Genomic DNA, 60948 nt, shown 5'->3' with positions numbered 1-60948 from the left:
TTACTGATTTAACTCATTCTTTGTTTGCACCGTCATTTTAGCTGTATATAGGAATGGCAAAATAAATGAAGCTTATTGAGTATAAATGATTGAGTACAAGTATGAAGTATGACATCATGGAGATCCCCCACTTTCTCTTTTTAGTATTTACCATCAAATGTACAGTGATGATGATGTACTTGCATTCTACTTAAGATGGATACTGGAAGCATACAATATATTTACAGACAATTAAGGAGGTTGGGTACAGGGTGATTAAATCAACCATCTGACCCCGGGGCCATATAACCTAGACGAGCTCACTTCTGATCTCAGTCTCACTTTTCTATACTATATGTTCCTTTTGTTAAAGTGAGACTGAGATCAAAGGTGGGCTCGTCTAACTTTTTTTGGCTCCGGGGCCTTAATCTTTTATGTATATGATATTTTGACAGAGTTGTTTGTCTAAGGAGGTAGATATAGCCTCAATATGGCCACGGCCATCCGTCCCTCTTAAAAGACAATGTCAAGAGATTAGATCCAAGTACATTATCCCTAAATAAAGCATGATGAAACATTTTTTGAACAGAGTTTTTAATTATAAAAACACGTCACTGGGTGCTCAATCAACACTTAATAGTGGAAAATACTGGACTAAATTGAATAGTACTGGCACTAAATCATTTACATCCAGTTTTGATGAGGAACTATTCCATAATTTAGGGAAGTTATTCCTAGCATACTGGCATAAACCAAGCATGGTATCGCTTATCATATCTTTAAATATAATACATGTATGCAATTCTCTACCAGACCAAAAAATTGGTATTTGTACTTTTGTTTCAATTCTTTTGGTGCAAAAAAGCAACAAATAGCAATATTTGAAGAACAGTCCAGATAAAAAATAAACAAAACCTTAAACAATATTAAACAGTTAACAGATACATTTATTATTTATAATCAAGTTTTCAATGTAAATGTATAAAAAAAATTAGTAGGGAAAGATGAACACAGGCACCATAGCACCATCCATAACATATACGATACAAACAGCTTAAATATGAACCTAACAAAAGGTTATTAAACACAATACTGATATTGTGCAACAGAAATTGTTTTCCTTCTTATTTCCCAATCTAAATGTAAAAATATTTCTTGGATATTATTCTTCGAAAACTCCAAAGATGGCATATTTTTATAACTTGATATTCATATAATGTTTACTGAAAGATAAGACAACCCCACTTCAATTATATTCAATAGGGATCAGTCTTTTCAGAATAATCAGTGCAATTACCAAATCTTGCATTTACTTTTTCACATGCTACTGAAATTTGGGAAATTTCAAATTCTAAATAACATGTATGGATAGGTGGATGAATTGCAAAAATGTTTAAGATATTTTGGCTTCATTTAGTGCACTTCAAATGAAAACAAACACCACAAAAAAACACAGAAAATATACAGAGAAACAAACAAAGTTGTTTTAATGCCCAAAAATTGTAAAAACATATCCCCATTTCCTGAGTTTGTGTATTAAAAAATCATAATACATGTACAAACACATCTGATCAACTCATATTCCTCTCTTTATAAGATATTCAATTTAAACATTAAATTTTTATTTTCACTTAGCAACTATATATTTTCATTTTTATCCTCTATTAACCAGATACACCATCTTGTTGCATTTTAAAGGTCTGAGTGTTATGTTCACCTCTTAATATCTCTTTCTACTGGAGACATAGATCAAGTGAAAGGCTGTACATGTACTACATTTACACAGTAGAAAGGTAGCCATTAGAGTCCATTACACTGCACCTAGTAACTTTGCAACCAAATAATAGCACAGATCCAATATTAAACCTGTACTTTCCAAGTAAATTAAGTGTACCATACTTGTTTGTAAAATAACAGTCACAAACTATTGACTAGGAAAATACAAAAATTAATATCAAGGAATTTATCTTTAAAAAAATAATCTTAAAAAATGTAAAACAATTGGTGAAAATAATAAGATCTTCCTAATCTTGGAGCATTATTTCTTAATTTTCCACATTGCTGATTTTCTGATCAACTAAAACCATGAAGTTACAAGGCATAGGAATATAAAGCAAGCAGCCCACCAACACATTTATATTTTAAAAACATCTCTCCACTTCTGTCAGAGATTTCTCATCAGTTGCTCCAACCGATCTTTGACTGATGATAGTGAGGTGTTGAATCATGGAGGTAGTAAAAGTGTCTTTCTGTGATTTCTAGGGTGCATTCCAACTGGGATCAATATCTAAGTGAACTGACAACAAACAGCAAGCTACTGTGGTGGTATGAACAAGTTCACTGATTACAGGGAAACAGTGCTCAGGTCTCCGTTTTTTTTAATCGTCAACCATTGGCGCCCCCTTCCCATGTTGCCCCACCCCTGTCAGCTGATGCTGCAAACAGGTCAGGAGACAGTGTCTCTTGTACACTGCAAAAAAAAAAAAGTTTATAATGTACAGCAAGAAAGCTAAACTTTGAAAAAATGTCTTGTAAACCAAGCTAACTTTTAGTAAGTACTAACAGATACTGTATGCAACTTGTTGATAAAAGTGATAAATTTTTGGAATAACCATTCACATAGTTAATTGACTTCTATGTCTCTGAGGATTTAAAAAGGAGCTTTTTCTTTTTAAAAAACATGAAATTGGAATTTATTTGAAGAAAGTAAATTAATGTACTTTGGTGCATTTACATATCACATCATCTTATTCTTCATCATCATCATCATCAATCTCTAAATTAATCTTAATTACCCAAACTTCAACATCCTATCATTTTCCTCCACACTTTTTTGGTTTTTCTCCACCTGCTCTTTAACTTCAAAGCTTTCTGTGTTCAACTTTGTAAACCTAATAAATAAAACAAAACATTCCTGTTTAATCTCATTCACTAAGAGATACACCACTGTCAGTACTTTGATTTATACATTAAGTTATAAATTTAGCATACTTTTACATGTTTGTACATTTGTACCACTCTTGATACTGATTTAAGGAAACACAAATTAAGATAAATTATTACACAAATTATATTACAAAATGCAGTTATGCTAAAGGCATACACAAAATATTGATTTATTTCTGATAGTGATGATAATTCGCATTTTCTTATCGATATTTGTTCTCTTAATAAATTTTGTATACATTTTTTATGTGTGCCTTTTATGTTAATATTTTAATAAATAAACATCATGTTAACCTGTATATAAGTTTTTAATTGTATTACATACACAATACATGTATATTTTAAATATGACATGTATCAAAATGATGTTTCAACCGTCTCCAATATACAATGACCCACACACCTGTAAAATACATAGGATAAACTTCTGTCAATCAGTCAACTGAAAAGTCTGCAAATGTGACTGAATTATAGTTTCTGTAGTCACATTTCAATTACCTTTCAGTCACATTTCAGTTAAGTGAAAGGTCTGCAAATGTGACTGAATTATAGTTTCTGTAGTCACATTTCAATTACCTTTCAGTCACATTTCAGTTAAGTGAAAGGTCTGCAAATGTGACTGTATTATAATTTCTGTAGTCACCTTTCAGTTACCTTTCAGTCACATTTCAGTTGACTGAATGACAAGGCTGCATTGCACAGCATCTATAACACACTTTACCTCTGTGTCAATTCATCTCCCAGTCTGCTAGTCGATGCTGTGCTACTGGCGGCCATACTGGATGCAAGACCGCTGTCTCTGAGCATTGGGGGTACCTCTTGGCGGTTAGGGGAGGAGGGCGTGGTCCTTAACTGGACTTGTAGGGGGACAGGGAGAGAGAATCCTCTCTTGATGTGTGTCCTTACCCCTTCCTTAGCCTGCTCAGCCAAAGATAAACACTCCTTATCCATCTGAAAGGAAACAGAAATTTTCATTTAAAGAAGCTTAAAATAGACATTTATGAATGTAATGTGATGTGTGTATAATCATGACAATAAACTGTTAATCAACCTTTATAACTGTGTGAGAAAATATGGAGTTTTTCACCTTTATTTTTCTTGCTGTCTCTAGTCTTAATATACACATTAGATGTTGCATGTAGTTATAAAGGCATATAGTCACAAAAGTTAGTAGTCAAGACTCAAGAATTAGTTTAGTATGTGTCAGTGGTAAATGGCAGATAGAGGCCAATTTGAAGACTATTTATCAAACTCTGCTATACAACTATGCTATGATAACTTACCTTATCAATGCGGTTACTGAGTTTCTCCAGGCAATCGTTGACCGAGGAAATGTTCTGCTCAACTTTCTTTGTTCTCTGGACATTCTTCAAGAGTAATCTAAGAGAGAAAACTGCTGAGTTAGGTTTGAGCATGACAATGTGGACACTCATCTGGGAGTTACTCCTCTTTGATCATTAAGACTTACCCAATCTGTTTTCCTACTACACTATAGGATCTCATTAGATTCCTTAAACAGTGGCCTTGTAACAAAGAAACCAACTGTACACAGAGATCTTGTATCCTCATCCTGCAAAATATAGGTCAAATTAAAGCAACACATAATGTGTTAATATCAGATGAATGGAATCATTGCACGTACAATAAAAACTTAAAATTGTTGTCTGTATGTGCTACTGTGCTGTGCTCTGCTGAGCAGAGTTATATATGCTGAGCTATGCTGTGCTGTGCCAGTTCATACCTGTCGGACACATGGACATACTCCAGCTCTGGACACAACGTCCTCTGTTTCCTGTCCTTAGAGAAGGCTGAAGAAATCTCCTGGATCTTGCTGCACAGGTGCTCAGCTTTCTGAGAGCTGTCATGTAATTAACAAATGAACAGAAAATAGTGACTAGGGACTAATGATGTCATGGTGGCATGTTGGAATGAAATAACCTTGACCTCACCCAAAACCATTCGCTGACCTTGTGTAGTTTTAAATGAAAAAGAGGTTGACATGTTCTGTTTTTTTTTTTTTTCATTTTGAAAGAAGAACAAAATTAAGAAATTCTACTCAAGATATTTTTATTGCTAAAGGTTGTATGGAGGTTATATTTATGAAAATATTATATATACCGGTACATTATGTATATGAGAGAAAATTAACAGAGGTCTCTAAACATCTGATACACACCAGTTATCTTCTTCTAAGCAGCCCACACAGTGACTGATGGCCTCTTTCTCCTGTTCATAGATCTTGTTCATCAGGACCTCCATGTAGACCTTGCATTCCTCTGAGCGATTTTCTGCCTACAATTGTCCAATGTATTATCTACAGAAATACTTTACTAATTTAAGCTTGACACCAAATTTTAACATCTTCATTTATAGCGAAGTCCGAGGGACCAATGGATTTACTTTGTTATATTTGTAACACGTCATATTCGTATAACGAATATGTAATAATAACTATAGGCAATTCACTACATACATGTATTCTTTCACCAGACTTTAATTTTTGTTAATTAAGGCTTAAAATAAAAAAACATTACTTTGATACCTTTAATAATCGGATTGTGAATTGAAAAATTTATTTGAAAATAAATTCATTCAAAATATTTTATTAAATGGTAGTGCAAACTTTTTTAACTGTAAAGAAATTTGTTATAAAAGTGTAAAATTTTGTTATTATTCACCTCTATGGACTCCATATAAGTTCGCTACATCAGTAAACTCATTATATCTTAATTCATTATAGCGTAAAATTTTCCAAAGATTTGTTAAGAATTTTACCGTGGACTCAAAAAAACTTCGCTATATCCAAGAATTTGTTATATCTGTGTTCGTAATAAAGGAGTTTTACTGTAGTGTACTCTGTATTTGTTTATCCCTTCTCTCTAGAGTAATACTGTCACTTACTATATATGAACTGTACCTTCAGCACCCCTCTAGAGCTGTTGTCATACACTATCCATTGTACATATATTTTGTAGAGTTACAGTCGTACACTATTTACATGAAGCATATATTAGCACTTATCTTGGATGACTGGTCATACATCTTTGCATATTCTGCACATATCTAGAGTTAATGTTAGTTTAGTATCACTCTAGGTCTACTGTCAGACACTTTGTACTACATTTTCAGAGCCTCTCTATAGTTTTGGTTGGACTCAAAGTATCAAATTCTGTCACATCTTATTTTTTTCTTTACCTTTTTGAGCACCTCTCTGGGGTTACAGTCAGACACTATGAACTGTATTCTCTCGTATCGGTCCCTCACAACCGCCGCCATGTCCGGGTTTTCCCTCAGCAGTGGTAGGAGGACCTCGAGGTACCCTATGAATGAGGCGTAGATTCCGTAGAACATGTTCTGTCTCTTACTGTGTTCCTCCAGCAGCTTCTTCATGTCTGGAATTGTGTTGTTGATGTGACTAGTCAGGCGGAAAATGTAATCTCTGAAAGACAGGGATAGAAGGTTGAGGCTTAATAAGAAATGTAATGTTTAAAAGAAAGGCATCAAAGGTCAAGGCTAAATCAGATATGTAATTTCTGAAAGACAGGGATCAAGGCTTAGTTAATTAGAAATGAAATCTTTAGTATCTGAATGATAAGTATCAAAGGTCAACGCTTAATAAGAAATGAAATCTTTGAAAGACAGGGATCAATGGACAAGGTTAAATTTGATATGTAATCTCTGAAAAGGTGGTATCAAAGGTCAAAGTGAAATAAAAATAAAATCTATGAAAGACAGGCATTAAAGGGTGAGGTTATTTAGGAAGTGTAATCTCTGAAAGACAGCCATCAAAGGCCAAGATAAATAAGAAATGTAATCTCTGAGAGATAGGCATCAAAAGTCAAGATTACAACAGAGCATTAATAGTCAAAATAAAATCATCTTTATAGTGTCATACATAAAATATCCGGACTATGTATTAGAATAGAACCTGAGCAAAAAGACTTTCAAATTTCAATGTGTTAAACATCGTGCCCCTTTTGTAACAGGATTATTTCGGAGCCATTGATATCACATATTGAGCATTGCAGTTCATACGTGTAAACCTACTATTCCCACATCAAACTTTGAACCCCTTGTCAAGCCGAAGAATTGTCCAGGGGGCACAGTCTAATACCATATTATAACATTTGAGTTTTTGAGAATATTTTTAAAAAATTCCTATGAAAAAAAATCAAATCCTCCTATTTGGCCCTACCCTTCCCCCTGGGATCATGATTTGAACAAACATGAATCTGCACTATCTGAGGATGCTTCCAAACAATTTACAGCTTTTCTTGCCAAATGCTTTTAGAGAAAACTTTTAAACAAATTTGTCTATATATTCTTATGTTAAAAATTTTGAACAACCCCCCTCCCCAATTGTAGCCCAACCCTTACCCTGGGGATCATGATTTTCTTAAACTTGAATCTACACTAACTGAGGATGCTTCCAAACAAGTAACAGCCTTTCTGGCAAATTAGTTCTTGAAAGAAGATTTATAAAGTTTTTTCTCTAAATATTCCTACATGACCCCCCCCCCCCCACCCATTGTGGTCCCACCCTACATCTAGGGATCATGATTTGAACCAAAGCGGTTAGACAGACAGACCTGTTCGGGAGTTCCATGTCTGCATTTTAAGGGGGGGGGGGGGGGGAGTTAGAGGATTCTTGGATTATTTATTTGTGTATATCTACAATTTAGGTAGAGGGCTTCATGAACATCATGGCCATGCATTTAGTTTTTTCTCAAAAATATATGGGAGTAGAGAAGATTTTCGAAGATTTTAATTAACAAATTTTCACTATATGGCCATATTAACCCATGATTTTCACAATTTAGATAGAGGATTTTATGAGGAAAGAAGATTTTCTAAGATTAAATACATTTTCACTTTATGGCCATATCGGCCCTGCCCTAGGGCCTGAACTCCTGGGGGTCACGATTTTCACAATTTTAGTAGAGGGCTTCATGGACATCATAATCATGCATTTAGTTTTTCCCCACATGTGGGTAGTAGAGAAGAAGATTTTGAAATACTTGGTCTTTTTTGTCATATTTGGCCACACCCATGAGGCCCCCGGGTTTGTAAAGTCATAAGTTTCACAGTTTAGATTCCTCTTATCCTGGAGATGCTTTAAATCAAAAATTGTAACAGCTAATTGGCCATATACGGTAGTTTTTAAGAAGAAGTTAAAAATGTAAAACTGTTAATGCATGACCAATTGATGACAGACAAAAACCAATTGCTACCTAATAACCTAATAAATCTGTAGAAAACAAACTATAATTATAGGATCATCCTTCTGTTAGTATAACCATTATTTTCAGGATCGTTTGCTTCTACAATCATTAAATATTAGTTAAACTTGTGAATCTGAATTACTGGCATATCTCACTATGCAGTGACCTCAGAGGTCACTACCTTGGAATGCTATAAGTAGGCATGCGCAAGTCAACAATTTCGGGGAAACTTGGTCCGAAAGTGAAATTGAGTGATTCAGACAACAGTTAGTAAGTGCAGGATATTGATAGGGGTTCAAATCGATTGATGGAATGAAGTGAAAGAAGAATCAAAAAGACTTAAGAATTTTTTCCCTTAAAGAGTAAAACTTCTGGAATTTGCAGACCATAAGTTTTAACAAAATGTGTTCCATTTATAAGCATCAAAAGAACTTATCATTTATTTCCAGCAACCTCCCCACCTTTCCTCGGTATGAGCAAAGTGTGACTACCTTAGTGAAATCTCCGCAAGTTGCATCAGTTCCTGTTCCTGAATGGCCAAGGTCACATATCTTACAGTGAGGTGAGCAATGGCGCTCGTCTTGTGGGCCACGTAGGCATCCTTCTCGTACGATACAGGGTCAGTGCTGAAGAACTGAGGGATTGGTGCTGCAAGGTAAAAAAAATCACAGTACTTTTTTTATCACAAAGTAACAACAAATTTTGTATTAATATCATTGAAATTTGAGCGATTGAAGCCGCTCATTCCTTGTGTGTGCTTTAGACCACAGCTGATAAGCATGCCTGTCTACACTGTTTCAATCTTGAAAAATATTTCAATAGATACAGCAAGACATTTAACTCTGTATTTAACCTCTACTTAGCTTAAAATGTATCATATACTTGTAGATCAACTCATATTCGTTAATTTTTTCCCCATTTCTCTATTATGTCCATATATTCATCTAGTAAATAATTTCAGAGGTTTATACTTAATGTTTTCTGTGACAACTTTGGCATCAGATGTGTAGATTGATGCACATAAACTCTATAAACTGTGATTACATCACACAAAAACAAAGAGTTACATGATATGTAATAAAAAATCATATATAAATATACACAAGTAGGGTAAAAAGTGTGTTGGTACTAATGATCTCAAGAGCGTTTTCCTGTCACATCTTCCTATCCCCCCCCCCCCCCCCAATTCTCCTGATCATCACTACATATAGGGTGTCAAGATAGCCGTGTGATAACACACACTTTATCAGATAAATGTTAAGGTTTGAAATCTTAGCTTGCTTTCAATGAATGAAAAACTTCATGAGCTTTGTTCAAAGAAATTGATAGTGTAAAGAAATCTGCCATACCTCCATAACATTAATTGTCATAAACTGAAAAAAAAATCATCTTTTAAATTATTTGATCTCTTTCTCTAATATTCCTGGTATGTTAAGCATTTGTTGCACCTAGACTGTCTGTCTATTTTTTGTCTTTTCTCTCAATCTGTCCTTCTGTACTTTTAGATTGTTGATCTTAAACTCTCTCTCTCTCTCTCTCTCTCTCTCTCTCTCTCTCTCTCTCTCTCTCTCCTTACGTATTTCCGGCTGGTTCAGTCTTTGTTGGTCCAGCCTCTCCCTCTGGAACAGGTAGAGCTGACCATGCAGCACATTTTTGGGCCAGTTCTGGATCTCTGCTGTCATGTCGATGACTTCACTGATCTCCCGGTTGTGATACAGAATCAGTTGTTCACTGGCCGCTATCTCAGTCTCCTTGGCTATCAGCTCCTGACACTTTGCAAACCTTAAAAAAGAGAGATCCATTTATTCATGTGTAGAAACATGTACATACAATGTAAATCATTTACATACCGCAAATTTATCTTCTTTAAAACTTTGGCATTGATTTTTTCACATAATTATGTGAACATCAAGCATCAAGTGTTCCTTTTTTATTATGTGTGTTTACGTGTACCTGTCTTATTTGTTAATGCATATTTTGTAGTTTTCGCCAATAGTTTCTTGTGATTAATACCCGCCCATTTAGTTGTCAAATACTTTTTTTTGTCTTTTACCCCTTGGTTTGTTGTACTTCCCTGTCTATTCTGATGTGTATTTTGTTGTTTACACCTTTGTGTATTGTTGTGATTTATACCTGTCCATTTTGTTGATGTACATTTTGTTGTTGGAGCCAGTCGAGCAGTTGAACAGCTTGATTGTGCTCATCTCCTTCAATGACTGCACTGTTCCAAAGAACTTCTCAAAGGTCCAGCGCAAGCTTGTGTTACTCTCCAACAGGCCTGCCATGATGGGGGTCACAATGGACTTCAGGAATCTAATACAAAATAATAACACAGTACACTGCAGTTAATGATGAACTAAGGAAATCTCTGAATATGAAGATCAAAATTAACTACATAAATTGTCATTAAAAATTTGAGACTCCTGGGAGAAAAAAATCATTAAAAAGTAGATAAAACTTACGGAGAGAGTAGACAAGTGCGGGGTAGGTCTGTCCTCCACTCGATCTCTCCGTTCTCTGTCTTCTGTACCCCCGATATCACCCCTGAAGCCTTGTGGGTAGTGATCATGTACCTGTTGAAAAAAGTTGATGTGTCATTACATACCTGGTACATACATGTACATTACAAGCAGCCTCAGTTTATCATTCCAATAAGATCCTCTTCATTGGTTTCTCTGCCTGAGTAAATGGTTGCTTACAAGTAATGTTCATTCATTTTGGCCTTTGAACTAGGAATTTTTAATATGCAATGAAATTTTGCAGACTCAAATTTGACATATCAAAGGAAAATCCATTATAGATCATTTTGCACTAAACTTCATTTATCAAATGTATTACCCATACATATTCTCACTATTTTATACTTAATTATTTACAGTGTTTCTGTATTTTTCCTGCCTTTGAAGGGAGGGCACTATTTTACACTTATTTATTTACATTGTTTCTGTATTTTTTCTTCCTCCATAAGGCTGGAATGGCAGGTGCCCTGTGGCAGTGTGGTAGATAGTCACCCCTAGACTCCACAGGTCAACAACGGCTCCAAAATCCTGGCTTCTCTCTCGCCGCAATACTGCATGCTCATACATATTTGGATCCTACAAGAAAATTTCAACTGGCTAACAGCAAGTGTAATGCATACTGTATACGTATATCCGGTTTTTTGGCATGTCACAAAATTTGCAAAGGACTAAGTGCGGTTTTATGCATTTTTTGCCCCCAAAATCAAAGTTTAAGAAAGAGCTTTAAAAATAAGGTGAAAGATAGTTAAAATCATATTGGAAATAAATGTGTAAAGGGTTATCACCACAGTGACGTCATAATATAGAAATGACGTCATGAAGATTGCATTATTTTGATAAATTGTTGATTTGTGGCAAAATAATGGTGTTTTCCGATGGTTTTTCAACTAGGAAACATCGAGCGCAGGCTTGCTCAAGTACCATTTTTTAGAATAATGTGTATAACTATCTGAAGAAAAACATATGTTAGAATCGCACTTGAGCAGACCTGCGCTCTATACTTCCGAATGCAAAATATAGAGTAAAAATGAGAATATTTTCATTTGTTAACAAATTTGCGGGAATTGGGTCATTTAGGTGACGTCATAGATAAACAGCGAATGAGCAATGATGACTAAAATCAACATCAAAGTTATGGGAATCCTCTATACAGTGATTTGTGAAGATTTTATTTTTATATGATACAATTTAAAAATTGGTTGAAATCGGGGGCAGATATTTGACCATACCGCACATAGTCCTTTGGGGAAAATCTGTAACATTTCTAATTATAGAAAATGTTACAGAATAAAATTTCTGCGCATTCAATTTTTTCGATTTAAAAGAGACTGCAGAAAAACCAAAAATTAATTAGATGGGTTTTATTTTTTTTTTAAGAAAACATTAAAATCTTTTTGAGATAAGGATCTCTAAATCACTAGAGACCCTGTTTGGGATGTTGTTAGACATAAGAAAGGTGGTAGCAGATTCAGAATATTATATTTTGAAATTAATTAACAAACATCAAACATATGGAATAGATGAGCCATAAATGAGTGAAAAGTTTATCGATATCATGAAGTACTAGTACTTATAGATTACTATAAACCTCAAGGGCCTGGCCCTCAAGACCATCACCCAAAGGCAACTTATCAATATTGAAGTATGTCTTGAGGCAATATATTATCTCAGGTTTCCTTATCTTGTAGACAAATAAACCTTAAGAATGTGCAGTCTTTACATGTAGGTGTTTACATAACATACTAGGTACTCCTCTGTCCCATAGATGGATGTAAAGGTCTCCTCCTCCTCCAATCTCCTAGCAGCACCAAAGTCTGTCAGCTTGTAGATTGATCTAAAATACATTTATGTATATATGGTCATTATATAGTTACATGTATCATCTAAGCATATAAACATGTTAAAAGATCTTGGGTAAACTTCATCAATAATCTCTCTGCTTATGGAAACAAGTATACTGGTTGTTTTGGGGTTTTTCTTAAAAAACCTCATAAATACAATTTCAAGCTACCCAACAAATCAGTTAGAAAAGTGGCAATCAGACTGTTCTACTGACTCTTTTGTCATGGGAGGGCTGGAACTAAAATGCTGTGCATAGTTAATAAGTTTCACTGCCAATTTAACAGGAACAATCAAATTGCTACCTCCATTAACATTTCCTCTACATTTTGATAGTCTTTGAGCTTGCCTTTGCAGACAATGTCCCTGACATCAATCAGTTATAAACAGAATGGAGCAAGATGAAAAAGCTTTTTTTTGGGGGGGGGGGATCCTTCTATATATCTCCCTTAAGCTTTTGTGAGAGGTTAATCTGCCTTTAATTTTAAAAATAAATTGAAAGATTCAATCAAGAGAGCATACAGTACCGATCAGACCCAACCTAACAGAAAGTAAACCCCAACTAAACTCTGGGTTTACTAGAGTGGACCCAGAGTAAACCCAGAGTGGACACAGAGAGTAAACCCCGATCAGAAGTATATATACCCTGAAAGCAGACGCTACATGTGTATTCGGAATATACAAGGGGCAGGAAGCACAGGCAGAAGGGTGATAAGTTAAAATACAGGCCTGCTTCAGATTTCAGTGCGTATAGTTGACTCCAAAAGCGATCCTCGAGTAAACCCAAAGTAAACCCAGAGTAAACCCAAAGTAAACCCCGAGTGGACCCAAATTTTCAAAAAGTAAACCCAAAGTAAACCCAGAAAGTAAACCTGGGGTTTAGTTGGGGTTTACTCTGGTGTTAGGTTGGATCTGATCGGTACTGTAACAATTATATTTTGTTGAAATATTTTGTTGAAATTGGTTGATAAAATATGAAAAAATCTTCCATGAAAAATCATTGTAACTTTAATTTACAGGAAACTAAACAATTAATGCTTAGTAACATAACAAAATGTATCTTTGTAGCTTTTTAGATTTTCGATTAATTTATTAGGTCACCTGAGTCACTCAGGTGACCTATTGCAATTGGTCTTCGTCCGTCTTCGTATGTCGTGCGTTAACAATTTATTATTTTTAACTTCTTCTTGAAAACTACCAGGCCAATCGATACCATTTTTGGTGTGAAGCATCTCTATGGTAAGAAGAATCTAAATTGTGAAATTTATGGCTCTACCAACCCTGGGGTGCCACGGTCGGGGCCAAATATGCAAAAAAAGCCAAATTTTCAAAAATCTTCTTCTCTACTCCCACCCATGTGAGGAAAAAACTGGTTGCATGGTTATGATGTCCATGTGGCCCTCTACCAAAATTGTGAAATTCTTGACCCCTGGGTCAGGGGCTCAGGCTCTAGGGTGGGGCCAATATGGCCATATAGTGAAAATGTATTAAATCTTAGAAAATCGTCTTCTCTACTCCCATATATATTTGTTAAAAACTAAATGCATGGTTATGATGTCCATGAAGCCCTCTACCTTAATTGTGAAATTCATGACCCCTTGGTCAGGGTTTCAGGCTCTAGGGTGGGGCCAATATGGCCAAATAGTTAAAATGTATTAAATCTTAGAAAATCTTCTTCTCTACTATCATATATATTTGTTAAAAACTAAATGCATGGTTATGATGTCCATGAGGCCCTCTACCAAAAGGTGTTCAGGCTCTAGGGTGGGGCCAATATGGCCATATAGTAAAAATGTTTTAAATCTTAAAAAATCTTCGTCTCTACTCCCACACATGTGGGCAAAAAACTGAATACATGGTTATGATATCCACAATCTCCTTTACCTAAATAGTGAAATTCATGGCCCCTGGGTCAATATAGTGTTATGCATATTAAGTTTAAAAATCTTCTTCTCTATTCTCACACATCTGACTAATAATTATGTTTACCAGGAAGTCCTCTCCTGAAATTTTAATTTTCATGTCCCCTTTGGTATGGGTTTTGACTCTAGGGCAGGGCCAAAATGGATGTATAGATATTAATGCATATTACGTTAAAAAATTATCTTCTTTACTCCCACACACCTGAAAGGAAAACTGAATTCATGATTTTGTAGACCAGATCTTTTAGTTTTTCATCAAAATTATAGGTTTCACAGTTCTTTTTGAAATGTGGTCGTCATTACAAATTTATAATTTTTCTACTCCAGTATGAAACCTAATTAATTAGATGCATATACATATGAGACTCCATGACAAGTTTGTGTATGGGATATATGCTACTCAGGTGACCGTTAAGGCCAATTGGCCTCTTGTATATTATACTATAACATATGTGAATCATGAAAAGACTTTTTTTGGTATGGTTAAATATCTGCCCCTAATTTTAACGAATTTTTATATAGTGTCGTATAAAAATCAAATCTCCATAAATCATTGTACTGAGGATGCCTATCACTTTAATCTTAATTTTAGTCATCATTACTCATTCACTGTTTATCTATGATGTCACCTAAATCACCTAATTCCCGCAATTTTGACCCTAAAAATGCTTATATTAACATTTTTTCTTTTATTTGGTATTTAGAAGTATATAGAGCCCAGGTCTGCCCAAGTATGATTTTTCTTTCTTAATCATACACACCATACTAAAAAATGGTACATGAGCAAGCCTGCGCTCGATGTTTCCCAGTCGAAAAACCCATATTTTGCTACAAAACATCAATTTATCAAAATAGGTCAAATTTCATGACGTCATTTCTTCATTATGATATCACTGTGGTGATAACCTTTTACACACTTATTCTCAATATGATTTCAACTATCTGCCACCTTATTTTTTAAGTTCTTTTTAAAACTTTAATTTAAGAGGCAAAAAATGCATTATACCGCACATAGTCCTTCACACCTGGGGTATAAACTGCATGTATTTACATACTTTTAAGGAATTTTTAAAGGATAAAAATTGTTTCCCTGGTGAGCCATGTAGCCAACGGGCCTCTAATTTATATTTTGCACTCCATTTTGGACCAGGGAATCATCTTGTTAGCTGTCACATTCTTTTCCTCTTTCTGTATGCTTATACAATGTATTAATTGCTTTACAGAATCAGAGTTTGAACAGCTAGGCACACACTTTCAAAATATTAGAGATCTGCTATCAATTTATTTAACACATTTCCAGAACAATTCTTTATATGCATCGATCAAACCAGACCTTAATTGCTTAGTTTTCCTTTATAGTAAAACCTTTTTTATGACAATTATCCTACACTTAGAACTTGTCCCATATTCATCTGTTTATTGATAGAAGTGCATTCACTAGGTGCTTTAATATGCGCTCTTAGAGCAACGACACGAAATCGTTGAACTGAAATTGAAGCTGCCTTCACTGTCCCGTGAAGGAGGTCACTTGCAACAGAAACAAGTTACTACTTGTCAGGTTTTTTTTACTATTTCAACAAGGAGTTTAAAATTACAAGGACTCTTGTTAAGGTATTTTATCTCTCTTGATTTTATCACAGTGCAGTAACTTATATCTATAATGACTATATTATCGAGAGAAACAAAGATATACCTTACTATATCCAACCCTACGTGTATAGTATAAATTCCAAGCTGTTCTTCAAGATGTGATCATGCATTTTTAAACTGAACTACTTTTTAAGATAGCAATTACTTATTATGAAAAGAAATGTTTCAAAATGTACATGTATTATCATTATAAATTTAAAACATTTGTATAAAGGTGGTTGTGTGTATGCAATCCACAAACAACCTCCATTGAGATCAACTCTATAGATCTTCCGTACATATTATGCACTCTAGTTAACATATGTGCTGTGAATTTAACCTTGTCAGGAGGCGATCGGAAGTCTTTATAAGCTTCCACCTCTCTGTGTCTCATTCAGCACATGCATAAAGATTCTAATAGATAAGAGCCTATCAAAAAAAAAAATCTAAAGTACAAAGCTCACAACTAGTCATCAAGTACTAAGAATTATGCACATTCCTGGTATTTGACCAGGATGTGAACTAGAAACAGCTAGGTCACCAGGTTCAGAGCTTGTTTTTTTTTCCATTCAAATAAACAAAACTGAAACTTAATTTATTTGACTGTTTAAAGGTTTTATGGTATTTACAAGGCTGGGGTAGAAGGAATTCAGTTGGTACAGGATATCTACACAATTATCAGGAGGGCACTCCTGTAAATTTTTGTGGTCTTGGCCAATCCTCTCTGAGGTTTGGCTGCTATACAGTACCTAATGTTGTTCCTTTAGAACCATGGCCTATGGAAACCCTAAGAAGGCGTGTTGAGGAAAAACCATGAAACCACCAGCTAAATATGTAGGATTATAGGCTTGTTTGGGGAAGGTCAGACAGTGTTTTATTTATTGTTTTGTGGTTATATATAATTAACTCTTATCCTTGAAAATGCACTACAGAGTTTTTTAAACATGAAACGCACCTTAAACTGAAGCACTGTTAAAGCTAGCACAGTCAGTACAAATTTTTTCAACTAAAAATATATCTGCATCAGGTTGAATGTATTTCAGATCATGTGGCGTATACGTACAGTAATCGACACCACAATTGTTAACTCGATAACTGCATGTTTTATAAACTCTGTGACAATTAACAATTTAAAAAATATAAAATATAATCTTACAGATATTCATGAATTCTATATTCATATTTATTTATACACTCTATAAAAGCTGAATCTCTAATTTTTGATTAACCCGTCTAATTAAATACTCTGAAAAGGCTATTTAAAATATCGGGTTCGGCAATTCATAAAATAATTCTCCAATTTAACTAGGAAAAAGGCGCAAAAATGAAATTGTAGTGGCGACCGGTCATCATGTCAGTAAGTAATATTAAATGGGACAATCATGAAGATAGCAATGAAATGATGTACCTTTTCACACACAAAAAATAATCTGATATCTTATTTCTAGCATCACTTGATCCATTTTAACCAGTTGACATTTAGTTTAGACAGCTGTACATGTAGACAGGTGCACGCACTTCCGCTATATAATCTTTTATACTGATTAACTCTTTCCCTACTGAATGCCTTATCTTAGCTGCCTACTGCTGATAAGAGCCCAGCTGATGCGCTGATTTGTAGGCTCAATACTGAAATAAAATTGCTGCAGACACTGGTCAGAAACAAAACCAGGGGTCCCACTGTTTGATATCATTTATCACATAAGTGAGAAATATTTTGTAATTACATGTAGAACAAAAAAGATTCTATACAAAATTTTCTTTCTCCCCAACTCGAGGCCCGAACTCTATAGCTGTAGGGAAAAATCTTTTCCGGAGTCTGTAAAATTTTTTGAGGCAACTTTTTTAAGTTAACGTGTGCAGCCGCCATTTTTGGGGCTCTATGTGGTGAAACTTTTCAAACTTTTATACACAATTTCGTGAATTGATACCATTGATAGCTTAGATTAGCATCCTGCTATTTGTTTAAGCCAAATTTTTTTGCACCAAACCTCTGCATTTTGCATTTTTATTTCCACTGTTTTAATGTGTATTGACTATGTGCTCTTGTGAGCGCCATTTTGAAAATGAACGATTCTTTAGAGAATGCATTTGCAGTGTAAGGGCTTAGTGATAGCGATGACACAATTACGCCTGTGGGGGAACCTCCTAGTCCAATTGGGCTCCCGTCTCGCTGGCATAGTTATGGTAGGTTAAGTGATGAGGAGGCTGAACACTTTGACACTCCTAGACCATTGGGGAGAGCCCACATGTATAAAGATTCTGACAGGGAGGAAGAAAGCAATAGTAGTAAGGGGTACCCTCGGGGTGAGACTGAGTCGCCCAACAGTCAGAGGAGGGGGGTTAGTGGTACCCAGGGTGGCCATTATATTAGGCCAGCACAGTTTTAGTCCACATGACTGGCTGAGTGAAAGGGCTGAGGTGGAATAACAACATGATCCCTGGACTCAAGTGTAGCCTTAGTACATGTACTATATCCTGTTGGGGATTTCCCAGGGGCAGGGGTCACATAAAAACCATGTGATATGGGGTCCCCTAAATTCTCACTGGGTGGGACAAAGTCATAATCCCTGACTGGTGAGCTGCATCTTATTACAGACCCTTGACTAACACCCAAATGTACTGAGCTACTACTGGCACCCCAGACACTGGTCTTTGATTCCCCACCTACATACTGTCAGCAGCCCCACCCCTCCCCTTCCGCTGGGTCCACAGGCCCCGCACTCCAGTCCTCGGGAGGCCAACATGCCAGTCCACTGGGGGCTTCTTTAGACATGATGAACCCGGTCCCAGGAAACAATTATGTTGCTCTAAGTCCTGCCCAGCTCACTGATTTGCAGTTGCAGGGCTAAGACCACTACACAGACCTCTACATCGTCGGAAACCCACGGTCGGTCTCGCTTCTCTTACCTATGAATTTTATGAATTTTATGAGGTAAGAGAAGCGAGACCGACCGTGGGTTTCCGACGATGAGACCTCTACAACCCAGGGACAGATTGTGGTGACATCTAGTGGGGGGACTTCCACCTCGGGGCACTTACACCAGTTGCATATAGACCCAGGCTATGTACGTACCACGCCCTACCTCTACCCGGCCCCCCCCCCCCCCCCCCCCCCCCCCCCCGGGCTTTCAAACTGTGGTTAGCCCGGATGGCACCCCCTTAGGCCTATTCATACCCCAATCTAGTAGCCTCGGTTACTCTGCCCCTGCACCTGTGGTGCCGCCCCAGCCTTATTATTTTAGAGAGGAGGGGGGAGGTAGGTAGGTTCACCCACAAATGTACGAGTCCTCTCCTAGGGAGACCGGGGTACACTTTCTTACTCCCAGCACACATGACCAGAACAAAATTGGAATTTTTTCTGAGCTGTAGGGTTTTTATCAAATTTTTTTAATGACTTTAGGGTACTGCGATTGAACTGTTGTGATGTGATCACTCGTATCTTATAGTCATTCAGATTTTACAGGAGCAGCTCACGTACATCAAACATGTCTGTGATTGGATTTTCCGTGAAATGCAATAGCACATACATTCTTATTTTGAAATCTACATAACTTTTTATTTATTTTTGTGCAGGAAAACAAAGTTATTGACGGTTTATTCATATTCTAAATCTGTTGCTAACATTGTATCACTTTGATTCTTGTTTATGATTATGTAAGTGTCTTTCATGGCAATTAATAGTTGAATTAGACAAGAGTCTTTCTTTTCTTTTGAATTTTATATTGTTTTGTGGAAAAATCCCAAGGCTTATAGTCAGTTTCTCTCAGCTGTCTCAGCAATAAGGTTGTTTACTGCATACTTCAATTTGGGTTTTTAGTCATGCCTAGCACAACTAATTACTGAGCATGCCATGGTAAAAGCATCATCAAAAGAAAGAGTTAACTTTGTTATTTAAAGGACAACCAACATCAATAGATGGCTTTCCATTGGAGTTACCTCCCTTTGGTGGGTGTTCTCTTTGATAATAATATCCTTCTCAATTAGCTATTAATATACAACAGTAAACGATATATTGGGAGTGTTACTGATTTTCAATTTCAGGTCTTGTATTACCTAATATAATTGTCCTTTGATCCTAAACCACTTCTCTTTCTCTAAATCATGTATAATTCTCAACTTTTCTACAGATTTAAGATTCAATAAAACTTCTCTTGTTTTAATACAGAAACTTTAAAGATACTCACCTTCCATTTTCATCCACTTTTCTCATGATGTTTCCGGGTTTAATATCTCTGTGTATTATATCTTGTTGCCTCAAATACTTCATTCCTGATGCTGAAAAGACAAACAATTTTCAAAGCACTATCAATTTTTTTTTACAATAATCGGTACAATAATCGGTGGATATAACTTCATTGGAGTCTTTCCATCACATCTTCATTAAAGTGAAATTTTCGTGATGTGATGTTAAACATATTTAACATATTTATCTTAATTGCAGCAGGTGCCCAACACAACCACTCTAGACAACTATGAAAGTTAAAGGTTTTGGTTAATATGAAAATCAGCCAATTAATTAAGTGCATCAATTAGGCCCCTCCAACCCATGCAGATTGAGTTATCCAATGACATTCCAGGTATTGTTATCTTTATCTTATATTAATATTAGTTTCCTACATTTTTGTTCACGTACACAATTTTCTGCATTCTTTAAAATCTGCATGTACATGTACATATGAATATATTTTACAAATATCAGGTATCTGATAATTATGTATTATCGATTACTGGGTTATCTTAATTCCCTTAGGAGTGTCAAGGAAAGATTTCTGAACTTGAAGCCAAAATTAATAAACAAGTCATATAAAATCTACAAACAAAACCATACAACTCAACATTCTATCCATGTTAAATTGTGCAGAATCCATAGCTTTACAGTACTGTATTATTAAAAATTTATAGGAACCATAGAAAGTAAAGAAGAGTTAGAGCAATGTTGTGCCAAAAGTTGATGTAACTTTATCCACATTGACAAAGAAAATGCAACCAAATGCAAATAAACATTCACCATGGATTGAGTCAAGGCTCCAACACAATGACTGTAATCATGCCAGACACTTTAAAATTGCATAAGACAAACATTATGTCGAAGATCGTATATAATAATCATGTGGCTTACTCGATCAAGCGCAGTATGTCGAGACAACCATGTGTCAATCAAAGATTGTTTGCAATACATGTACATTCATTGACTCAAGTAGTATTAGACAAGCACAATGCATGTCAAAGATGGTTCATTGTATGTGATTCCTGACTTGAATCAGTAACCTTACCGATGTCATAGAGGACGATAAGGAACTCTTCTTCGGGGAGGCCATAGAAGTACTTGGGCTGGTCTAACATGGAATACAGGCTGCCCCCATCGCAGTACTCCATCGCCAAAACAAAGTTCTTGGACGTCATCTGGAAGAATTTACCTCTTAAGTAGACCGATGGGAAAAATGGTTGAAAACAACAATTAATAATTAATTATTTTACTTTGAAAATACAGTAGAACTTCATGTAATTCAATCTTTAAAACATCAATATTTCAAATATGTCATAGTGAGGTGGAGGTCTCAACAACATCTTGATGTGCACATTTAACTGATTCCATGAAGTTTTGGGGGTTTTTTTTCTTTCAGAAGTATTTTGCTCTGATGTTGTGTCAATTTTAAATGTTGTAAAAATGCATAGTTATCTCCATTTTAACTTCAATATCAATTTGATATAAATATGTGGAATTCCCAAGTTTATGCAATACTTTCTTCATGCAATCATAATTATCATGTATTTTTTCTGATAGTTTTAATTCTTAATCATCAGCATATCATACAAATGTAATTATTATATTTTGTCCAAAAAAAACCCTGGAAAATATGAAACAATTTGAAACCTTATTTTTTTAGCAGCTGCAATTGACCCATTTCTTATCTTCTTGGTACATAAAATATATGAGTACCTACTGAGAGTCTTATAAGTACAAAATGTACAGTTCTAGCTAATTATTTCAACAATATTGACATCAATTCTGTCAGTAGAATCTAGATGTACTCCTTTTAATCACTGTGTGTTGATTTTTTTCAGTTATAGTAATTTAATCTTTTTTATATGAAGCTAAATTACAAAAATATTAGATGAATGAGCTCCCATAGCAACAAGTATTAATTTACTGCTATTATACACATATAGAGTAAGAAACATATGTTAATTGTATATATGTTCATCTTGCTTCCTTTGTAAAATTCCAACAGCTTTGACATTTATCTCAAGTTGCTCATATGAGATTGGTCGTGCCTTAATCTAGGCTTCCTTGTTTAATTCTGTAGACCAATAAGCTTTAAATACACTATAATTCTGGCTTATAAGGGGGATTTTTTTTCTGGTAATTTTACCCCATACGCTATGTGATATTCATTTTTAATTGATACATTTTCAGAATGTTTGGGTTTTTTTCTAAAAATGAAAAGGATGTTCCTGAATAACTGTTATCTGAGATAAATTCTATTTTTCTGACGAAATCTACTTCCTTATTTAACTTTTAAAGAGTGGTTCAGTCAAACCAACTACCAATAAACAATCTAAATTTGACACATCTAATCTTTCAAGGAAGTTAACCTTAGCTATTTTGATTTTTACATTGCATGTTTCATTTAAATATTAAGGATTTACAATGTTGATCGAATCACATTAACTTCCTTATTTCAATATTTCATTTTGTATTTTATGAATCGAAATGATTTAAATTAAGTTGGCATGCTCTCTACTGGTACATGTGTATCTGAATCCATGACAATTAATCAAATATTGTGATTTGTACTCGTCTGAATTCATATGTTGTCACATTATCTTAATCAGTGATTGAAACTGATTCTAAGTGTAGGCATACTGGTCACAGGATCAAATCCTGTAGAGCCCAAAGGCTTCTCAGAAGATTTGATCACGTACCAACCAAGTTCATATCCCGGTGAACTTTTTAACATTGCTGTTTATTACTTAAATTTAGGTTTATAAAAGGCAAATTGTTCAGAATTGTTAAAATAACCTAGATTTTATGTTTACAATTATTCTGGGACAAGGGATAAGCACATGCTATGATCATTGTGACGTCATAAAAAAGTAATTCATACAGAATTGAACGTTTTCGTTATTCTATAGGTTCATATAAGGAAATATATTTCCAAATGTAAATATTTACAATTGAATACAGTAATTTCTGCCGAAACTTTTTTCATTTCATTTTGTAAATCAAGTTAAAATGTTAATTTTTTTATTGTTACAATGCAATTGTATTAGCGAACCGTCATGTATTGGGTTCTATTTTCAAATAATTTAATTCTGGTTGTAATGCGCTTTCTGATTGGTTAAAAAATTGGCCGCGACCATCAGATAATGAAGGAGCTAATGGAAGGTTTGATTTTAATCAGACTGCCTGTCTTCTTTCCTGAATGTAAAGAAAGGAAAATTTCTCTGAATCACTGTGTTGGTAGAATTCTTTTCTGTGAATCTGATTCCATAAGTTGGTATATTCTCAGGTAAATTTTCAAGTGATTCACAGAGTTGGCACAAACTCATATCTGCAGAGAATTGGCTCGGCTTGATATTTGAATTGATGCCTTTACTGAATCTCGGAACAGTGCTTCAAGTCTGGATATGCAAAATTCTATCTCAACTTTGGTCATTTGTCATGGTTAAAATCATGATGTCCTGTGTCTCGATCGCCCACTTTAATTTTAGAGCTTATTTATCATTACCATTCATCAGTGAATTCATCTCCATTAAAAAGGGTTATTCCAACAATTTATCCAGCAAATATGTTTGTTTTGATTTTTTTTAAACTGTTGAGTCAGTTAAATGCTTTATATCAACATATTGTGCACCAGCATGAAGCTTCCCGACAATGGTGAGCCAAAATGAATGCAGAATCAAAACAAATATATCAGCTATATAAATTGTTGGAGAATCACATTCAAAGGATAAGGAATTGGAAATTCAATTTAAACAAGATATATTTGTGAAACACTTAATCCCCCCTCCCTTGAAGACCTCTGAAAAGAAAATGAACGAAAACTGCAAATAATCAGAATTTTTCAAAGTCCAAGGGGCATAACTCTGTCAAAAATTGCTCGATCGTACTTGACCTAGATATTCATATATAATAAATCTATATATCAAATTTTATTGCTAAAGGTGCAACCTCTGTGAAAAAAATAAACAGAAACTGCAAATAATTGGAATTTTTCAAAGCCCAAGGGGCATAACTCAGTCAAAAATTGCTCAATCTAACCAAAAATCAAATTTCCATACATGAATTATGAAGGACTGTCCCAAGATTTGGTTTAGAAGTCAGACCAAATATCAAGGGGATCCAGCCGATCAAGCCATATCTCTACCAAGATCAGGCATATAATCTCGAAATGAATCCATTGAGATCATAAATGTTGGATTTCCTTGCCAGTTAATATGAAGGATATGTTGGCATTATTTCTTTAAGGATCCTTGACACCCTGTGACTTCTACTTCTTATGACAGGGAGTCACAACATGGTGATATTAACGCATTATGATACAGTTTATGTTGCCAAATGCTCTGTCATTTACAAGTTGAGCACATGCTTGAAATCCATATTTTTCTTTTCAGTAAATCTTTTGGATTGAGTTACGGTACTTGTTGGTTTACTTTCCTCAATAAAAAAAGCTTTAATAAAATAAGAAATGATTTAGCAATGCTTAAGACGCAACTTCTATCCTCATTTTAAAAGTTGAATATCGAGATGACATTGTACCGTTTCAGTCCTCAGTTCTTGCCTCCTTTTTTGATTTTAAAGTTAAATATGGGGATTCAGTCGCTGAATTCTATCTCTTTTAGTGTTGGAAATAGATATGATGTTACAATGCTTCAGTTGTTAGTTCTTACCTATCTCTCTTGTTGTTTAATGTTGAGATGACATTCTGATTCAATACCTCTTTCTCTCTTAATGTTAAAAATAGAAATGATGTTCCAATGTCTTACATATCTCTCGATGATAAATAGAGAGATGATTTTCCAATTCTTATCAATCTGATTAAAATCAGATCCTCGATCCGCTCCTGGTTTTCCTATTGTGGCTACCAGAAAAACAAGGAGCGGATCGGGGATCTGATTTTAATCAGATTGTAATTCTTATTTCTCTCCCGATGTTAAAAATAAAGATGACATTCCCATTCTTAGCTCTCTCTATATTAAATATAGAGATGACGTTCCACTTCTTAATACCAAGGCCATTTCTCTCAATGTTAAATATAGAGAAGATGTTCCAATTCTTACCTCTCTCTCGATGTTTATATATATAGAGATGATGTTCCATTTCTTACCTCTCTCACGATGTTATATATACAGAGATGATGTTCCAATTCTTACCTCTCTCTCGATGTTATATATAGAGATGATGTTCAGATTCTTACCTCTCTCACGATGTTATATACAGAGATGATGTTCCGATTCTTACCTCTCTCTCGATGTTATATATAGAGATGATGTTCCGATTCTTACCTCTCTCTCGATGTTATATATAGAGATGACGTTCCGATGCTTTAGTCGCTGGAGTAACTCTATTTCGCGATGTGGTACAGCAGCGTAGTGCTGGGATACACGGTCGTGGAACAACTTCACAGCACATACCTCCCCTGTTGTCTGTAAAAAAAAAATTAAATTAAAACTTTAATGTATTGTTAAAATATGTCTTCTTTGCATTCATGAAAAAAACAATATATGTTAAATTTCTCATTCTCATATTTCTTCTAAAAGGGCATTCTTTTTCATTGAATATTTTGAAGTTGAAAAAAGTGTATGTTGATTTATAAATTTGTGTTCATTTAAGAAATTAAACATATATATTTCTTCGTAAACTTTTTAATGGGTTAAAGGATCATATTTTTAATGTCAAAATGATCACCGCCTGGGCTTATGGTTTAAATTGACATTTGCATTAAATTATTAATAAATAAGCATAAAACATGATTATATATTCATAAATCTGAACAATTTGCCTATCTCAAGCATAAACATAAGTTATAAACAACATGCAATGCATTAAAAAGTTCACTGGGATATGAACTTGGTTGGCCCTTCAGGCTTCACAGGATTTGATCATGTGACCAACCCATTCATATCCCAGTAAACTTTTAAACTTTAATTTACTAAAATTGACATTTATGACACAATTCTATCACATGTTATTCAATTTTTTTAAAAATTGAGCTTCACTTCTATTTATAGGCTGTCATTACATTTTCATGTATATATATTTTTTTTACATTGCCCAATTTTCTTCTCAAAGCTGAAGTATGAGCTCAAGTTCTTTATAACTTGCACTAGCTTTTACTAAAAGAAGGAATTAACATTGTGAAACACCACTTACATATTCAATTGTTTATTACATATGTTTAGTCGTGCTTTTCATACATTCATGTAACAAATTCATTCTTTTCCTATGAAATAATCACAACCAATTTCTAAATGAGTTTCTTACACTGAAATTATGCATTTACATGCATGTATGTGTACTTGAACTATGCTCATTTTGATCCGGTCAATGTATGAGATATGACCTTTTATCTAGTGGATTAAAGTACAAGATATAACTTTTAGCATCATGTACAAGCAAACAAAAAAAACGTGATTTAAGTTTATCTTTAAAAAAATGGTGTATCTTAAAGACGCCCAAGATCTGAAAACATTTGAAAGTCACTCATGCAATGATAATAAAAAACCCACAATTTAAGAGTTATATAAACAATTTAAACTCTTTATTTGCAGTAATGTTGTCAAATTTTTACGTCAATCCTATAATGTAAACAAAGTGAAGTGGAAGCCTGAAAACTCTGTCTAGGCCAGTCCGTACACAGTATTTTGGGGGGATCAAAATGATTGAAAAATATTCATATTTTCCAGTGTCCTTGTCTGTGATAATTAACATTTCAAATCAATTTTGTAATGTATTGTTTAATAAATCTCATCATTGACTATTTATATATTTAATCACAAAATTGCTGAAAATTATGTACATATTATTAATATTAGGAACCATTCTTTGAATATTATTAGGTGATCAAATATGGTCGGGCATTATCAAATCTATCATTTTCAGCTACTGGTATATTAGATTTGATCACTCAAAGAATGATTCCATATTCCTGAAATAAATATCATGTATATGTCCTTGCAACTGATAGAGCCATTTTAAAGTTTGGACTATGGGTTGTTGCATCAAACAGCAATGTGAGGTATCACCTGTCTATTTCATTGCTGGCCAATCAGTCATGGCTCTTTGAAATCAGCAAGATTTGTCTGGCGTTTGAGCTTAAACTATGCAATCTATGCATATTTCACTTGAAACTAGCATCTTTAAAAGATGCAAGAAATAGATACTGTAAATTCCTTATTTTACGTGAGTACTTAATTCTGCAATTGAGCCATTTTCCATCCAATCGCGAGAACATAAAATCACGAATGCAGAATTTTTATCATAGTTTCATGTAGTTCACATATGTCCAAAAAATAAAAGCGAGATTTTAAAATAGGCGCTACTCTTGATTTTACGCGGATATTAATTCCTTGCGTTTGAATAGGAATCTACAGTTACTGTAGTTGCATCCTATCCCAAAGTCCAAGCTTTTTTTAATAGTTCAATCTACAAGTAGAGACTGCATACTTGCTAAAAAAATTAAATATCAAACTTTGGCATGATTGGATGATGGGGTTAACATATTTTTTAACGCTATTTTAAGACCTAATTATCAATGTCAGTTTTAAGGAGGCTGGATGGTCAACAAGCTTCTCACCAGATCTTAGTGACTTCAATTTTCATATATGAATTGTTAAGCTATTAACTATTGTTTAATTTAGTAAAGAAAAAAATCCATGAAGTTTAGTTTTCAATTGTCAATGAGTATTTTCCTGTATCTTTAAATAGAGCTCGATCTTCTTCTAAAGATCTTAAGGTGGTTCACTAAACCTTGAAATATTTTCTCAAATCAGCAAAAAATTACTTGATTATGAGAGATATCATAATGGATAAGAAGTATTTAAGTCAAATAGGCAAAAAATGTGCAATTTTTGATGAAAAATTACATTTTAAAAAATTTAATTCAGTTAACATGAACAAAAGCTCCAGGCAGATTCGAACTCATGATCTGCGGTTCAGAAACTTAATACTTTAGCCACTGAGCTACGACGATATACAACCCAATCGAACGATATAAACAGTTTAATAAAACATTTCAATTGCCATCTTGTGACGTAGTGTCTTAAAAAGTATAAGTCTGGGTGTAGTGAGGTACCTTAAGGTTAAACATTCTAATTTTAAATGGCCATGACCATCCATGCTGCCCTCATAAGTTCATTGCATGATGGGTTATCATGCTACTGTACAATGTTACTTAACTAAAGAGAAAAAATTTAAATGCCTATAATCACGCTGTATTAAAAACATACTCATTTAAAATTTAAATTTGTCTCTTAAGTTTGGTTTGTCACTAAGGTTGCATGTATTTTTTTTAAATAGATAAAACTGGTATTCATGAGACACCTAGGCCTTAGGTATATATCTTTTAAAATGAATTGTATTTCATTGATTTTGTTTAAGTGTTGTCAAGGGTGTTTTTAAGTTTGTTATGAATGCTGTAACTATCATGATTGTGTAATCTATATTGTTTAAAATGTTTATATAATGCATGTTTGGTATTTTGGTGAATTTATATTGAACATGTATTTGCATATGCATATCATTGTTAACAAAACATGCATACTCATGCTTCTAGCATGTCTAGATTGGATCTACAATCCTGCCCAAAATTAATGGCATGTCATGTCTGTCATTAGCTTAATATAGATACCAAATACCCAAGGGTGATCTTTGACTTATCAAAACATGATCACCAGTGGGTATACATTGAATGAGTAATAAAATAAATTCAGAAATAAAACGATGCTTAGAGAATGAATCACTGCACTCTGTCCAAGGTTTAACTTCTATCATTTTTGTCACTTTTATCCACCTATTATAATTTAAATAAATATATATTTATATTTCTGCAAAGATGTTTAAAAATTCCAAAGATTTCAATTTAACATATAATTATGTTCCCTCTTTTTACCTATATAGATTCATTTCTAATTTCTATTTATGATAGAAAACTCAATATCAGCAATTCTGAAGTTCTCAGAACACCTATTCCAAAAAGTGATGGACCTTGGTCAGAGTACAGAATATGTCTAAGGAAAAAGGTGTTTTATATTGTTTTAAGTACATATAATTTATGTAATGTGTAATTTTTCTGCAATGTCTGTTACTCCTCTTAATTCTGCATTTCAGTGTTCACTTTTTTAAACCAGGTTTAATGAAAGAAATAAAATTGCAGGACAAAAACTTGTAATTGTTGGTCACTTTTTTTCTGTATAGAGCATTTTAATAATAACATTTGTCTATCATTAAATTACATTTATAAAAGTGCACGAGCCGGAGGCGAGTGCACTTTGTATCAAACCCTGACTACTATTTAGGCATAGTACATGCACAACACAACACTATTGTTATTATTATGCCGAGTGTTGTATATACTGACGTGCTTTGCTATAAGTAGCTGTGATGTTTGAGTGTTTGTCTTGTCCCCAAAAATAATCACCGCAAAAGCTAGCGTTTGTTCTTTCAAATTAATCAATTGATTTCAAATTGATTGATTATTTAATCAACAAGTTGTTGTGCAATAAAATGTCCACAAAGGTTTATGTTCTTTACAAGAAACGAGAGACTTTTCACCTTACCGAGAAAACTCGAAATGTTAAGCAGACGAAATCTCATTGACTTTTGTTCTTGTCTATTCTTTATCAAGCGTCATTTAAAAAAGCGTTTTTGTGATTCTCATGTAGAATTTTTTTCGAGAAATTGTTTAATTCATTTGTTCAATTTTAAGTTTATCAAATCTTTAACTTAAAAAACTATCATCAATAATGAGGTGTTTTGGGAAAGATTAATAATTTTAATTGCTTGATGTCAATCGTATGTTTCTACGTGTTATATATATAAATACCGTCATACACATCATTGGCTGCTGTAGTGTAACGGTAAAGTGTTGGGCTTCAAGACGTAATGCTTTTAGTGGCAAGAGTTGGAAACCCGCTGTCTGCGCTCGCATAGTTTTTGTTGTAAACATTTGCTGTGCTCTATTTCGGCATAGTATAATGCTTACGCTATATAAATCCATTGTATACTATGCGAATATAGACGAGTATTGAATATAAAGCGACAAACTGACAAGAGGCATAATAATACTACATATGACATAATAACTCAATCTGACACGAAATTTACCATTGAAAATTTTTTTGTCTACAGTGTGTATACTAATCTAATGGCTTGTATATCAATTTACATGTATATACTTTTATTATATACATACTAGGTGTCTGGCTTTGTATACCACTGCAGTTGCTCCACGACCGAGAACATCCCCTGTATTCCATCTATATTTCTCCGAGCTCTGCCAGATATGTGCTGATGTGGTTGTCATCTAAATTAAAAAACATGATTACTCAAACGAGTGTTACATGCATCAAAGAATTATCCATCAATTCTCTAGAATCATACTTTGTTTCATAAGGAAATATATTCTGAACTCTTCATCATTTAGAAATTTTGTGGGCGCAAAAAATTGAATTGTGTGTATTACATACCGAGTACCCATTGTAAAAGAGACAAAATCAGGCCTTAGTTTTTACAAGTATTAAACAAATAAGTACATGTATATTCCAAACAGTAGATACTCAGCTCGCATCCACCCAAAGCAAAAATGATTATCTTATAATAAATTACTGCAAATAGGAAATTCTAACTCATTTACAGTTGTTTATTCTGGAAAACATCAATCATTTATGACCATGTGACTGTGTAATATGTATTGTACACTGTATAATTGAGTGACTAAACATGCGCACACTGGTGTTCTGGAGCGTAAAAATCAGTAGTACACCAAAGGTTTTCCAACATTTAAGGCTGAAAAACCTAATCTGGGCACTTATTGTGCACAACATAAGGCTTAAACCTGGCATGCTTAGAAGGTATTGTTAGCCAGCTGGCACCCTGTGTAAGTGTCCATCTGTGACCTGAAGAACGCTAACATTGGTGCCGAGACAAATTCAGATGGCAGGTGGGTCCAGTCTTGTATTGTTCTCTGTAAGAAAGAAGATGTGCATCTATCTGAGTGTGTGGTAGACAGAACGTGTGATTGCCTCTAGTCCTTGTGTTAGGCATCTACATCAGCCTTTTTAGTAATTGCTTTGCATACGAGGCAGTCTTCTGCAAAAAGGGGAGCATCTGACAGTGTCAGGTGGGTCGTTTATGTGAAGGAGGAACAGGAAAGGTCCCAAGACTGTACCTTGTAGCATCGAGTATGGCATTTTAAAAGCACTTGCTGTGTCCTATCTGTTAGGAAATTGGTAATCTATTGGAAAGCCTTATACCCTGTAGTAGTTTAGCTTATGAGCTAGCTGTTGACAGGAAACTACCATATATTGCTTATTTTTTGCAAGGATCTAATTTTTGCTTTTTTTTATTATCTCTTTTATTGCACAAATTTTTTGGTTAAATATGCAAAAATTATATCCTGCATTATTTTCTAAAAGAAACTTTTTAAGTTGCAAAAATGACTGACGCAAATAAAAAATTCTACACATTTTTCCCATTTTCGCAACGCTGATCAGTTACTCTTATTTGGACAGATTCTGCCAGTCAAGATGACCAGAAGATTAAGATTTCCTCCAAATATGAAGCAAGAACTCTTATATTTGTTCTGAATTTGGTGATATCATCGATTAGAGAAAATATATAATGTATAATCATTATCAACCCTGTTTGGAGGCCTGTATGTAGCAGTTATGATGGCTGATTTGCTGTTGAGATCAATCTTGATGCTGAAAACCTCAGCTTCTTTAGCAGTGTGCACTGCAGAGGTGGTAAGGTTCTCTCTATTCTGTTGGTATACTTGGCACCCACTTGGAATAAACTTATACATTTGTATGTCAGGGCCATATCAGCTGTTATTCAAGTCTCTGTTCCAAGAATAATATCTGGATTTGCTGAAACAACTAATGTCTTTAAGCTTGCATCGTTGTTTTTGACACTCTGAAAGTTCATATTAACAATATGCACATTATTGGATTTAACATACTATTTGAGTGTTTACAATGTTTAGGGAATGATGTGGTCATGCGCATACCATTAGATGAATTCACAGAATTATCACATGTATGGTTGACCGAGGATCTATCAGAAGTATAATAGCAAGTACTGAAAAGGAGTTGGATACAGAAATAGTTGATTCATAAAGAATGGTTGAGTGATTGGGTACATCACAGTTGGTACAAATCCAGCTAAACATGGTGTTAAATTTGCAAGTATCTCATATCTGGGTCATACTGACATTCCCATTCATGAACTGATGAGTAAAACCATGTTACTGATCGAAGTTGTCACATGCCACTGCTTTAGGGTCTGCCCAGTAGTTCGAAGGTTCATTAGTCAGATGGCCCACTTGTCCGAAGTTCATTAGCCCAGAACTCGATGTAGAAAATGTTGTGAAGATTAAAATTACTAAAAGGGTCAGGTTTGATTAATTATACAAAATACACAAAATACCACGAAAAGAATGTAGTATAATATGAATTGTTATCTCTATACATATCTGCAATATTATTTTTTGTATGCACCTTCTTCTTCCCTTTGCGGAGCAAACTCAGTTTTGAGTGTCGTAACTCTAGTGCTCGAGATTTCATGTTGAGCAGATGAAAACAAGTTATATACACAGATAAAAGATAAAAGTTAAAAGCGAGTTGTCTAATGGTGCAGGATAGTAGACACGCTAATGGTGTTGATGGCGTGTCTAAAGGTGTCCACAGATGGAGAATTCCTGATTGTGGATGGAATGTTGTTCCATGCCACAATTGTTGCTGGAAGAACGGAATACTTGTAGACATCTATCCGGTGCTGATCTGCCGGATGTTGCTGGCGGTGGAACCACGTGTTCTGTTGGTGTTGGTATGCAGTAAATGGAGAACCGGACCTCTACAATGTGGTGTAGTATTTTGTAGAGCATGATGGTGCGGTTCCTGGCTCTCCGGTGCTTCAGTGGTTCCCATCCTAGCTGGTGTAACATGCTAGACATACTGCCTGGGTCCCTGGACGTGTAGTCCCCAGTGGTAAATCTGGCTGCTTGGCACTGAACGTTCTCTAGCCGACTGATCAGTTGTTGTTGGTAAGGATCCCACATATTCCAGTACTGGACGCACAAGAGTTGTAAATGCCTGGCTTCGGATGCTCTTCTGGCAATTTCTAAGATTCCTCCTGAGAAATCCAACTGATCGTATGGCTTTGGCCGAGGTAGCGTTGATGTGTTCACGCCAAGATAGGTCCTCGCTGATGGTGACTCCGAGGTATTTACCACTTGGGACTTCTTCCAGGGTGTGGCCATGTAGATGGTATGAAGCCTTGATGGGATGGCATTTTCTTGAAATGTGGATGGTGGTACATTTCTGGGGGTGGAAAGCCATCTGCCAATTCCTCTCCCACTTCTGTGACATAAGTCCTGTATGTATTATAACTTTTTTCTTGTATTCAGATTTCTTCCTCCTTAATTTGATTTTTGTTGAATAGGACTATGTTTTTGAAATAAAGTATCCGAATGGGAATAACAAATTAATTGTTAATAACTCATTTGATTTAAGAATGAGAGTGATATAATAATTACATGACTGTATAATTCTCAGATAACAAAGATGTATAGTCATCGAAAAATCATCACCTGTTTTAAAATAGGATTTTAAAAATTATCTCACTTCCCTACCTTTCTCTCTTTTTTTTTTTTCTCTGAACACAAAATTAGAAACTCGATCTTCTACTTTTATTTAATGATCTTTTGTAAGCACATCATTTTTTATGATATATACAGATGTGTTGGAAAGTTACAATAAAAATGTTTAAAAATAAAATATTTCGGAATTAGAATGATATTTTATCAAGTATGATCTATTTGTAAGCATGAAAAAAATTTTATGATAGATACAGATGTGATGAAAAGTTACAATAGAAATGTTTAAAAATAACATCTTTTGGGATTAGAATGATATTTTTTCGAGTATGATTTTTTTTGCAATAAAAAAAAACAATCAACTTGTCAAATAAAGATAATGTTTTATCAAATAAAAATTTTGAATAGAAATATCAAAAAAGTTCACTAATGGAAGTTTTACATGCCATATTTTTAATACTTATTAAGTGCGAAACAAAATCATATTGAAACAAAACCTATTAAATGGACCTTATCATGAGTTTGTGTCTCCTACTTGGTGTGAATCTTTATTTATCTCCCGCAAAAGAAGGGGTAGGGGTTTGTATACTTTTTTTTAATTCAATGTTCGCTATTAATCTATAATACCAGAAATGTACAAACAGAATGACATATTGAGGAACAAATGGACAGAGCTAAATTGATATTCCCCACTTAAAGTAAAAGCAGGGGACAATAGAACATTGAAACAAAATGATTCCTAAAGAATCTACATGAACTCAAGCCCAATAAATACATAAAAGATTTCTAAAAAAACCTAAAAAACAAATATTTGAAGGGGAAAATATACATTATATTTTAGAAGTAACGGGCAAGTTTGCTTAAATTGTAAAAGGGTGTTTAAAACATTGTACTACATGTACTTGGGACACTTGGAAGAATATTATTAATGATGCTTGTATCCACGCAATTACTTTATTAAATTTGCAGCAAATTGAATCCAAATCACACACTTTGGTATTTAAAAACAAATTAATTTAATATTTACTGGTTAAATTTCAATCATTTTAATTAAGCTACTTTTTTGTATTTAATTTGCTTCTAATGAAATTTTACACGAAAAATTGCTACTGTGGAATCATTAAAATTCGTGGGGGTCAATTTTCGTGGATTGCCACAATTTTACAGGTTCGTTGGGACGTAATTTCGTGTATTCGCGGATACTTACAAAAGGAAATATGACTTTACAGTCCTAATTTATTTATTCGTAGAGGATGTTAATTCGTGGGTGAGGGGTAGCCACGAATTCCATGAAAATTGAGCCACTACGAAATCTAATGATTCCACAGTATAAGAAATTTGGAAAAGATTTCTCAGAATAATAACGTGATACATTCAGACTAATTAATCTTCAGACTAGTGGGCCTTCAGACGTATAAACCTTTGGAATAGAGGGCCTTTGGACTAATGAACCTTCGGACTACAGTACTGGACTGTGACCACTGCTTTCTGTCTCCTTCGACAAGTTGTTTTTTTTTTTTTTTACATAATTACAACAAGGATATTCAATTGATCTTAGTCTTGGGCCTGGGTGTGTCTCTATACCACTGATACATGATACTAAGCATGCATGATTGTATTGCAACTACATATATTGGCACTGTACCAGTTATCGGCTAAAATTTAACATTTTCTATTCGTATCTCCTTATTTCTTGATAATTTTGGATAAAACTTGCCATACTTTGAAGAGTGAACTCCTTATTTATCAATCTGTTAGTTTATATCATTATTTGGAGCCCAAAACATCTTGATTTGTGCTTTTTAGCAGGCCCTGAATTTGCCGAAATTTTACGATTTACTGTACCAGTTATCGGCTTTGTGATAATAACATAGTAAAATCCCTGTACATGTTGATTTTATACTCTGCTAAATGAAATTTAAATTATGCCCCTTGTGGGGACAGACTAAAGTAGTCGGGGTTATGATACATTATAAACAAAACTCATAAAATTATTCATTTATTATCATACGGTAATACACAAAATCGCAGACTATTCAATACATAATTGTGCAATCAGGCGTTCAACTGCGCTATGAATCTCTCGGAAATTAATGAATTCCTTTTGTTTAAACATGTTATATGTATTGATATTATATTTCAAATCAAAGAAAGGATATAATTACGTATCATAAAGAGGTTATATTCTATTTTTAACGTATTACGTCACTTCCCGCACGGCTGAAAGTGCAAATATGTAAAATCAGCGGTAAACAATGATCGTTTAAGCTCATGTAAAGAACATATTCAAGAAAGTTTTCAAGCAATCTTACTTTTCTTTATTCGAAAAAGACGACTGAATTAAAAAATCTTGGATTGTCCCCTGCTATAAACCCGAACTTTCATTTTAGTCGATAACTGGTCTTAGCCGATAACTGGTACAGTGCCAGTACTGGCGTGCGACCAGTTCTCGTCGAGTACCATTTCTCGACAGTACATTGTGACGTCATTTTTTGTATATAATTTTATGTGTTGATACAATGACGTCACAATGTACTGGCGAGAAATGGTACTCGGCGAGAGCTGGTCGCACGCCAGTAGAGCTCTATGATGTTTATATATCTTTGTTATATCATGTCAAGTTTGGATAATAATTACTTTTACACCACTTTTGTTTAAATATCAATTTATCAATAACCGTACAAACTATCCCGTATGTTAACAAATTCTTGTAAATTTATTTAAGATATGAGGAAATTAAGCATTCATATTTAACGTTATATCTTTACAGTGAATGAATATATAGAATAAGTCAAACGTTCACCTTCACATACTTTTGCTTTACATGGAAATGTTTAAATGAAGAAATTCAGTTAATGAACATGTCAATTAATGAACAACTCACCAAAACTAATTAAAAAGTAATTAACTAGAGAACTACATATCCTTTCCGAACTGTTGTAAATATATAATAAAGTTATAAACAGCTAGGCTAACTCACTCGGAACTACTCGGATGTCTCGCGCACTCGACATTTTGTATGGAGCGTAGCGGAATCGGCCGAGGATTGCCGATTGAGGCTAACTTGATCTCGGCACACCTTAGCCGATTAGTATCTCATCTAAGAATCAGTCGAGGTGTGCCGAGTGAAAGCCACTCGGCACACCTCGGCCGATTTCCTAACCTATATCAAATATTACAATTGCAACTTCTCGGGCCTTTTTATGTACGATAGAGACAGAGGACGCCTGCACAGGACCAGCATAAGGAATTCAGGCTATTTCCTAGTCTCGTTCAACCAGACGCTCGGCTGTCTCCGTATATCTCCGACGAGCGGAGACTAGGCTCGTCGGAGATTTACGGAGACAGCCGAGCGTCTGGCTGAACGAGACTAGCTATTTCCGCGCGTTACGATTGAGGTTTGGGATACCAGTCATTACGTACCCTAACAAAACCGCCCCGGTCAATCCGCCCCTTGCCATTCGATCCCAACAAATCTGAAACAATGAATTTTAGACTTTCAAACTTGCCCAATCTCTTTGAATTCTAGACGTTTTGGGACCTATAATAGGATGTTCGGGATTAGGAGGTTTCATGACTTGGATGTTTTGGTACTTAAGAAAAATATGCTACGAGCATAACAATGAACTGCATATCTGTAATATTTTATGTAAAGAAATAAATAAATAAAAACTAAATAAAACAGAGGAAATGTGGTTAAATTGGGTGTGAAGTAAACTTCATTATGAAAGGCATACAAGGTAGGTTTATGGCACGCCAAATTCACAAAAATGAGATAAACATAGTTTCACAGTTGATAAACTAGGTTTATCGACTGTTAACTATAGTTTACGGATCGTAAACTATTGTTACCGACGTTTATCTATATTTGACATCTGTAAACAATAGTTAACGTACGCGATAATCTATGTTTCACATCTGTAAACTATAGTTAACACTGAAAACAATCATTTGCTGTTGTTAAACATAGTTTATTTGATAAATAGGGTTTTATGATCAGTAAACTGCGGTTTACAAAATTAATCTTAAGCACGCCAAATTCACATAAATTAGCAAAACATAGTTTCACAGTCGATAAACTAGGTTTATCGGATGTTAACTATAGCTTACGGATCCTAAACTATAGTTACCGACGTTATTCTATATTTCACATCTGTAAAGTTTACGAATGCAAATCAATGTTTTTCTGTCTGGAAATACACGTTAACAATAGATTGTGCAGATAAATATAGATTCACATCTGTAAACTTTAGTTTACATTCGTAAACTATAGTTTAGAGTTGATAAATATAGTTTCACGATTGTGAAACTATATTTATCAGAAAAACTATGTTTTACAATCCTTTACTATAGTATTGAGAGATAAACTATATAATTTACGTTTGTTAATCATAGTTTATCGTCCTAAACTATAATTCACGTTCGTAAACTATAGTTTACGTCTGTTAAACATAGTTTATGAGTATAAATGTGTGTTAACTATAGTTTTCAATTTAAAATCTCGAGTTACCAATCGTGAGAAGCGATACAAAATGTGCGCCATTGTAGAAAACAACTTTTCATAGGGAAGCACGTGCGAATTTGCCCTCTGTACAAAATTGCATTAGGAGAATTAATTCTCTGCTCGATAATCTGAGATGCCTAGTTACCAGCGACTCTTTTGATCCTACTATTTTGTCTGATATACGCCGTAATCTACAAAGGTTGGAGTCCGCAGGGGAAGATGTTGTTGATTTAATTGAATGTTTTTTTTTAAATCAAAATAAAAAAGGTTAAGTTATTCTAATAATTTCAGTTGCCATAAAGTTATCGAAAAATCTCTTTTCTTGTCAAAAAGAAATATATATCTTAACAATCAATGAAAATGATCGTTGTTAAGGCAAAATCTTATCTTGCTGTAACTAGGATGACTGTATCTATGATTTACGAACAAAACTCTAGACTCAATCGTAAACTATAGTTTAGGGTCGTAAAATATAGTTTCACAGAGAATTCCGCATGTCAGATACTAAATGAGAGATTCTGTTTGTTAACCGTGCTTTACAAACGTAAAACTATGTTAATCACATTTTTGTGAATTTGGCGCCTTAATGTCTAAATAATACAATTTGTATTCGTGAACTATAGTTTAGAGTTGTTGATCATAGTTTCACAATGGTGAAACTATATTTATCAGATAAACTATGTTTAACAATCGCAAATGATTGTTTTCAGTGTTAACTATAGTTAACAGATGTGAAACATAGATAATCGCGTTAACTATAGTTTAAAGACGTGAAATATATTATAGATTAACGTCGTTAACTATAGTTTTTGATCCGTAAACTATAGTTAAGAGTCGATAAACCTAGTTTATCGACTTTGAAACTATGTTTAGCTTATTTTTGTGAATTTGTCTGATAAATGTAGTTTCACGATTTGTGATACTATAATTAACAACTCTGAACTATAGTTTACGATTGTAAATTATAATTAACAAATGTGAATCTATATTTATCAGCAAAATCTATTGTTAACGTTTTTACAGATAGATAAACTATGATTATCATTCGTAAACTATAGTTTACATGTACATTCGTGAAATATAGTTTCACAGATGTAAACTATAGTTAACGAATCGTTAACTATAGTTTATGATCCGTAAACTATAGTTAATAGCTGTTAAACCTAGTTTATCGACTGTGAAACTATGTTTAGCTCATTTTTGTGAATTTGGCGTGCCATATATGTTAACTACTTCAACATTTTATGTTCTTATCATTTTACATGTATTGATAAATAAGAAAAGGATGTTCTTACATCTCCATGGTTCATTTTGAAAAAGTACATGTATATATGCATAATATGTTTGTACCTGTCCGATCTAATTAAAATTATATCTTTCTTCACCTAGCCGTCTATGAGATTGATCAACCTGATATACTTCCGTAGTCACTCAGTAACAAACCTAATAAGTAATTATAGCTCTTTTTGGGAAGTTGGCGCTATGGCAGGCCAAGTTTACAAAAATAAGCCTAACCCAAATTCACAGTTGATATACACGGTTTATCGACTGTTAACAATTGTTTACAAACAATAAACTATAATTAGTGTTCATTTTTTAAACTATAATTTTCATTTGTAAAACCACATTTTACACTTCACGGCTTGTAATATCGCCGAATTCAGCTACTGTCTGTGAACTACAGTTTACAATCTATAAACCCAGTTTATCGACTGTGAAACTATATAACTATCATATGTTTAGCCTATTTTTGTGAATTTGGCGGCCATAAATCCTATTATAGTTAACGAATCGTAAGCTATAGTTAACAGTTGGTAAACTTAGTATATCGACCGTGAAACTGTGTTCATCTCTTTTTTGTGAATTGCTTGCCATTAATTTTTTTATATAAAAGTTGGGTTTTCAATAAGCGCTGTTATTAGCCAGGCTCATTTCGTAAGCAATGTCCAGGTTATAGTTACGGTGCACGATAGCGGATGCTGACCGAACAACCGTTGGAATCGTACTCCGCACAAAAATGTAGTTCAAACTTAAGGTGGTGTTGGACACCTCCATGTTGTGACGTACTTCATATTGAAATAAAAAATGAAATCAACTATTATTTTATATTTTTTCCTTATCTTTTATTTTACAAGGTATCATAATGGTTTAGAGCGTTAACTAAGGATCTCACGAGTTCGAATCCTGCTGTGGTTTTTATAATTTTCACTTTTCAAAAAACTTAAAAAATCATATTTTTTGGTCAAATATTGTAAAATTTGAAAAATTCCAAACCGTTGAAATATTTTTTTTAAAAATATAGTTTTGTCTAAATTAATATCGACAGGTCTCCCATACCACCTTAAAAGAGAACTTAAAGTGTATACATAGCATGTATTTGGTCATTTTAAGTTTCCATCTGATATATTTAAGCATGCATCACATTTGTCATTTTTTTTAATACTTCGAGTTTGAAATGTAAAGTTGCTGAGCGGCGGAATACATTGTTTACACTTATAACCTAGTCAAATTGTTGCGGGGGTTGATTAGTAATTATATGCAACAGTTAATCTTAGTTAGGCTGATCCTATACCACGATTTATCAAATTTACGATACCAATATAAATATGTATGAACAGTCTTATAAAACCAGTCAATTAATCAATAACGACCCAATGCGTCCATTTAGTTTGTAATAATGCCACATCAAGAAAACGTTTTCAATCAATAAACCCGGATATCTGTACTTTGAGTACTTTGATTTTTTTTTAAAGTTCATATGTGCTTTGATACCGTGCACGTTTTTTTTATTCTTAAAAAAAATGGGTTACAAACTAGGACGATGCACTATATCACCGGGTATGTCATCTTTAAGATCAATGACATAATATCAAGGTATTCTTCACTATTTTAAATGAATATTAAAACATTTTCAAAAATAAGTAATGACGTATACTCTCGTTTATGTCATGTTGTAAATTTTGAATATTATCAGACACAATTATATCAAGGTTTTTTTTCTTGTTCGTATGAAAAGGACGGGTCGTTAAACTTTGACTAGAAGTCACGAGATATACTCGTGCATGATAAATTTAAATGAAAGATAACTAGTACGTATGTACTATATGGTCGTGTTGAAATTTGATCTAGAACACTCTCAAGGGTGGGTCGTTCTTATTTGAAATGCTATTTTGAAATACAGTGGAGCCTCAGTTATCCGGACGCTTTCGTTCTTAAGTCCAATCGTCTGGATAGGTGAAGTATCCGGATATCTGAAATGTGTCTATTGTTGTCTTGAATGATAATGTATTTGTATACAATAGCTCCCAGTGTTGATACTAGGTCTTTTGCCTTTCATACCATATAGCAACACATGCTAGAGTTGTCTGTTGATATGAACGTTTTTAGATATAAAGAACTCTGCTTTATTTTATTATTTTGTCATGAAATATTAACCGGACAATAATGATAACCGAATCTAGCTAAATTCTTTGTGTCTAAGTGTGATATGTGTGTGATACACTGATGTTTGCAATTTTCCAATTTTTGAAAGTGATTTGGGAAGTCAGTGTGTTTATACAAGCTACTCATGAGGGTCTAGCATGTAAAAAAGGTGTGAAACTTAATTGACAGGGGTAATCTTTTGTACTGAGTAGGGTATCATCAATTTTTACTGTCCGGTTAAATGAAGCAAGATTAGTAGTAAATCAGTGTTTTGTGGTAAAAACAGACCGTCCGGATCCGGAACGCGGAATTCCGGATAAATGAGACAAAATAACGTATAAAAAATCTGTTCCCAAATAAAATCGTCCGTAAAATGAAGCGTCCGGATATCTGAGGCCCCACTGTATATGAACTATACATTTAATTTCGACTTTATGAAGTCATTAACTGATGCCAACCACGTGGTATATGATGTCTTTGTATTGTTCACCGTCACATGCTTTAAAAGGTTATTTTAACACTGACATTTCTCGGATAAAATTTTCAAATTCTATATGAAATTTGAAATATTAACCATTATGTTTACAGTATATTTGTATTGAATACTATTCTTAATCATGCAAATTATTCCACCTCCGTGATGCCTGTACGAGCACACTTGCATGACATACCGTATTCATGCCACGTGCCAACTTAGTTATAGATTAAAATAATAAGAAAGACACGTAGAGAGAAGCTTCATCGATCAATAAATAGTGTTGTCACAGACAAAGGCATTAACAATATAAAAATTTAACACCAACGTCAGTCCCACTTATTATTTTCCGATGACGTAACTTCCTAAGTCTAAGACTTTCCCATTTTCGGTGTTATGGAGGCCAGTCTGGAGGATTGTCTTCTTTGAATGACAAAATTTTGTGAAATATGTTAGAAGCATGTAGTAAGTTTACAGAGAATATTAGACTTGTATTAGTATAAACGCCATTATCAATAAAAGGCCCACGCGAATTTATAAATACACTGTGAATTGTGTTTTACAACCTGACACAAAGGAAGAAAAGGCATTTGATTATTGATACTTAAACATTGTATGGTTGTTTTAAAACTGCTAACCAGTTAGAAGCCATCTTCAAATCATAAAAGAAAAATCAACTGTAAAAGAGTGTTATGTATTGTATGATTTGAGTCATTTGCCAACAATGTACAATAGCAGATCTACATATATGTCATGGGATCTTGAATTTTCCCTTTATAACTAGTGTGTTCTCTCCTTTTATCGCTATGGCTGATCTTGAATTCCCACTAAAATGACACGGAATTAACATCCTTTCTTCTCGAACACTCCCATTTGGCAAAGCTAAAATGAAACCCCCATCTTCTAATAGCTTTTATCTAAATTATGCACATGTGTGCTGAAGCTACTTTGAGGCTGTTTATAATTAAAAGGCAAATGTTATCAAGGGCATATATTGTGTATAATGCTTAGGTAATTACATCGTTATAAAATAACTTAGTAAAAAAATTGCAAAAATATAAGTACCATTATGTATTTTTACGATCGAAATGTTCTCACGATGAATTTATTTTGAGAACTGTACTAATATAATTGCTTGATTCATTTTTAGTTTTCTACTTAAAAGTGACAAATGTACCATACTGCTCACCTGAACACAAAAATGCTCATTCAGCAGCAAAGTATCTTGACATACAAAGTACGAACACAGCAAACTAGCTTTAATTAGTATGATATATATTTCTATACATTCATGTTTTTAAGGAGAAAGGGGACGTAATACTGATATTGACTACTGGTATCTTAAATATAATCCCTTGTTAAATAAAAGATAAAATCATATATTTTTTAAAATTCTTCCACAATCATAATGTTTAGCAGAACAGCACAATTGGTTAAACGTCACATATTTAAGAAATAAACAGCGTTATTTAGTGAACATGGCGTTATGAATAGCAATTGCTTTGTTGGCATATTCCATGATGCGCGCTAGCGCATCATGGAAAATATGCCAGCAGAGCAGTTGCTATTCATAACGCCATGCTCACTAAATAATCGTTGTTTATTACTTATATTTGCATTTTACCACTCGCAAATACTGTATTAGCCTAGACCTTGACATTTAGCTATTACATCAAAAGTATACATTCAGACTGTAATGTATCTTTTTAATTCATATAGATTTGTTAACAGAATCAATGATATGTTAAAACAGTAATTCCTTTTAAATGTTATCAAAAACATGTTTTAATTAAATACATCAATTTTATGGAGTTGGAGAAAAACACATGTCGTATAGTGGTTTAAATGTATAACGTCATGGAAAAGTATATATAACGTTACACCTTTATGAGGTCATAGTATACAGACAGAGCAATTGCGATTATAGAGAAATAATTGCAGCTCCTCCGTATGGGCTTACAGTGGGAAAGAACAATGGGAATGCAAATATATACATGTATTGGACTTAACAACATGACTTCGAAACCAGAATGGATTTTTACCATTTCTGTCAACAACAAAAACAGAATTTTAAATTTATGTTCTATAGTCAAAAATCGTACAATTTAAATTTGCGATTATATTTTGAATGGGATGTAGTTTAATTCATGTCGATTTAACTTTTCATAGTTATGATAAAACCAAATTGCAAGATATACATAGTATGTTTTTTCGGACCAAACTAAAAGATGTTAAAAAAACAATTGGTACGCTTTGTATATTAGTCTCTGATATCAGTTGAAGGGTGGGGAGGGATGCCTACATTTATAAATGGTAGTTCTTGATTAAAAGAGTACCTTTTGGGTTTTTTAAAATCGAAGTCTGATTTGTCCTTATTTGTTCCCATAAAACTATCATACTTAAATATCGCCCAAGTGAGCTAAAAAGTACACGTACAAAATGTAGGTCAACACGTCCTTGAATTATCTTAGTTTAACGTCAAAAGTGAGGACTCCTACCATTTTAATTCAAGTTTTTTTTTAAAGTATGCTTGTTCGAAATAATAAAGTAGAAGAAACTACAAAACATAAAATAAGACAGCATTAAATCATAGTCATTTTAGAAGTATCAATGAGTGCGGCTAGCAAAGAGCTCGGTACGCTCTGAGACACTCTCCAAATCCGATTCAATGCATTGTAAATGAGTTCAAAGACTTACAAAGAACGTTCAGTATTCTTTATTCATTTAAATTCCTGATTTACACGTGTATATCAATTTATAAATTAATCTCAAAATCCAACCGTGATAAACTCCACGTGTATGTTACAACAGTATGAATCACTCCGTGACTCGGCAATGGGTGTAATCGTCTCATTCACTTACAACTCCATAAATATGTTCGTTGTTCTGTTAAAGTCACTCACCATGATCACTTGATCGTCTTGTAAACGCTAAAAAGAATGTGTCAATAAGCGCACACGTGTTATAAAAGAGATGTCTAAATGAAAGTAGTTTTTACGCATGCGCTTCCGGAAACAGTATCTTCCTTGCTTCTGGGCCACCACTGAGATTTTTACATGTTGGTGGCCCCGAAGCCAGCACTCGAAGTTAAAAATTTGTTTTGAAATTTAGGATTGTCCTGGTAAAAAATTCTGAAGTATTCACTTTACATAAATATAGTTTTAAAAATACGAAAAGTAACATACAATGTAGCATGTGAACAACACTCCACGTGAAAGTGATGTCGGTTATCTACGGAAGCGTACCAGGGCCTCTTTTTAACGTTTTATATTGGTAAAAGATTGATTGTTGTTGTCATTGTCTTGTTAACATTCTCACTTCTCAGTTTGACGATTATTCTTGTATTTTGTGACTTTACATTATTTAATTTGTTAAGTTTTATTGAAATATCGTAATAAAGTCTAAGAAATGAGATTTAATTAATAAAACCAAGACCACAATCGAGACAACAAACAATAAAATTGTGAACATTTAAGTTATGTCAATATCAATATATTTTTGCTTCTGGGGAACATAAACATGCATTGAAAAATATTCTTTTTATATTACCTTCGCAGGAGTTTTAGTGAAACGCCTCATCTTAAATACCCACTAATTGTAATAACAGATAAATAGTATTATAGTATATGTAGTTTGGTTAGAGCCACTTGCACCTTTGCACTTTTGCCCCTAGGGCAAAGATTTGAGAATGCGAAAGTGCGAAGGCGAAGGAATAAGAGTGTGAAGATGCAAAGGTGCAAGACTAAAGCGCGAAGGCGAAGGAATGATACTTAGTCTAGAGTCTACATATATGTAGGAAAAAAGACAGACAGCTTCAGCGGTGATTTCAGGTGTTCTTATTTTAAGCGGCGACCATAATGTATTCGTTGTTCTATCGGGCTCAGTCTCCAACTTAGTCTATACCAAATCTTTTTTCTATCGAAATTTAAAATGGTACACTGTATTTAGACGAAACATTCCTTTGTAAGGGCAGGTAACCTCGATTGACTAGGATCAACAGCTTGAATAACCAAACCAAAAGGTGCATGCAGGTATTAATACTTGTAAATATAAACAAACCTGTTAATTTCTGCTCGTTGAAGATTGAGACTGTTTCCAAGATAGCAAATCGAAAGTGAAAATTATTAACCAAAATGTATTTACGAATGACGAAACTTGTCATGACACCTTTGTTATGCTTCCTATTTTAAACTCTGTATGATACCCGGTTTATCAATGGCTAGCCAATATGCATGAAGAAGTTGTCATAGATATTAAGATATATATTATATGTACTGCTTTTCCGAAAATATATTATAAAAACGTTTTGGTAAGATTTGAAAAAACAAAGGAATCTAAGATCAAAGTAACTGTGCCGAAACAAGAGAGATACATTTTTTAAAAAGCCTATATTGAGTCATATAACACCGGCCATAATTTATAATAAGAGTTAATTATAAACTTCCTAACAATCGGAGCCTAGGCAAAACAGATTATTACATATAGTAGAATTACGGGGCGCTCTCTCCCGGTTCTTGAGTATTTCGTGACATTTTAGCAACATGTATATAAAAGGATTATGAAGATGAAAGAAGTGTCAATAGACATAAACAGAAGTCAATTAAAAGATTAGCTGTCCATCACTGATTGTGCCTCAGGTGGGATTAATGCTGCGCGGAATTTAAAACGTTTTTAAAACAGTTATTGAAAGTTTTTGTAGCAATTAAAAGTCCGAAATAGTTAATTTACACAATAATTAAAAATATATGTAGTCTGAAAGATTGAATTTTATACCGTGACACATACCTAGTATGCTGACTAAACTGCAATAACCCTAGTTATATTAAAACTATTCGCAGAGCTATAGTAACCCCATTTTCTATATTCATCGGTGATTTATAGCATTTCTCTGGAAAAAGAATATGATGTCGTATCTAAAGAAGCATTATGACACTCCCGAAAAATCCATTACCATTTCAGAATTTTTTTCAAATTGCAAAGCTGCATTATACACGCCGGACGACCAGCAAAACTTTGACGTCTCCACAGGGGCTGCCAAAGACGACTCTCACCCTTTGTTCCTTTAAGCACTTGATTAGACCATTGACCAAACCACCATAAACAGTTAAAATAAAACATAAAAGGGTTTAGTTTAAAAACTTGATAATTGGATTTTGACAACACCCAATTCAACTTTCTTTATTGCGTAAGACATGCATCTTATAATTGCATATGAAATTTTTATAAATAATATGTGCAGCACATTGCATGGATTTACTAACAAATGGTAAAAGCAATAAATATGTAATACAGTGATGATAGCATTGGAGAATGTCAATTCAACACATCAATTTAATTACAACAATTGTTATAAAAATAGTATATTAGTCAACAAGTAGTTTGAAGGCATGATGCAAGAATTTTCCTAAGTTACAGAGTTCTCTAACATTGTTTATACATAATAGCTGTATAAATTATACATTGATGGTTTTTTCCAATAGTAACATTTTATATATTTGGCTCTTAATTGCAACAGTTATATGAAACGTTCTAACAAGAGCTTGGACTTTCGGTAGGACGCAATTATCTCTTTCTTGCGTCAATACAAGATTTAGTAAAAAAATGACGTCAGTTTCGAGCGAAAGTCGGTAGAATGTAACTATCTATTTTTTTTTTACGTTGGTTTCAAGTGAAATGTTCACAAATTGCATAGTCTAGGCTCAAAAGCCAAACAAATCGTGTTGATCTCAAAGGGCGACTTCACTTGGAACTAGTGTACACGGTCAAGTTGGGGTAAACTGACGTCATATGTCTAAATCTAACCTAATTTGCAAAAAATCCAACTGAACAAAGATAGTAAGTACGCGCGTTTATGTCAAGATGGCGGAAAATAAAATGCTATGCCTTTACGTTTTCGAAAGTTTACTGGATGACAGGGAGGATGATTTTTCTTACGAATATATGAACTTTCTACTTCAAACAGGAGCTTTTATCCTACAAAACACAAAATCTGTGTCACCACGAATAACCGGATACGTTGAAAATATCATTCCATTATTTTCGACAGATAACTTTCGATACCATTATCGAATAAGTAAAGAAATGTTCGAGGACATCCTTACCAAGATTTGGGCATGCCTTACTTCAAAGCAAGGCGGTGGCATCGAAGGGATCCCCCCCATCAAAGCAACTTCTTATTTTCATGTGTTACATGTCAAATAAAGTGACAATGCGTGAAATTGGACACTACTTTGGCATAGGACAGCCCACGCTGCATGTTGTGTTGAAAAGAGTGAATGGTGCATTCAATGAAAACTTTTCAAAGGTTTTTTTACTCTATATCACTGTAATAGCCTAATTATGTGATCTCATCGGCACCTCAAATACATTCCCCATGGCCATTACGAGTATGTGCAATTATTGTAGAAACGGGGGCGTTTTTGCTTTATTGCTAAACGCTTAGTGTACAATTACCGAGAATATTTTTGATGTTTCATTTTTGGTGAAATTTTTAATATTTTTTGCACACTTATTCAGACATTTATCACACTAATTTAGATCATACAGTGGCCCAATTTTCTTGAGCAACATAGTATTGCACAGGACTTTCAGCTTCTATGTGGACTTCCAGACATAATTGGTGCCCTGGATGGGACCCACATAAGATTGTCGTCTTGTATTGGTTGAGATGACTTTTTTAACAGAAAACATTACCCTTCGATACAACTCCAGGTATTAATAGAAACATGTGTAATTTATTAACTCATCAAAATATTACATGCATGTACTTATATGTAATTATACATGTACTTTATAAATTACAGGCAGTAGTAGATTCTGATTTAATGTTACGGGACATATACACAGGCTGGCCAGGATCAACTCATGACGCTCGTGTACTACGCAATTCAAGTCTCTTTAACAATGCAACTGCTGGACAGTACTTTGATGTGAATAAGTACAAAATAGCAGACTGCATATCCATTAAAGGCCTGGTTGATCACTCCATTTAAAGACAATGGCCGTTTGAACATAAATCAAAGAAGGTTTAATCGAGTTTTGTCAACAAACAACAACAAACAAAAACAATCATAATGACATAAATTTTCTATTAGTCTAACGAAATAAAAAACCGATCATTTTACTGTACTGTTTCATTTCTCACTTCCAGATAAATTTTCAGAATCTAATTTGGGCACATTCACTATGACGTTATTCATCGTTTTTATGGTCATAAACTCAACAAAAAAGTCTATTAAACTTCATATACAAAATGGTTTCTGAATACAAAATTGTTTTTTACTAACTGTATTTCTTCAAACATAAAAGGAAACCAATGTGTCGAGTGGAAGACTTTAAGAATATCATTTTTTACCCTGTTTTTCAATGATGTCAAGCAATCTGTCAAAGCGTCTGAACTTTTCCTCCTGATGCCGCTCCATCTGTTCTCTCATTTCCTTGTTCATATTTCCTATTTTTATAAGCAGATTTTCTGCAGAATGCTTTTTGGGTCGAGTTGCTTTCTTATCAATCTCTCTTTTCTCCTTCCTTTCTTCTGCATTTACACCACTGTCAAATGACACTGCAGCTTTCGTTGATGCCTTGTGTCCAAAAAAATTATCAAATTCATTACTTGAATTCATGCTTCTCATTACCAGTTTTCTTGTTTAAGTCAATGGTTTCTTTATATTTTTTTTTTCAGATTTCTCCACTTATTCATGATCTGCTGCTTGGTGACTTTAATTCCGGCCGAATTCATATTCTCAAAAATCTTGTGCCATAATGTTTCATGATTTTTGTTTTTGTAGAAGGCATCACCCATTTCTGTTCGTAGTGCAATTAGCTGCATTTCTTCAATTTCACTCCATATGTGAACCTAAAAAAAGTTTTTTAGATTAGATTTTCCTTTATTATGTTTAATTTTTGTTATGCGCAGTAAAGAGAACTGTTTTTCTACTTTTATCTGTTAAACACATTCTTGGCCTTTAAACTCATCAATACATATTAAAAAAAAAATAAAATATAAGCTTACAACATTTAAATTTCTTCCTAACTTTTCTTTTTTTTTGTTCTTTCCATTTTCATTGTAGTCATTCAATTTCAAGATAATATTTGATTGAAACTCTTCTGGGGTAAGAAATGTTTTAGGGCCCACTTGAATTAAATTATTCTCTGTACACAGATAAGGAGGAGATGGAGTAAATAAAGATGAGGTGAAACATATTGTTGAAGCCAAGCATGATGATGGATAAGACCCAGAATCGGACTCAGATGATTCCAAAAGATATATCTCTATGAGTTTGGGGGCACAACAGTTCAGAATTTTGTCTCCATCATCAATGTTAAAGAGACCAAATTGTACCTTTAGATTACTATCTTCTGTTTCCGCTGTATGTAGGACACTGTCAGGAGTTTCAGGACCTTGTTCCACTTGGGGGGTTTGGGAATCAAAAATCATTTTAACAATTGATTATTTAGTCTCTGTATCTGAATAACATCAATATTAAAATAAAAACAGTTTCACAGAATGTGTCTCAGAGGATTAATTTAATACGAATCTGTAAGTCATAAGTTTGAATCCCGCTCGTGGTTTTACAATTTTTACCACTCAAAATATTTTTAAAAGCTATTATTGGTTAAATATTGTAAAATTTGAAAATACTAAACCGGTGAAATACTTCAATTATGATGCACTTTAATCGACATTAATATCAACATACATGTATGTCCCTACGACCTTAAGTTTCTGACGTGATGGTGCAACATGCACACTGCGGAATGTCAACCCTTTGCAAGGAATCGGCTAGGTGAGGTCTAAAAAGCTGAATCCAGAAAAAAACTAGAGATACTGTAAGAAAGCTCACAAATGATACCCCCGCTAAGGAAAAATCATAACTTAAGTATATGCGACTGCTCTATTTTAATGCTAATATGAGGACACGAGCCAATTTCTATTTTTTAAATTCCATTTTATTTCAACTTAACTGTAAATGCACGAAGCCACTCGTCGTCTTTAAAACTACTGAGAGTGTTTCTGTCTTCAAACGTCCTTTTTTCTCAAGCTTTGGGAATTTACAATACGATTACGTCTTGTAAACTGACCATTACGTGTTTAAAACCTATTCAGCAGCCCACTTGCATACTCTATGGAAATTGTAACAGGTCATTACCACCACGGTTAATATTTATATTAATTGAATCAAAACTTTTATATTGGTGAACATTAAGAATTTGATTTTGTGTAAATATGTGAATAATACTCTGTATTTAAATGCTGAATTTAAATAATTAACAACAAAACTTTTAAGTGTGTGAAAACAAACTTAATGCATACTTAAGTCACCTCTACCGGCCGCATAAGTTTTGGGTAAATGTCCTAGTTAAGCACTCTTCTAGTAACGGTCTTAATCAAGTCCAAGAATGAACATAAGTCCTACTCTAGCACTGTCTTAGACTTAAGTACCTTTTATGTTACGAGCCCCAGCTGGTAAGAAAGACTTGAGTCACTGGTTTGCAACCCAACTACTTCTCACCTGAGAGTACAGATTAGACAGGGTTACCTGCTCTTCAGGTCACATGTTAAATCAAGGTTACTTGAGCTACAGGTGTGCAAGTGGCTAAATATAGATCATTGTATTTCAAACAAGCAATTTCAAACAGTGATTTTAATATATAATTAAAAACAAAAGTAAAGATACATAATTCTGAAATAATTTAAGCTAATTAGATGTTTGAGTCTCTTTAATCGGGGACATATACATGTATGATTTTTTTTTTGTTTCGGACACTTCAAAGACGGTTCCATTCTGTAACAGCCTGCTAGGTGAAGGATGTATCAAGCCACCCATGGTGAATAAGAGGTATCTTCTGCATATCGAGAACAATGAAGTTTTAAGAGTTCGTTCGGTAAAACGTATTGCCTTGATACACGTGTTAACAAAGATGAACAGTTAGATTATCAAATTCTTGTTATGCATGATAAGCAATCACTTGACATCATGACAATGCCACCCACGTTGGAAGATTTGATAACCGCATGATAATATCACAGATGATTGTTGCTGAAAATAGAAGAAAAAACCCCACAATTTTTGTTGTTTAGACTTCAAGTTTCATAGATTTTGTACATTTTCACAGACACATGTACCTGATATTATTATAAATGACTTGTGATGCGCTCATATAACTCTTATAATACGATTTTAGGAAAATTGCATGTTTTAAAAATTGGAAATGAATAGAAATAAAGCTGTTGTGGTGAAAATTGAGCTATTTTTTTCTTTTTAACAGACAAGCTGTCTCTTTAAAAGTAATCCATATCACGAAATAATGTAATTATAGTTTAGCTATTTAAGCCCCAAGCATAGTGTATCTGTCAGGGAGACATAACCATAATCATAATCTCAAAGAAATAAAATTGTATACTTCAGTGCAAAATCCCAACTTAGATGTTACGGCTATGTATACATGTAGGTGTTTGTATCATTTGAGTAAGACGTTTTTAAGGCGGAGTGTCAATCAAACATGCGAATAGTAAGCATGAGTAAATCAAATAAAGCAACCAAGAATTCTTCTCTTGGGCTTGAGACCGAAAAATACATTTATTGATTTTTGATACTTTTTAGATTTTTGATTACGATGCCGCATATAGGTCAGGGGCCCGTTTCACAAAGTTGTCATCAGATTTATCATAAGACATGTCTTAAGATTGTCATAAGATTTGACTTATGATAATCATAAGATATGACGTAGCTGTTTCACAAAGCTTTCATAACTTTAACTTATCTTAAGATAATCTTAAGATAATTATTAAAGGAGCGATTACATAAAAATTCAATCAGTAAATAGTAAAGTAAAGAATTTATTTACGAAATCTGCAGCATAAATATATATTTAATAACATTACTGGATACTTTATAATGTACCGTGTGTTTTTGTACTTTCTTTTGATGAGAACAATAAAAACTAGATGCTGTCATTAGACAGTAATACCCGCACCATGTGTTTGCCCCTAAATAACACTGTTTTGTACCAGTTTAATTAAAAATGAAGGCTATATGCAAGCTCCGGTAATACAATTAAAATTCATAATTTTCATAACTGAAGGATGAGATCCCTTCCCATATGATAATACACATCGTGACATGAGCAGCACTTTATGTGCAATTTGGGGTAGAACTGTTTGCAGTGAATTTTCAGTTAATCAATAATCTTAACATTTTATGTCATAGAAAGTATAATGGTCTATATAATTATTACAAACAAAATTAAAAATTAAATTATATGCCCCCTCCCCGTGGCGGTTGCCGGATTTAGATTTGCTTCTGTGTGCCTACATGAACATCATCGTGTGCACAGATTTAGAGAAGGGGTGGGAGTGAGGGGTCCGAACCCCCCCCCCCCCCCCATGAAAATTCATTTATATCAATTGTAAAATTACCAAAAATACACCTTGGACCCTAATGCTCTTACAGACATGTAAACGCTCTAACCCATTGCGCTTCAATGTTAGGTAACATTATTTGGGGGGTAAATATTTAATCAATATTTGATATACTTTATTGTTTATCTCAATAGAAAGTATACTGTATACATGTACATCACAATATGCAGGTGTCCTGCACCACCTTAAAGCTGTTATTTACCTAATAAAATAGTGCAAGTGGATTTGAAGAATAAGTCTTAAAAATACATGCATGTTACAAATGAATGATCTTTGTCTGAAGATACGTACACAACACAGGTCTGCATGTCTCATTAGCGGGTACTAGTTTTACCCAGCTCTTCGATTAGATGGGTTCACGTGTATACATACATGGGTGTTGATAAATTGCGGAACGGAAAACGGAACGGAAAGCGGAACGGAAGGGAAAACGGAAAATTTTATCTAATGTTATTTACCTCATAGATTTGTTAATCATGCTAAAACGATATACTTTATGTACCTTTTTAATTTTTTTTGAAAGATTAGCAATATTAGATTATTTATTCAAGAATATTTATTTCCTAAAAATTAACAGTACATGCATTGACCACTATATTCTGTCCCAAAATATCCTCGATTCACTTTTTGCTGTATATTTATATATACCTCAGGGTTCAAGCGATTCTCTCTTAGAAGCATTTAACATTCTCATTATTCTTTCTTTAAAACGTCCCCTCTAGCTTATCAGCTGGCATAAATACACGGCTAAAAATAAAGAAGTCTACGGGGTTTTGCATTTCAACAGACCCGGATGATAGTGTTGAAAAATTGTGCAAGGTCTTCTGAGTGACTTCCAAATGAAGAAAAGATGTCAACATTTTCCATTATAAATCGTCCAAATGTGCTGCATGAATATTTTGAGATCGACAGACTATAGTCCCAATATATAATCGGAAAATCAAACCAGGCAACGTTCAGAGCTTTCTATTCGGTTCATATGTATATAGCTGCTGGAATAAACAACTGCTTAGTAATGCAAACGTAAACAAAATTGCATTGCTAAAAATACTAGTTTCACAAATTACCGGGTATTTTTATGTTTACTGTATTTTAATTTTTAATGTCGTCAGTCCTACGGGTTTTTATCTTCCATCTCAATGATACTGTATCGTCTGTATGATAAAAGATCGTCTAGAACACCGAAAATTCAATTTTGATGTAAGTATATACATGTACATCATACTAGTATTTGAAATATAAAAATACTCAAAACACGCATAAAACGCTTTCACTAACTGCGTACGTTACGCTGATATGTCAGCAATACCATATAAGAAAAATAAGTAAAAAGTTATAGCTAATTTGCTCGTTTAAAGTCATGTTAATGATTCACAATTCGAATACATTTGATTTTTCCGTTTCGTACTCAACTAAAGCCGAATGAATACAATGCTATAATTGATAGATATTCATAATTATGAATATTAATAAGATAACAACATGTTGATAATCATTCATTAGATATAAATAAAAGATACAAAGTAAATCGTTTCTGGCCAGTCTATACCCTTTTTAAGCGATAAACGTGATGATATTTTCCATTCCGTTCCGTTTTCCGTTCCGCGTTTTAGCAACACCCATACATACATGTCTGTGTTTTCCGTATGCATGAAAGGATTTGTTAAGATCAGCTAAAGGAATTCATTACTGTGTTTTAATTGGATTATCATTATGATGTTGACCAATTTAGGTAAGCATAATACATGTAATAGCAGTAGCACAATATAATGAGATGCCAGCATACATATATAAGTTCTACTTTCACTTTCTAAATGTGATCTCCCTAGGCCTTTGACAGCATACTGTATCATCATCTTTTAATATTAAAATAAGTTTATCATCGTTACCTATCCTATCGCATTTGTAAAGTTTCTGTCATTTTAGTTGCAAAAGTTATTTTTTTCATTTGTCAGACTGCATGCACTATTGAGTTGACCCCATATTGACCCTGTATAAACAATTTCTTATTAAATTTGTGTATTACATGTACATGTAAGTAGGTGTAGACACTTATTATTTTTACATGAGTTATAATAGGAAGGAAGGAGTATTTCTTTCTTAATGTATTATATTATACATCAAATACAATGTAGGTCATGACCTTATGGGACTGTTCTGACCCCACGAAACAGGAAAATACAAAATATCTTCTAATGTCACTATGATGCATCTAATGGTGTAAAGTACATTAATGACCCCCAGGTGTTGTCTTTAACCCCCCCCCCCCCCCCACCTTTATGAAATAGGAAATGATATGATACACTGTATATTTTGGTCACTTCTGATCGAGATCTGAGATCCTCATCCCTAAACCATATAATTTATTTTTGCTCTTTGTGTCATTGCGCGTAAAATTGTATATAGATTATGTCCCCTTGGAGAAACCCTGACATTTTAGAACTAGAAATAATAATGTATTTTATCTTATTCATATGTTATACAGTAGTGTTTGGTCCATGTGGGTAATTCCTAGCCTAATGATGTCAGTGCTTTGTTAAGGAGACTTTAAAATTTCCCAAAATAGGCGAATACACATGGAAGTGATGCATATAACATTTTGTTTATATAAATTAAATCTTAAAAATTGAATTAAGCAATTTCCAAAATGTTAATGTGAATCACGAGAAAAAAAGCAATCAAGAAATGATTTAAAATTTGCTACTGTACACATGTAAGAATGTATTAAGAAGACTGAATCTTTATAACCAGGTTAAATTGGGGGGGGGGGAAGGGGGGGGGGGGGTGAATGTGGAGTTTAAACATTTATAATTTGAATCATTTATTGTTATTAATTTTAACTTGTCAATGAATACTACTTATTGATCCCAAGGTAGAAATATGACCTCTGATCATATCTCAATAGATCATTTGTCAATTATGCAAGGTGTAATATAATTTTTTTTAAGAATAACATTTTTTACCAGTTCATAAAAGTTTTGACACCCAAATTATATTTTGATTTTAATAGATCATTCGACAAGAGGGGGGGGGGGCAGTTTATATTTGACTTTGTTTGGGAGTGCATGGGGGTTCCAAGTCATATATTTGACAATTTTTTAATGTAATTTAAAATAAGACAGCTTATAATTAAGCCATACTACAGTCATGAACATGAATAGTATAGAACAAAACACAAACTAATACATGTACATGTATATATATACATAGGAAGTATTACAAAACAGATGATCTATATCTGGGTTCTTAAATTGAATCGTATATCATGTACATATTATATTATTGTTTCTTTGTTCAAGGCATTTCAGATGGTATGTAGGTCATGATCCCAAGTGCTCTTCCTGAAATTATTAAATATCATAAAAACCATTGAGATCCCCACCTTAATCCAAAGATATTATTCCTCCTTAGGTCATGCAGGCGCATCAGATCATTATGGCATGTAAGTCATGACCCTAAGGGGTCATCCTGACCCCCTTAGAATCAGAAATTGTCAATTATCTTTAAATTATTGATGTTTGATGATCCTATCTCTATTTAATCTTTATTATTAAGTCTCCCGAATGAAATTTGGAGACTTATTGTTTTTGTACGGTTATTAATTCATGTTTTATTATTCTTCATCTTCTTTTTCTAATTCTTTCCTGCTCTGCATGAACTTGTTTCTCAGAGATGGCTGAACAGAATTGTACAAAACTCTAGGATATGATAGGCCTGCATATCTAGTTGTGCACCCTGGTTTGATTTTTCTCATTTTGGGTTAGACAACCACTTTTCGGGGGAGGGGGGGGGGGAGGGGGGTGTCAAAAGGGTGTGGGGTCTAACATTGAACATTGTAGGAAAAATCGTAGACTGTATTGTAAATGGTAACTTGAAAACGGACAAAGATAATAATATAGGGTTTTTATAATCATATATTGGCTGTTACTGGCAATATATAGGGTTTATTAGATCTGACCCCTGGGGTCATCCCCACCCCCCAGGAATTTGAAATTACCATATATCTCAGAAACTGTTATAATCATGACCCCTAAACCATATATATTCATGTTTCTGATGTCAAGGGGCATCAAATGTTATGTAGGTCATGGGCCCTGTGGGTGGTCCTGACCCCCTCAAACAGCAAGTCCCTTAATATCTTCAAAACAGTTGAGATCCCCACCCTTAAACCATATATATTCTTGTTCCTTGTGTCAAGGGGCATCAAACGGTATGTAGGTCATGGGCCCCGGGGGTGGTCATGACCCCCCTTGAACAGGAAGTGCACGAATATCTTGAAAACAGTTGAGATCCCAACCCCTTAACCATATATATTCTTGATCCTTAAAGGGCATCAAAAGGTATGTACCGGTAGGTAATGGGCCTCAGGGTTAAATTTAATTTTTCAAAACCGTAATGTACATCTATGGAACAGTCCCTATCATATCCCAAGATATGATGTGTCTATCCATTAAATCATAAGAGGAGCTCTTGGATCAATGTTTTTTTTTAGTGATAAACGTCAATTTTCTGCTACTATTTGACTCCCTGGATGAAATTTAAGTTTTTAAAACCTTATTGCACATCTATAGGACAGCCCCAATTATATCCCAAGAGATGACGTAGCTACTCCAAAAGTTGTAAGAGGAGTTCTGGGAACCATATTTTTTTTGTAAAAAAACGTCATTTTTTGTTGCCCACTGATCCCCTTAATAAAAAAAAAAATTCTGGAACCTGATCACGCCTCAATATGACACCCCAAATCATATTCTAGAAGATCATTTGGCTATTGCCAAAAAAAAATGACGTGTTTGAAACCAGTTTTTTTGTAAAAAAACGTCATTTTTCAGCCATTAAATGACCCCCAGGACAAATTTGAAAATTCCGAAACCTTATTGCGCATCTATAGGATACCCTAAAACATATTCCAAAAGATGATTTGTCTACTGTTGAAAATGTAGGAGGAGTTCGAGGAAGAAGGTTTTTTGTGAAAAAACGTCATTTTTTACCAATTATTTGACCCCCAGGACTAACAGAGAATTTTTGAAACCTTTTTACAAAACAACATGATACCCCAAATCAAACTCCAAGAGTTCAGTTTGCTGGTTTATAAGATGTAAGAGCAGTTTGAGAAAGTCAAACGTGACAGACGGACGGATGGACGGACGGACGGACGGAACAGGGTAACAACAATATACCCGAACTTTCTTTAGAAAGTGCGGGTATAACAAACCAGTGAGGAAAATAGTGTTCTTTTATTGATTGATGATTATTAAGGAGGCTGAATGTTTGAAAGATAAATCTATAAAAATGTAAAATGATAATTTTGAAACCATAGAATCTTAATTTTTTGCTATAGTAATTCAAAATTGTAATTTACTGACCATTTGGCCTCCTAAATACCTGTATACAAATGCATGTCTCGCATTAAAATGATGAAATATCTTTAAATTACTATTACTTTATCATTACCAGTATATAAAGCAACAGAAACAATTTTGAAATTTTAATAAAATTTTGAGTGAACACAATATTCAAAGGAAAGATGGCAATGACTTAGTTCTCAAGATCGAGTTTGAATTAATCTTCTAACTTCGGCACCGTCATTGTTTACTCCTTGGAATATAACATTGTCTGGTTGTTGAAAAACATGAAAATTATTTATGTTTCGGGGCACATGGACGTTGTTTTTGATGCAAATATTATGTAGCACCACATAAGCAGTCACGATTCCAAAAGCTCTCTCGGGCCGGAAAATTAGGGTCCCTCCGGAGCGTTCGATGCATCGGAACCTCATTTTAAGGACGCCAAATGCTCGCTCAATGGGGGCCCTGGTTTTTGTGTTGGCATCATTGTATGCCTCCTCAGGGGGGTTGCTTGGGTTCAAGACGGGTGTTAGTAAGTGATTCTTTAATGGGCACGCACTGTCACCAACTAGACAACCTCTGTTAATGTTGCCATTCTCAAACATTTGACACAAAACAGAATTTGAGAACACAAATGCGTCATGAGATGATCCAGGCCACTTTGCCTTCAAATTCAAAAATTTCAAATTGGAATTGCAAACTGCCATCACATTTATTGAATGAAAGTATTTTCTGTTAACAAACAAATACTCATGAGTTGAAGGTGCCTGAATAGGAATATGTGTCCCGTCTATTGTCCCTATCACATTTGGGAAATTACATATATGAGCGAAGTCCAGTATAGTATTGTTTATATCTCTGTCAGTAGAAGGAAATTTAATGTAGACAGGACTTAAGGCAACTAGAGTAGTTGTAACAGCGTAAACAATTCTGGACACACTTGCTTTACTTATACCATGAAGATCTGCGCATACAGCTTGAAAACTTCAACTTGCATAAAAGCGAAGCGCAACAATGACTTACAATGATGTTGGAAGGGCATGTAATTTTTTGGTTTGGTGCTCTAAACGATCATTAAGCTCATTGCATAAGTCAAAGATAACATGTCGTGGCAAACGGGACTTCTCTAAGATGTCACAATCGTCCATATAATCTAATGGGTTGATTCTGTCCCTGAATACACGCTCGCGCCTTTTAAGTTGCCTATTTCTTATCAAAACATAGGCCGCCGCCATGTTTAAAATTGACGTAAGAGAAGTATCTGGGTGTCTTAAGATTTTGAACAATCTTAAGATTATCATAAGTTAAGACACTTTTGTGAAACAGCTATGATAAAAACTTATGACACATTTTAGTCTTAAGACAGATATTTGTCATAAGATAGCTTTGTGAAACGGGCCCCTGCTCAAAGCGTGAATGTGAGTAGATCTGAGTCACGTGTTCACGGCTTTGTTATTCAGGAGGTCATGAGGGCTTGAAATTCGTAAACAACCAAACAATACCATAGAGACAAGCCCACACGATTTTGATCTTTTTAAATAAATGAGCGCATCATAGTGAAAATCAATGAAAAATATAACCGTGTTCATTAACCATATGCAAAACAACTTGAAACAATAATGATCTCATATATAAAACAGGCTTTCAAAATGGGGGCTGTGACCTAAAACCTACGAGAAATTGATGTAAACAATGTATTAATACACTGTAGTATATAAATCAAGACAATGCCTAATGTCAATGTAAGAAAGTAAAATGTGAAATTGGAATTAAAAATCCTCAATGTTTAAAGACACATGATGAGACACTAATATGTAGAAAACCATTTTCTTTTATTCCTTTGCAAATTACGGGGGCCGAATTTGGACGTTTAAAGGATTCATCCTTTGTTTTACCAATAT

General features: G+C 34.0%; 1 protein-coding gene, 1 long non-coding RNA gene and 1 pseudogene across 8 annotated transcripts; 1 reads left to right on the top strand and 2 right to left on the bottom strand.

The window, feature by feature from the left end:
• Positions 1-905: 905 nt before the first annotated feature.
• LOC128158290 (serine/threonine-protein kinase TBK1-like) lies at positions 906-36890 on the bottom strand. 4 transcript variants are annotated; one of them, XM_052821063.1, is made up of 19 exons: positions 36763-36890; positions 30477-30587; positions 25570-25710; positions 21333-21462; positions 20244-20334; positions 12410-12500; positions 11085-11242; positions 10610-10720; positions 10281-10460; positions 9724-9929; positions 8639-8795; positions 6121-6364; positions 5102-5217; positions 4667-4783; positions 4394-4495; positions 4209-4305; positions 3647-3876; positions 2775-2870; positions 906-2449 (listed from the first exon to the last, which is right to left on the bottom strand). In XM_052821063.1, the coding sequence occupies exons 2-19, from the start codon at positions 30585-30587 to the stop codon at positions 2365-2367; spliced, it is 2463 nt and encodes an 820-aa protein (XP_052677023.1). In that variant the 5' UTR covers positions 36763-36890; the 3' UTR covers positions 906-2364. The 4 variants fall into 4 exon arrangements, with proteins under 4 accessions (XP_052677023.1, XP_052677025.1, XP_052677024.1 ...); XM_052821065.1 differs by lacking the exons at positions 30477-30587; positions 36763-36890 and adding an exon at positions 25438-25525 and having other exon boundaries at positions 25570-29472; XM_052821064.1 differs by lacking the exons at positions 30477-30587; positions 36763-36890 and having other exon boundaries at positions 25438-29472.
• On the top strand, positions 7579-21326 carry LOC128158291 (uncharacterized). Of its 4 annotated transcripts, XR_008239952.1 has the most exons (5): positions 7579-8509; positions 8597-8802; positions 11116-11275; positions 20501-20636; positions 20962-21326. It is a non-coding gene; the product is annotated as an uncharacterized LOC128158291 (long non-coding RNA). The 4 variants fall into 4 exon arrangements; XR_008239955.1 differs by lacking the exons at positions 7579-8509; positions 8597-8802; positions 11116-11275 and adding exons at positions 16924-17413; positions 19957-20004; XR_008239953.1 differs by lacking the exons at positions 7579-8509; positions 8597-8802; positions 11116-11275 and adding an exon at positions 16929-17413.
• A 12204-nt stretch (positions 36891-49094) lies between the features above and the next one.
• LOC128160684 (uncharacterized) lies at positions 49095-50830 on the bottom strand (annotated as a pseudogene).
• Between the last annotated feature and the right edge of the window lie 10118 nt (positions 50831-60948).

Source organism: Crassostrea angulata, chromosome 8, assembly GCF_025612915.1.
Source record: "Crassostrea angulata isolate pt1a10 chromosome 8, ASM2561291v2, whole genome shotgun sequence".
NCBI classification, from domain to species: domain Eukaryota; kingdom Metazoa; phylum Mollusca; class Bivalvia; order Ostreida; family Ostreidae; genus Magallana; species Magallana angulata.
The sequence above is the reverse complement of the archived record's forward strand: the minus strand, read 5'-3'. Positions and strand labels throughout refer to the sequence as shown.

Coding starts and splice junctions, on each gene's coding strand:
- LOC128158290 (XM_052821063.1), bottom strand. CDS start 30,587: ATGACAACCACATCAGCACATATCTGGCAGAGCTCGGAGAAATATAGA. Junction 21,463..25,569: donor TATATAACATCGAGAGAGAG/GTAAGAATCGGA, acceptor AAATTCTTCCAG/ATGACGTCCAAGAACTTTGT. Junction 10,721..11,084: donor AGAAAAAATACAGAAACAAT/GTAAATAAATAA, acceptor TTTTTTCAACAG/GTACATGATCACTACCCACA.